Source organism: Sitophilus oryzae, unplaced genomic scaffold, assembly GCF_002938485.1.
Source record: "Sitophilus oryzae breed Bouriz unplaced genomic scaffold, Soryzae_2.0 scaffold_1536_pilon_pilon, whole genome shotgun sequence".
NCBI lineage: Eukaryota > Metazoa > Arthropoda > Insecta > Coleoptera > Curculionidae > Sitophilus > Sitophilus oryzae.
Window position 1 is genome coordinate 368,060 of NW_022146210.1, and position 70,099 is coordinate 438,158.

The following is a 70,099-nucleotide window of genomic DNA, read 5'->3' on the forward strand; positions in this document are numbered from 1 at the left end:
GATAACTTGGTTGAAGTTGAAAAATTGTCACGATATATATCAAAAACATATTATGCACGAGAACCCATTTCAACTGGAGAAATGCTTTCAGTTACTTTGCGGCAGCGTCGTCAAAATAATCGATAACTGGATCACAACACCATTCTGCGCAAACGCGAACCTTAAAATCGCGCGAATATTCGCAAAAAGTTGAAAACACTTTAACTTTCCCGCCCCCCAAATTTTAAATCTTGCGAATCGCCAAAATCTTAAAATTTCTGACAGCGCCGCCATGATCAGTAAAATTGGACTAATGAGAGCAGTTTCGCAAAATCGCAATTCGCGATTCGCGTCTATATGAAACAAGCTTAACACATTAGTTCTTATTACGTAATTATAAAAATTATTTGTTTCCTACATATTTAAATGAACACTTGATAATATGTATTGTTAAACCACAGTAAATAATTTTGCAGCCCAATAAATTATTTATTACGTTGCATTGAGAAAATGCTTCATGACAATAACTATTTTAAAGTACTAAACAACAAGTGATTAAAAATGTTTATTAAAAAAACTTACAATACAAATATTTATGCTATAGCTAAAGCATCGTTTTGCAATTCGTGACTTAACTGTGTCTGAAGATTAGATAATTTTTCTTTTAACATAGCTACTCCCATAATAACTATATTTTCTGGGCGAAGTTGACCAGCAGCTTCAACATTATAAAAAAATTTGTTAGGCTTTAATTCCCAGTTAAAAGGTGCTTCATCTAAAATATGAAATTACATCAGTATTACATTAGAGACACACACTGATTAAAAGAGTTCTTCTGTAGGATTCACAGGTAGAACATCCTGATCAATTACTATACCGCATGCCAAGTCGAGAAAAAAATGGCGTCCAGTTAGTTTGGAAATGACGATCGATGACATTCCCGATTAGTGATGTGTCGGTATTTGAGTAACGCGATTTTGGAGCGGTATTTTTTTGTAAGGTCGTGTCGCGCTCCACAACGAATCAGGAACCTGTTACTGAATAACGACGATCATAATAAGGACAAAACTATAAATTATTTATAATCGCTCTAGGATTTAGCTCGAACCGCAGTAACCGCATAGCGGTTACAGGGCTACTGGTGCCTTTGCATCTTCTCTCAAGAGAAAGAGAACGACTCTTTCTCAAGGGTGAAGTACAAACCAGGGCAAGCAGAGAGATGGAGAGAAACCGCACAGTGCAGCAGTGGCAGGCAGAATGGGAAGTATCACAAAAAGGAAGATGGACATATAAGCTCATCCCAAATATAAATATGTGGATTAAAAGAAAGCATGGAGAGGTAAACTTCTATCTTACTCAAATATTGAGTGGCCACGGAAATTTTGGGAGTTACCTGTGTAAAATTGGAAAGGGGGAAGTCGCGGAATGCCGATACTGTGCTGAACCCAATGATACTCCAGAACACACAATGTTTGCTTGTCCAAGATGGGAACAGGAAAGATGTGAGGCATGCATGACGATTGGTGGCAACATCTCCGCAGATACCTTCTTAAAATCGGTAACAGAAAGAAGAGAAAACTTTGAAGCCATCTCAAAACTGGCCCAAAATATACTAGAGGCAAAATACAGCGAAGAACAGGGGTAATGACAAAAAAGGACAGTCCGGCGCTACTTGAGGAGATGCGTCCAGCGGGTCCAGGTAGACGTGGCAGGAGCAAGGGGTGACGTTTAGTGGGTAGTGTCCTCCAGACAGCTTAAGGAGAGATTGAGTCCCACACTCCGTACGTAAAGGTATTTTACACCTCCAAAAAAAAAAAAAAAAAATTAACCGCATAGCGCCGTGTTTCGCTTCAGCTGTCGCCTTCCTTGGGTCGCGATTTCATCGGTCGCGAACAGTAAGTAATTGGAACTGGTACGTAGCGTCGAGCAATCCCGACAGCTTCGTCTGTCGCGAAGATGTAACTGGTAACGGCCTATACCGCGACGTAGTTCGCTCCAGTGTCAGCGGTCGCGCGACTGCTGGAGCGTAGGGTCGAGTTTTCGTTGGTTGCGAACAATAGTAACTGGGACTGAAACTGGTAAGTACGTAGCGGTCGTGCTTTGATCGGTCGCTTTTGGCGTTGATGCTCCGGTTACAGTCGTGACGATACTTACGAGATCGCAATTTTTTTTGATTGATAATAAATACATGTTAGGTACATTAGATAGTTACAAATAAACACTTGTACAAAAATAAGAAAAACCAAAGAAGAAATATAACCGAAAAAAAAAGGAAATTTGTAAACCTACTTTCAGTTGATTAAGAATATAATCCCTATTAGAGTTATAAAGTCTGCAGAAAAAGAGAACATATGGCGTAGGTATTTCGAATAATGATTCAAAGTAATGTTACTTTTTATTGTTTAAGCTAAACTATTTCTAAAGTAAACAGATTTTAAGAAAAAATATAGAAGAATATCTTACGAATGTATGTATTTTAATTTAAATTCTAACGGTTATAACGTGTATCAGAAGAATATTAATCTAAGAAAAGATGGCGAATAAAAAGTATTGAATACCAATAAATTATATTATTTTATATTTTTAATTTAATAGTGGTATTTTGAAAATTAAAAGCTATAACTAAATTCTTCTAGCCATCTGCATGTTGTTTATTATTTGCGAATTGGGGGGGGGTTTATGAATTGTTATTGTTTATGAATTTGCACGGATATAAAGATAATGGCAGGGAGAGGAGTAGGTAAGTATAGTATTTCCGAAGTCAATTGGAAGTACTGAGACTCTTAATTCCCTTGTCCCCACGATGCCGACAAAGACATTACCAAAATTAAGAGTCCCAATCTATTCCAACTCAGTTCAGATAAACTATACAGTGACCAGAAATATCGCATAGGCAGGAACAGCGATACTTTGGTTACAGAATCGCGGTATTTCTCTGGAACGGTCGCTATGGTAACGCGACTAATGTGGAACTGGTATTCCCATCACTATTCCCGATACAATTTTAGATATAAAATGACAGCGACCTTCATTTCCAAGCCAGCTCTAACGCCGTTTGTTCAATCATATTGTATTTTAATCGTTCCTCATCGTCATTATCTATCACCTCCAAACAAACTTACATTGATCATCATCAAGTTCACTATATTCACTTTTGGGCCATTCGTCTGGTTTTGGATATAGTGTATGCCTCATAGCATTATCGGGATCATATTCAAACGCCACTCCGCATGTTGGATTCCATTTCGCATGTTCCTTGCCAAAACCCTTCTTTGCATAAGCTTTCACTTTCAATTCCTGTCCCTTACGCAATTTTATAATTAATATTTCGTCAGTCTCTCCGTATTCTGAAGATTCATCATCTCGATGTTTAGATGTTGCAGGAATAACTCTTGGATCACTAGACTTCAGATCTGCCGTTGTAACGTGTCTAGTTTGATCATCAGTACATTTTACATCTAAGGTAAATTCGACACTGCACTCTTGACAAAAATCTGTACAAATGCAGTCCTGGAATATAAAATCTTAATTTACGTAAAAGCTACAGATTAGATTTAATCACTAGCAAATCCATTTAGGTAGTATCGAATATCAGAGAGAGAGAGAGAGAGAGAGAGAGAGAGAGAGAGAGGTGTGCATTGTGTTGTTGTTTTCTTTCTTGTTTTTTTTTAATAATTATAGTTTTTGTGTTATAGATTTATAGCGTACGTTTTTTTCAGTAAATTTTTATTCAGGACAAATGTTATATATATTACTATTATTATATGTTATATATGTATATTTTTTTTATTATTAAGCGTTTTATATTATGTAAGTACTATTGTTCTTTAGGCTCAAGCTAACTTCAACTTTAACAATGTTCCATGCCTATTAGCACAGAATATCTAGCTACGCAACAGAAAAATACTCGAAATGAAAGAGCTAAAATTGCACAAATAGAATACTAGATAGCGCGACAATGTCATAATCAGAATATAATTAGAAATTTTGAACTTTCGGTTTTGGATCGACGGCTCGTCGACGGCCTTATAGCTCGGCTAAATATGCACAGTTGCCAGATTCAAAAAGACTTGAATTGGCATCCCATTCTTTTTATTATGTATAATGCAGTATGTGTGTCTTTCTATTCATCTTTTCTTGTCAGATACACTTATATTAATTATTCCTTTGGCTATTAAAATAGTTTTAAGTATATTATTACAAAACATATACATTTTTTATATACACTACCTTATAATGTTAACTAAGAAAATACCTTTAATTACCTTTAAAATTAATAATAGACAGGGCGATTGATAGTGATATTTATTAATGCTGGAACGTTAGTAATGAAACATAAGTTTAATAATAATGGAAATAATTTATTAAAATGCAGTACAAAAAATGTTAACTGACTAAAAAATACTATAATAACAAATTTCTTCCGTTTGCCACGTTATTTATATAGACCTAGGTAGATTTTAAAAAGTGACACAGGTACAATTAATAATATATTAGTTCGGCATAAAAGTTGCTGTCACGACATCGAACAATAAAATAAAATAAATTAAAATTCGTAAAATAAATTAAAATTATTAATTAAACAAATCTTTATAAAGAAACGCAAGTATACCAAATTTGGGACCAATCGAACTCCAGGAAATAATATCATAATAGTGTACTATATTATGGTACCACTCGATATGCTTTAAGGTACCATAATATTGCAATGTCACCGAAGATCCGTAGTATACCAAATTTAAGAACAATCGAACGCCATGACATGGTATCGTAATATGGTACTATATTAAGGTACCACTTTATATATATCATAGTTCAATCATATTACAATGTAACCGAAGATACGTAGTATACCAAGTTTGAGCCCAATCGAACGCCAGGAAATGGTATCGTAATATGGTACTATATTAAGGTACCACTTTATATGCATCATAGTACCATCATATTACAATGTCACCGAAAATACGTAGTATCCCAAGTTTAAGCCCAATCGAACGCCATGTACCTAATATAGTACTATATTATGGTACCAGTTGATATGCTTCATGGTACCATAATAATGCAATGTCATCAAAAATACGCAAGTATATATCAAATATGAGCTCAATCGAACGCCAGGAAATGGTATTGAAATATGGTACTATATTAAGGTACCACTTTATATGCATCATAGTACCATCATATTACAATGTAACCGAAGATACGTAGTATAACAAGTTTAAGCCCAATCGAACGCCAGGAAATGGCATCGTAATATGGTACTATATTATGGTACCTCGTATTATGCTCCATGGTACCATAATATTACAATATCACCGAAAATACGTAGTATACCAAGTTTAAGCCCTATTGCCGCCATGTACCTAATATTGCTATGTCATCAAATATGGTACTATAGAAGGTACCACTTTATATGCTCCATGGTACCATGATATTACAATGTCACTGAAGATATAGTATACCAAGTTTAAGCCCAATCGAACGCCATGTATCGTAATATAGTACTATATTATGGTATCACTTGATATGCTTCTGAAAAAAACGGCGTCCAGTTGGCTGAAAAAGGACGATCGATGACATTTCCCATATAAATTTACATATAAAATGACAGCGATATTCATTTCATAGCTATCGCTAAAGCCGTTTTTTTCCCGATTATACGATATGAACTTGGTATGAACGCAATTGAACGTCAGGAAGTGGTATCATAATAGTAGAACAATACTTATTATATTATCGCCGAATTACAATGAAAATTCAGGATTCAATTATACAATCAAACGTCAGGAAGTGATTGTAATTTAGCTCATAAGATTTAATTCCAACTAACATGGCAAACTGAAAAAAACAGCTCTGATCTACTTTAATATGTTTAAATGATGTAGCAAATTTGAAGGTAGGCTTTATCAGGAAGTATTACGATATGAATTACACAATGGCAACACTGCACAAAATTCTTTTAAATTTTGTTTGTAGAAAACTGTTTTCTTTTAAATTTATTGCCCTCTATTATGTAGTAGCGAAACTACCACATCAAAATATCTGATGTGGAGACAGGCTTTTAAAGCCTGTCTCCTTTTGCTACCTACAATTTTATACATGTAACGAGGCTTCTGTTGCGTAGCTAGATATTCTGTGCTATTAGGCTTTGTAACAATTAATATGTTATGGTTTGGATCAAATAAATATATATATATATATATCTATCTATCTATCTAATTATCTGACTCTTATGAATAGCTTTGGTTTTGCTAGTTTATTTAATGGTGTGACAAGAAAAATTGAAAAAACAGCAACCTGTAGGGGAAAGTGGGGGAATGCCGCGCAGGGGGTAATATCGCGCAGTGGCTTTCTGACAACAAAACAAATAAATTATGAAAGCTAATGGTCCTGACATCTAGTGGCCGAATGGTTAACTACAGTAACGGACGAAATAATTCACTGAATGCATACATGTGGCGTCAGTTGAGTTTTGTTTACAAAGAGTGTGGAGGTTATAATATTGTGCTCTCTTTTGTGAAGCAAGGTATGTCGTATTTTATTAGTTGAATGTTCTATATTTGCTTTTTGAAAGTTCTATGATGTTTATAGATAATTTAAACCCTTACATTGATCAAATTAGCCGTTTTTTTTTTTTTCAGTTGACAAATCTCTTATGCAAAACACCTCGGGGTAAAATCGCGCAAGTGCGCGGTATTGCCCCACTTTGTGCGCAGTTTTACCCCACATTGATTTGAACAGTAATATATCTAATCCAGTACTTCTTTCTTTTATAGATGCCACGGACCTATAAAAGATTAACAAGCAGAAAATCTTGGAGCTCAGATGCATTAAAAGAGCATTGCAGGCGATTAAAGAAGGTTCTTCTATCCGAAAGGCGGGACGAGACTTTGGTATTCCCGAGTCTACACTACGAGATAAATTGAAAATGTGGAGCCATCAACCAGCGATGTACCTTTAGGTAGAAAAGCAACATTCACCCCTCAACAAGAACAGGAACTTGTAAAACATGTAATAAAGTTGGCTAAACTGTTCTATGGAGTTACTCCAATGGGTCTTAGAAAAATAGCCTATGATTATGCAACAAAGAATGGCATAAAACACTTTTTTAACATTGATAAGCAGCTTGCTGGTAAAGATTGGCTATATCTTTTTTTGAAAAGAAACCCTCAAGTAAGTCTCCGACAGCCCGAAGGCACAAGCCTCAACCGGATAAGTTCATTTAATGCCAATGAAGTAGAACTTTTTTTTTCTAATTTAGAGGCACTCTACTCTAAATTCCATTTTGCTCCATCTAGAATTTACAATTGTGACGAAACGGGAATTAGTAATGTACCCAACAAGTGTGGAAAAATATATGCAGCTCGAGGTACAAAACAAGTCGGAATTGCAACGTCTGCTGAAAGGGGAAAAAATGTTACGGTTATGTGTAGCATGAATGCTGCAGGTGGCTACATACCTCCATTCTTCATTTTCCCACGCAAGCGAATGAGTGCTACTCTCGAAACTGGAGGCCCCTTAGGCGCTGTATACCAGTGTTCCGACAACGGATGGATGAACAAGGATTTGTTTACAGACTGGCTGAAACATTTCAATAAACATGCAAAACCTTCAATAGATGACCCTGTTTTACTTGTTTGTGACAATCATGGGAGTCACATTTCCTTAGAAATGTATAAATTTTGCAAAATCCACCACATTCACGTTGTTTCGCTTCCACCTCACACATCCCACAAGATGCAACCCTTGGATGTGACATTTTACGGTCCTTTGAAAAATGCATATTATCGTGAATGTGAACTCCATTTGAAAATAACAGCCCATGAAAAGATAAACATGCATGACCTAGCCGGTTTATTTAACAAAGCTTATGTCAAGGTCGCAACAATGGAGAAAGCCGTAACTGGATTTCAATCTGCCGGAATATTTCCTCTCAATAGAGACAAATGTACAGCTGATGATTTTGCTCCTGCTGAAGAGTTTAAAACTGCAAATGTCGATTACGGATTGGAGATTAATAACCAAGGGGAACCAGTAGCAAGCACATCAACATCAGCAGTACCGACAATATCAGCAAGAGCAGATCCAGTAGCCCCAAGTACATCAACACATAACAGCTTCGAAACACCGAACCCGTTAGATATAAATTCCTCACTTGTGAGCGTAGAAGATGTAGCCCCAATTCCAAAAAAAGGCATTCGAAAAATTATTAATAGAGGAACCAAGAAACAGCACTCACAAATTTTAACCAGCACCCCTTTGAAGAATCAACTGCTCGAAGAAAAAGGAAAAAAAGAGAGTAAGGCCCTAAAGGCAGCTGCAGCAAAATCTGAGGTCAAGACAAAGAAAATTGCGAAAAAAGTTAAACGTAGGAAGGTTGAAAGTGAAACAGACACCGACGAATCAGATATCGATATGACAGAAATCGTTGATAATGATGTGCATCTTGAAGACATTATCAATGCTGAAAATGAATGTTTCTATTGTGGAGAATTCGGTCGTGACGAGGAAATGTGGTATCGATGTGTAATGTGTGGAAGATGGGCACACGAAGAGTGCAGCGGCTGGGATTCGCCGGAAAATTATACCTGTGACTTGTGCAGGGGACGTAACACGAGAGAAAAAGGAAAACGAATTCTACAGTTTTAATTTGTATAATTTTGGATTAATTCAAAAAGAAAAGGATTTTTTTAATTATAGAGAAAATAAAAATTAGTTTTTGACCATTGGGTTTTATTCAATTACTTTTCTACTATTTTTGGAATGGTTTCCCAGCTTTGAACTACACTAATTAATAGGCGCGATATTACCCCAGAATTTGCGCATTATTACCCCACGGGATGGGTAATATCGCGCGTTTGCATTATTTTTAAAATAACAAAAATTCTTAACAAACTTTAAAATAAAAATAAAATAGAATATTGCTAAGTATTCCGTAATAACTGCATAACTTAGTATATCAGTTTCAGTTTTTTTAAATTAGTTTTAACTACGATTAATAAATTATATGCCTTAGGTGCGCAGTATTCCCCCACTTTCCCCTATCTACCGTTTCTTTATAAAGTGGAATGAAAACTATAATAAATTAACTTGTGTTATTCTAAAGCGAGACCTCACCGATCATTGTCTCGTCTTACTTAATTTAAAACTCAAAATCAAGTCTAGTGTACCACAAACAAACAAATTTCAAAATAAAATTTATTATACTGCCCCATCTAAGCTCATACCTAGATCGGGATGGGATAACGTTCTTGGTCAGAACAATGCCGAAACCTACACTTCCCAATTTGTGGCCTGCTCAAGTTGCACTACAGAAAATAAAATTTGTAATAAGAAAATAGGGCTGAAACCATGGATCACTGATAGTCTTGTAAAAGCCATTCCACTCAAAAGAGATCAGCTGAAAAAACAATGTGCCCAATATCCTGGTAAGTAATATGAAAATTTAAACAATTATAAACGCTACCGCAGTATATTATCAAACATAATTAAGAAAACAAGATGTCAATTTTGTTTTCCAACAAGACCAAATTAAACAATAGAAATAAAGAGACTACCAGAGATCCTGGCTTAATAGCAGCTGAGTTTAGTACATATTTTAGTAATATATGTCCAGAACTAGCTAAAAAATAAAGCATCCACTCAAAAACTTTCAAGGACAATGTAGCACCAACTTAGAGTCACATCATCTTACCCCAATCACAGCTGATTAGCTGACTGAAAAATGTCAAGAGTGGTGAGTAAGTTGTATAAGCAGTATAAGCTTGGCTTTAGCGGTCCAGGCATATTGGAAACTTATTCAAGAAATGGAAAGCACTGTACTAAAGTGAACAGCAGAACAAATCATGAACACATATTAAAAGTTGGAGTTGCACAGGGCTCAGTACTTGACCCTCTACAGTACCTATATATGTGCATAGTTTAGGATCTGCAAATCTCAGTGTGAGTTACTTTGTTTGCTGATGAGACATTTCACTCATGTGAAAATGAAGAAACAAAAACAAAGGAACATTAACAGGGACCTGGACGTGTATTTTTTATAGCTATGCAGTAATAAACTTACCACAAATAGAAAAACAATATACATGATATTAAAAATATAACATGATTATATAGATGTTTAAAAAACCAAAGGATCAGCTTAAACCAACAATTATGCTCAACAATGGAATACTGAAAGAAATAGCAGAATACACGGTTTGACATGGAACTTACACATAGACAGAATCATTAAAAAATGTCCGCAATTATCGGAAATCGTCAGTAAGAGCGATTTATCAAGCACTAACAAAAGTACTAAATTCATTGAATGAAACAAAGCTAACTGTAGCAATGTGTATTGATCTATCAAAGGTATTCGATTGTGTAAACCATAAAATACTATGCCGGGTTCTGGATAGGTATGGCATCCGGGGTATACCGTTGGAGCTAATAAAATCTTATTTAGTTAATAGAACCCAGCAGGTTTTTGAATATGACAGTCAGGGTAGTTATAGTGTTGAATAAAACCAAAGTAATAAAAGGCATCCCTCAGGGTTCAATCTTGGGGCCATTATTGTATACAATTGATACAAACGCGAGCTACTTAATATAACGAGAGAACATACAACTCTCTATGCCGATAACACTACGCTGATCTTTGATGCAGAGAATGCAGAATTAATGAGAGTTAAAATTAAAAGAACTTGTGATATAGGTGGAATATTTTTCGTCAATTGGTTTAACGATGAATACATCTAAAACGCAGTGTGTAGCTTTTGGTAACAGAGCAGAGAATGCGTTTACACTTCAATATAAAAATAATGAAATTAATACAACTAAGAACGTTTCTCTGCTTGGTGTTGTCATTGACAGCAAATTGGATTGGAAAGCGCATATGTTGATGGTGTTGCAAAGGGGGTATCAAGACACGGCTTTGCTTTGAGGATTGTCTCGGAGAATGTAGGCGAAGAAGCTGCATTGACAGCTTATTATGCTTTTGTGCAATCTAAAATGAGATATGGCTTGGTAATTTGGGGAAATTGTACTGATACAGGTAGAATCTTTCTGCTACAAAAAAGATGCATTCGAAATATATTTAGGATGAGCCGTTTAGAAAGCTGCAGGAGTGTTTTTGTAGAGAAGGGTATATTGACGCTGACAGGCATGTATGTTTACGATGCCTATATGTTTGTGATCGGTAATAGAGATCTCTTTGCAGGCTTTGTTAGTGATCACAAGTATGATACCAGAAATAGATATAATCTTATACCTGGAAAATGCAATTTTACTTATATATGTTACGGTTAAGGTCCGATGTCCGGTTAATGTCGACATTACATCTCGAGAATAACACACAACAAAACAACCAAAAATATAACCTAACCCAAACATTAACACGTTAATGTCGACATTAACCGGACATCGGACTTTAACCGTAACATATACAAAAGAATGCTGAGTATTCAATTATAAAAATATTTAATAGTTTCCCCGAAGAGTTGCAGGCCATGTCTCGTGGAAAGATAAGAACTATACTAAAAGATTATTTAACGAAAAAGGCATGCTATAGTTTGGCCGATTTTTTTTCCGATTTGCATATCTCACTTTTTAGTGAGCATGTTTATTGTTTGTTATAATTGTAATGTAGTGTGGACTTTTGAGTTAGTTGCTACTACTGTAGTATAATATAAACTATAAACAGGGGGGTTGTTCACCACATACGACACGGAGTATTGTAGCTAAACGATGAGATTTTTACAAATTGTAAGTTTGGGGTTCGTTGAAGGACTATTAGAGCTACAATTTAAAAATATTTTTACAAGATACAGAGTGTCCCAAATAAATAAAAAATATCAAAGTTGTATTTTTTAAATGGAACACTGTATATTATTACATTTTTAGTTTCTACGATTAAAATAAAGGTAAATTTGATTATGGTTTATTATACTTAAACCTTACCGTTTTTGAAATATTTTCAATTTTATGAAATTCCAGTAAAAATTTTAAAACTTCATTTCTCCAAGGGTATCAATGTTTTTAATACTAAATATGTAATGAATTTATTTTAAATAATTATTAGCTTCAAACGGCAATAACTTCTTTAACTTAAATGGAATGCCCTGTATATTTTAGGAGAATCAGATGCACAATTAAATTGTCTATCAAATTGTATTATACCATTTTTTACCTATCCCTTCAAGATTTCGTAGAAAATGCATTTTCTTATAATTTAGACCTCATTTATCAATATATCCATGGAATACTGACATTTTAGATTGTTTTTAAAGCAACAAATGTACAAAATGTACAGACTAGTAATATTATCGTTTTTAGCAAAACGATAATATTACTAGCCCATTTGTATGCAAAAAGAAAACTATTTAAATCTTTATAAAAGAGTATACCATTAATTAAATATAACACCATTATTTCCGCCCATATACTAATTAATTACATACTTAATTGTGTTCGTTATTAAATTATTATAAATAAATGTGGATTTGAGTCAGAAATCAATATAATAATAAGTTATCAAATTAAAGTCTCTGTAGTTATAAATAAGCATTTATTAAAAAATGAAATATCATTTTTAAGGTGTTACTTTTTATCACACTGTCTAATGCCCATACAAAATTCAGTTTTTTAGTATTTGGAGCAATTATTATTAATCAAAGCAAACAGTCAGTTAATGTTGTTTGAATACTGGAATCATATTAATTGGTCCTCTTTAACAAATATTTAAACAGTTTTTTTATTTTTTAAAGAAATAAACGAATTATATCGACAATATTAGTATCTGTACTCTTTAAAAATTTGGTACATCTTTAAAAATAATCTAAAATGTCAATAGTCCATGGGTATATTGATAAATAAGTTCTAAATTACAAGAAAATGCATTTTCTACGGAAACTTAAAGAGATAGGTAAAAAATGGTATAATATTATTTGATAGACAATTAAATTGTGCATCTGATTCTCGTAAAATATACAGGGCGTTCCATTTAAATTAAACAAGTTATTGCCATTTGAAGCTAATAATTATTTAAAATAAATTTTTAGACACTCTGTATAAGGTAGTATTATTTTTATTATTGCAACACAATAACTGATCAATAAATAAACTTCAGTAATTATTTAGCATTAAAAACTTTGATACCTTTGAAGAAATGAAGCCTTAAAATTTTTACTGCAATTTCACAAAATTGAAAATATTTCAAAAACGGTAAGGTTTAAGTATCATAAACCTTAATCAAATTTACCTTTATTTTAATCGTGGAAACTAAAAATGTAATAATATACAGGGTGTTCCATTTAAAAAAATACAACTTTGATATTTTTTATTTATTTGGGACACTCTGTATCTTGTAAAAATATTTTTAAATTGTAGCTCTAATAGTCCTTCAACGAACCCCAAACTTACAATTTGTAAAAATCTCATCGTTTAGCTACAATACTCCGTGTCGTATGTGGTGAACAACCCTGTATATATAGTACGGTTTGAAAGACTATTTATTTAAACTGAACAATAATTTTCGAAACATACATTTTATACTTTTTTGTTGTTGAGTGTTATTCTAGTGTTTTCCTTATTTAAGTATATTTATGTGTGTTTTATATGAAGTCTCAAGTTTTTTTGCTATTTTCACAATGTTTCATGCCTGCGAGCTCTTGTAACTTTTGTAAATCGGAACAAATAAATCAATATCTATCTATCTATCTATTGGGGTGATTAAAAGATTAATTAAATAAAAGACACACAATATTTGCTTTATAACGTTGTTTTGTATGGAGAAATGCGAGTGAATAACTTTTGAAAGAAATGCAGGGGCTACAAAACAAAGCAATAAAAGTCATAGATACAGACTGAGTGAAAAAATATATACAGGGTGCTACAAATTCGAGGTACGAGCATTGAAATTCCTGTAACTGTAATAGATACGAACATGGTTAAATTGGAGCAAAGTTGCGCTTTTGCGGGATGTTCACCAAGATGTCATTAAAAAAGTGTCACTTAAAAATTTCAAGGATTTTGTTGACAAGTTGCAAGTGACGACGAGCCGACTGAAAATCAAGAAATGAAATTTAAAGTTAATTGTTTTTTTGGAATGCTAGACATTACTCATTCAACAAGAAGATACGCGCGCCATACTTAAATCAGTCCTTTATGATTATCGCATGTGCGCATGCCGAGACATCCTAACCTATAACAAGTAATCAACATTTAGGTTTGTTTGTTTCGATTTTTGCCGGTTTTCTTAAAAAAAAACAACGCTATATTGTACAAAAAGCCAAAACAGCTTCATCGACAAAGCAAAACAAAAAAAGCACAAAAACAAATATACAAATAATACAAAAAATGTCATACAATACAAATCAATTCAAAAAAAAAATTACGTCATAAAATTACAAATAAAACATATATGGACATTGCAGAACACAGGCGTATCTAGAAAATTTTACAAAAGGAAAACTGTAAATGGATAAAATCCTGTTATAATAACATAAAATCAAGAGTTATAAAATATTAAATACCCTTTAACCAGTGTGTGAGATGATCAAAATATTAAAATTAAAATTCTAAATTGTTCATGATTAAACATCAACAAAAAAGTCGTTTACCGCATATAGGGCTCTCTCCAGTAAGTATGATTTCAGAGCTTTGCGAAATGCGGGAAAGAATGAAAGTGACTTGATATTCGAAGGCAAATGATTGTACATTTTCTTGGCATTGTACAGTATTGAGCCCTTAACTAGTTCTGAGCTCGGGGTTGGCAGATAAATATCGTGCTCCGCATTCCTAAGTGGATAGTTGTGAGGAGGCCTTTCCGGAATAGAGAATATGTGCTTGCGGATTAAGCAAACGGATTCAAAAATGAATAAGGAAGAGTCAGTATTTTGAAATTTTTAAAGAAATTCTGGCAGTGAGTTCTACTGTTTAGTCCCAATAAGTATCGAACTGCTCTCTTTTGAAGTTTGAAAATACGATCAAATTTTGTCGCGCAGCAAGTACCCCATAATGGAAGGGCATAACGAAGATGCGACTCAAAAAGGGCATAATAGACCATTCTAGAGGTTGATGAGTTAAGTTCCTTAGACACTGATCTTAGCGCAAAACAGGCAGAGCTTAGTTTCTTTGATAAGGCTTCGATGTGCAAGTCCCATTTTAAAGAGTTGTCCACAACAAGTCCTAAGAATCTCACAGAGTCCACGACGTCAATAGTGGTGTTATTAAGTACAAAAGGTTGTATAGTACTTTTATATGACAAAACTTTAGTTTTTGAAAGGTTGAGGCATAGGAGATTAGAATCGCACCAATATTTAATGGTGCGTAAGTCACTGGATATAGTATCATATAGTGCCGTAACATCTGGGCCGCTCCAAGTGAAACTAGTATCGTCCGCAAAGAGGCAGATTTTACCGCTAATGTCTAGATTTGCAATGTCGTTGATAAACACCAGAAATAAAATAGGGCCAAGTACTGAACCCTGAGGGACACCACATTCTATAGGCTTACAAGAAGACATAGACGTATCAATCCTCATAAGCTGCCTTCTGTTGCCAAGATACGACTTAAGCCATTCGAGCGGCACTCCCCTGAATCCATAGTTTTGCAATTTGTTAATTAAGATATTATGATTTACACAGTCGAAAGCATTAGAGTAATCACAGAAAATTGTATCTGTAGAGTGATGGTTATTCAGGCTAGAGTACACATTATTAAAAAGGTCGAACATAGCATCATTTGTGCAACTGTTACTTAGAAATCCAAATTGATGGGTAGAAAGTACTTTATATTTAAGGAGAAAAGATAGAAGCCTTTTTTTAACCAATCTTTCAATGATCTTAGATAATGTGGGCAGGAGATCAATTGGGGTTTTGTTGAAGTTGAAGTGATAATTTGTGTGTTTTCTGAGCTTGATTATTTATTTGGGTTCCCTTTCATTAGATATTGTTCCACAAATGACTCAGTGCAATGAGTGTAAACTGAACTTTTCCAACGAATCTAACTTGAAAGTTCATGTGAAAAGAATACATCCAGGTAAATGATTTATTCAAAATTGACTGTTTTTTTTATTTAAGATATCTACCTACCCACAATACCTAACTCTCCTATCTAACCAATTAATTGATAGCTGTAGAACACGTTAAAAAATACAAAAAACTGGTAAAGTGGCAAAATGTAAAATACTACAAACAAGTTTACAATACATTGGATAAATAGGTAGAATAGGTAGGCTTGAATGTTGAAGATTTCGATGCATATTGCATTGGCAAATTTATTATACCTATCGTTTATAGATAAATTAGACCAACTTTGCCCGAGAAAAAGGAAGCCTTTTGGGTCAGGAGCTGTTGAATGCTAAGAGAGAGAGTGTGGTAATAAATTTACCAGGCATGCTAATTTGAGGTCCCATATTAAACAGAAACATTCAGGTGAGTTTGTTTGTGATTTGTTACATACCTTTTTTTGTCTTTTAAATACCTAAGTACTTTACTTGAAACTTGAAAGATTCACAAAGATTTTTGTTAAGTAAATTTTTTCGTGATAATGTTCTCATCGAGGTTTTCACAAAATAATGCTATGATGATAAGATTTAAAAATTTCAGAGAAATGTGAAGAATTACTGGCCCTTAAATACTAAAGAGTTTATATTATGTTATATCAGTTCCATTCGTTAAGACATTAAAAAAACCCTAAAGAATCTCATAAAATTAAGACAATAATACAAATCAAATGTCTTCTTTGCAATTATGTGGGAGGATCTAGAGATATCTTAGAATCTTAGCTGCACACTACAACAATGTAATAATCTCAAAATTGAAAATGGGACCCACGAATTTGATTCATTTGAAGCATTCCAGGTAAGCATCATAGTAAATGTTTATAAAAGAATAAACTAGTCAATATGATTGACGGATAGATTCCATAAAATACATTTACACTGACTAATACTTAACATAATATAATTAAACCATTTTTTCATTGAAAAATGATTTTAATTGCAGTAGGGTGATGCCTAGGTGATGCTTATTTCTCATGTTAGCTAGTTTATTATTATAAATTAATAATTGGCAATCAAAAATAGAAAGCGAAACTTTCTCAAGTTTTATACATAAAAGAACCAACAGATAAAGAACCAACAGATGAAGAAGCTGCTGTAAAGATAGAATATTATTGTCACCGATCAGGATATTTTACAGCCAATCTAAAGACGCAGGGATCAAATAAGATTAATGGATATTGTCCGGCTAACCTTAAAGTGGTACTAAAAAACAAAAGATATTTTGCTAATTACTTCAAAACACATGTGGGTCACAAGCTGGAAGAAGATTTAGGCCATATCTTTTTAACAAAAACAGAGCGTGACCAGAATGCTACAAACATTGCTTCAAAAGTACCCTTCCAAATAATTTTGAATGAAATTAGAGATTCAATCTCCACATGCCAACTTCAAAGAATTGACCTTTGAACTAAAAAAGACCTCTACAACATAGAAAAATCTTATAACCTTAATGCACCTTCGGTAAAACATGAAAATGATATGCCATTAGCATTGAAGCCTGGATGAATGAAATGCAATTAAATAACTGTGTTCTATTTTATAAATCCCAAGATAGTGTTATAGAGAACTATCTGAACTTAAAAAGGAAGACTTTTTGTTAATGATAATGACTGATGGTCAGAAAGAACTGCTTGAAAATTTTGGAAATGATTGATGGGACACACGGATTAAATGAATATGGATTTGAGTTACATACTCTTCTTATATTAGACGATATACGTGAGGGACACCCATGTGCATTTTTTATATCCAATCGCTCAGATGCTGCCGTAATAAAAATTTTCATAAAAAATTTATTGAAGAAAAGATAGGATACAAAATAAAACCAAATGTATTCATGTCGGACATGGCTGAGGCTTATTACAATGCTTGGTTGGATGTGATGTATCCACCTAAGTTTAGGTAGGTATATTTAGCGATGGGAACTATCGAATGAATTAGACTATCGAATGGTTAATGAATGAATGATTTCAACTATCGAATGGTTTTATTCGAATAAAATCATTCATTCATTTGTATACTAAAGCATATGTGACAACCTCGCCGTGCGACTAAATGGTTATCGTTGAGCCACGACTATGGAATGCTTTTGATAAATGAAATTTAGTATTCGTTTGATTTTTGTATGCGTCGGTGCATTATTAGTTCTTCCAAATTTTTATAACTTCGCCGTATAAATACTGTGCTATTTTTGCGTTTATTAAAATAGTTAAAATACTAAAATAGTAGTTATTTTTTAATTTTATTTATTGACGATTATATGCATGTGCAGGTGGTCAAAATTTTTCCGAAAATTTGTGTGGTTTTCCGTAGTCCGATCTTTCAATTATTTAATTTTATATGGTATATGGTCTATTTTTTAATGGGAAATTTTAAGAAGTAGCAATTTTTAAGAGAGATGAGATGAACAATTAATTTAAAAAATACATATTTGTATTTTAGATGTTTTAATAATATGAATTAGTTGAACTTAATAATCATATTTAAGTAATGTGGTTGTATAATCATATTTAAGTAAATGGTTATCGAACTCAAACTATGGGGTGAGAAAATTAAATTGAAAGTTTTACACGTGCCAATTTAAAAAAAAAGTTAACGATGTTTATATTTTGTTTATGCTAATTCTCTTAAGGTGCGTATTCATTATCCGCACGAACGAACGAACGAACGAACGAACGAATGAAAGTGCGGTATATTTAGACGGGGACCGAACGCATGCGGCCGTTCGTTCGGTCGTGCGCTCGACCATCCGCTTCGAGTCCGTACATCAAAGGCGTTCGCCTGCGTGCGCTTTCAGATTTAAGGTGCGTATTCATTATCCGAACGAACGAACGAACGAACGAACGAATGAAAGTGCGGTATATTTAGACGGGGACCGAACGCATGCGGCCGTTCGTTCGTTCGTGCGCTCGACCATCCGCTTCGAGTCGGTACATCAAAGGCGTTTAGACGTCATGGGACAAAGAATACAAGGTATGATCGATAGCGGCTCCAATTTCGTTCAGTTCGCGCATACCACCTGTGACGTCACAGGCAGTTCCAAAAATATATTTAAAAATAATATTTATCTATTAACATGGATTTGGACGATAATAGGTAAAAATACTAAATTTATTTCTATATTCGGTATAAAATTGTTTATTAGGTTTTTAGTTTGCGATGTTTATGGTAAATAATTTTCATTTTTATTGCCTCTGAATTCACATGAGGACAGAGATGAGGATATCTATGGAAAAGTAACCACAAGAGGAATTGTTACATCATTATAAAATGTTGGGAAGTTTATTGTTTCCCATCGAAAAGTAGAAAATGCCAATGCAGATGAACGTATTGTAATTGTGATAGAAGTAATTCCAAGGGTGAAGTTTATTATAATTAGTGGAAGTAATACCAAGGGTGAAGTTTATTATAATTAGTGACCTGTGCTTCTTTTTATATGTAGATGTTTCTGGTTTTGAGAATAAAACGGTTGAACCACACCCAAAATTTAAAGGAAGTATTTGCATACCCAGAATATGCCCATCAAGGGTTATATAGCTCAAATTTCCTTTAATGGTAGGCAATTATTCAATGCAAATTAACTTTTTAAGCGACTGAAATATTAAATAGTTTACAATATGGTATATCACTAAAAATATATTACTTTTTAGGTACAATTAGGGCCTGATACATTTCAAAAAGTAGAATATTATTTTATATTAAATGAGGTATTGTACTAACAATCAATTTATATTAATAACGGAGATTAAAAAATAACAGAATAAACAGTTCTTTTTCTTATACTACAAAAATAAACTATAGAATACAACAGTATTTAAAAAAAAAATAAAAAGTGATGTTCCGGCCGAGATTCGAACTCCGGTCTGTCGCTTCCTAGCCCGACTCCTTATGCACTGCTCCATAGTAACTTGCTTAGATATAATTCAATGACGGTATATAAACAAAAAAAAACAGGTTTATAACAATATCTTGACGATTTGAACTGGCGCGCGAATGAAGAAATGCGTGCGGTCTTCTCGTGCGGTTCTATCGTGCGGTCCCCGTCCATACCACTAGCGAACATTCGTTCGTTCGTGCGGATAATGAATACGCACCTTTACATGTAGTTTTTTGCGAAGAAAAAATATTTCATTTATTTTTTAAAGTAAATGCCAGTAAAAGTAAATATAATTTTTAAATAGTAATATAAAGCACCTAATATAAATAATTTTGATTTCTAATTTTTTATTTATATTTTCCTTCCATTACACTGCATGCTTAGAAAATTAATAAATGTTTATATTTCATGATTTTAAAATTTGTTGTTAATATAACAAATTAGTTCTGTAACTATTATTATTTAATAAACCAACGTTGCCAAAAAATTTAGAGACTATATTATTTTTAAATAGGATCTAATATAAATAATTTTGACATCTAATTTGTTGTTTATATTTTGCTACTACTTAAAAGAAAATATTTATATTAAATGATTTTAAATTTTGTTGTTAATAGGTATAACAAATTATTACTGTTATTATTATTTATTAAACCAGTCTTTGCTAAAAAACATTAAAAATAATTTTCCTACATCCAAAATAACAAGTATTATTGCAGTGTAACAACAGAATATTAATAAAAATGCAGAATATATAGTATGTCTATATATTCCCTAATTAACTAAAGCCAAACAATAATATTCTTTGCTAATATCAACTAATAACAAAATATGGCAACAGCGCCTTTCATAATGTATTTTCTGTGTAAATACTAGCACCTCAATAAAAAAAATAATGTGTCCTTATCTATATCTGACTCCGCAAAAAATCAAAGATGCCGGCTTCTTTCATAGCATTGCCACCGACCGCTATCGGGTTTCTCGGAAAGAAACCTACGTCGCCGGGCGACAACTAAAATTCATTTAATATTTTATTATAATCGATCCTGACGAATGAATGAATTTCATAAATGAATGAATTTTATAAATGAATGGTTTTTACTGCCGAATTACTAGAATACAATATTTCAAGGCAGATGACGGATCTATTCGATAATTTTTATTCGAATAGTTTTCAACGAATGTTTTCTTACTAACTATCGAATTATTCGAATGAATTGCAACTATCGAATGTTTCGATAGTATTCATTCGATAGTTCCCACTACTAGGTATATTTTAACAATTATTATGACAATATTACCATGCATGCCGTAAAATGTATTGGCTCTCAGGAAAACATCCTTATACTTTTTTTATTTGCAGATTGTTTTGCTCTTGGCATGTCGATCGGGCATGGAGAAAAAACCTAGATAAAATTGGCTAAACAGAAAAGAAGGTAGGTTAATCAATCAATATTTCTGTTATATTTTGTATTAATACTGAATTATTCTTTGTAGGCTCAGGTTTATAAAATTTTAAAATTACTTATGCAAGAAAGAGACATCAATGCATTTTTCAAGCTACATGAGCGATTTTTATTATTTTTGAAACAAAATGTGGAGACAAGGGAGTTTGCTCATTATTTTGAAGAACATTATTCTTCACAACCGAGTTTTGGGCATATTGTTTTAGACTAAATAGTGGTCTAAATACTAATATGCATATCGAGCGTATGCATCGGACTATTAAACATATTTACCTATATGGTAGATTTGTGAAGGGTTGTTATTTAACTATCTGTTATTTTATAACAATTATTTATAAATAACATAACGCAACCGTTACTACTTCTAAAAAATAACAGATATAAAATAACGACACGTAGAGATCGGCCGCTCGTGAAACGAAAAATGAAGTCGGCGCTCTGCATCACCACGAAATTCTATGCTGTTCGAAGCAATTCCAAAAAACAACTAGTATGAATGGAAAACATGTTATTTCGTCAACCATCGATACAGGCGGCGAGACAACGGACAACGGAGTGGGGAAAGCGCTACGACGAACGTAGCTGCTTCGGTCGATACCGTCGATGGTCGTATTTACAACAGCTTAAAAATAATAGGATATAAAAGAAGCAGGTTTTTTGAAACAGTTGAGGGCATAACGCCTGGCGGTGGAGATAACAGGAGTGGGAAAGGAACGCTGCTGCATCGGTCGATTGTCGATGGAGGCTCGCAACGGGTTGGAGAAGCAGTCATTTTAGATATGTTGTTTTTCAACCTGTTACAAGTATAACAGGGCGGCGGACGAGATAATAGGTGTGGGAAAGGAACGCTGCTGCATCGGTCGATTGTCGATGGAGGTTCGAAACAGGTTGGGGAATAACGCATCAGTTGTTTTAGATACATTCTGTTTCAACCTGTTACGAGCATAACGGACGGAGGTCGAGATATTATGGCGCTGTATGTTCAGTACTTACTTATTACGTTTCAATATTTAGGTATTTATTTATTCTGAAAAATTTTCAAAATAATACTACTTTAAGATTTTTTTAAAAATGTATACAGGGTGTTTTGAAAAAATCTGGTCATTGATTAATCACGATCCTGCTTAAAGCCCTTGACGTAAAAAGCTGATTTTTGGAAAACGGATTGACTTTAGTGTGTAGAGGTTCAATAAGAAGGGATTTTTTCGAAACTCGAATTCTAAGGGGGTGAAACTACTCTGAAATATTAGAATATTTTTTATTTAAAAACCGGTGAGTTTTTCGGAAAACTCTTAAAACACGTATATTTTATTATGTTGTTTTACATATTTTAAGATTTTTTAAAAATATATACAGAGTGTTTCATAAAATATGACCATTGAGTAATCACTATTCTGCTTAAACTGCTGGACGTTTAAAGCTGATTTTTTGCAAACGGATTGACTGTGGGGTTGAGGTTCGATAAGGAGGGGTTTCTCGAATCTCAAATTCCAACAGAGTGAAAACGCCCCTCAAATATTACAATATTTGTTATTTAAAAAACGGTTAGTCTTTTGGGAAAACGCCTGGACACGCATAATTTATTTTGTTTTTTTTTACATATTTTGAAATTTTTTAAAAAATCATACAGGGTGTTCCAAAAAGTTGAGTAATTGATTAACCACGATTCTGCTTAAACTGCTCGACGTTAGAAAGCTTATTTTTGGCAAATGTGAGAAAATTTTATCCAGTTTGTATGTTAATGGAAATTCTTGTTTTGCTTTATCATCACCATTAGAAATTATTAATTCGACGCGAATGAAGTCGCGGGTACACGCTAGTTTAAGTGTAAAATTAATTCGAACTCTAGTGTGTAGTTGGTTTACTTATGAAGAATGTACTACACATTTTCTTATATTGCTAGTTTTTGACCGCAAATGGTAAAATCATAACTAAGAGCTTCTCGCCCGTCTAGTGAGATGCACCCTGTACACTGCTACGCAATTCAGGATCTACGCGGATCGAGGAGCAGGGCGTAGGTAGATCGCAATGTGTAGGTATAGACGAGTGGCGGAATTTTGGCTTTTTTATATCGCAATTTGTAAACAGCGCTTATTTGTAAACAACCACCGTTTTTAGAGAGGTATTTTAGATAACAATCGATATTTAGAAATGTTTTGACACCCTGGAAATACTACCACCGAGCACGTCATTGTTGCAACTTGCAATTGCGTTAATACGCCTGGCGGTGACCGTCTCATACTCTTTCAGATATTTAGCAGTAAAATAAAGAAACCTGTTATTTTTAAGCTGTTTTTTATAAATAACTATAACAGTTTCAACTGTTATCTAAAAATAACATTTTTGCCCATCACTAGTGAAGAGACTAGACAAGGCTATTGACGGAATCATGAAGTTCGTTAGAGACAAGATTTTTGAAAGAGTAATTATACTGCACAAAGGCAAAGTCTCTACTAAGTTGAGTGACTTGAGACAAAGACACAAGGTTAGCCAAACTATCAGTATGGATAAGGTTATCTATGAAAATTTAACCTGGACTGTGGCATCATCGTCAACCAATGAGCTATATGCAGTTGAAGAAGTGAAGCTGGATTGCACATGTAAATTGATTTGTGACGAGTGCAATGCTTGTATACGTCGGTTCAGCTGCACTTGTCTTGATAACTCTATAAAATGGAACATGTGCAAACACATTCATTTGGTTTGTACTTATATGAAACAAGTTCTACCCAAAGCTGTTGACGATACTGATGAAATATCATTTATAGGTAAGTTCTTATAATTATCATGTTCTTAAACTATAAAAATTCATTTCGGTGATGTTTGTCGTGAAATACCCATTCAGTTTATTATTTATATGTGTATAAAATTGTCTTATTCATTAAAAAAGTATATATCGATTCAAAAACAAAACCTTTACAAAACAAAATCCCACTATAAAACGTCAAACTATCATTGCTGCATGTGCGCACAAGGTAATAATTATAAAGGACAGAAATTAGTACGGCGCGCGTATCTTCTTGTCTCTTTCATCCGTACGTGAAAGATTTGAACAGTGTCATTCTGACGTTTTTAAGTTTTTGTGGAATGTTGAGGATTTCGGAAAATATTCTGACCAAGATCAGTTTAATTTTTGTAAAAAGCTGGAAGAAACTTTAAGTGACAAAGATCGAAATGAGAAAGATATAGATGGAACAGAACTTTTACACGAACTACAATTTCTTAAAAATAGCAACAAAGACGCGATGTCTGTCGTAGAGATACTTAATTACATCACAATAAATAACCTAAGGGCACACACATAGTGAGGCATCTCGATGCGATCAGAAATTTTATTTCACGTCGCTGTCATGTTGATCGCATAGAATAATATTGAAATCGTGGTTTTGTTATAATATATAAGTATTTTAGTTTTTTGCTAGTGCAGTTATTGAGACAAAAAGAGATAAAACACTCAGGTACCAGGTTTGTGTGATGTAACGCTGTTTCGGGTAGTAAAAAATAAATGAAACAGAATTCGAACTAGGCGTCAGCGTCGTGCTGTGTTGTGACAATGTCAAATGTTAATAAAATTGCCGAAAAAATGTTAACGCATAAAGGAGAGCCCAATTAGGGCGTTGTTGGGTGCAATTACATTCAATAACACAACTTTCCCGGATATTCAACTCTCCTGAAACAAATTTTTTTAGCTTCATAGTTTCTCACACCGATTTGATCGAAAGCAAAAATGGTTTCAAGCAGTTCGACGAAACAAGTGAGTAAACAAAGTGCTCGTTACATAATCAAAAAATTAAAAAGACATATACTATGAGAGGATAAAATATAATTTGCAATATTAATGGTATACTTCTTTTTAATCAAATAGTGATTAAAGTACTTGCTATAAATAAATAAAGTCCATAAACTAATTTCGATTTTGAAAATAGCTACTGTCGCTAGAAACTTGCCATGACGACATCAGCCCTCTTTGTTGCCATTTTATTGAAAAATTGCTCTTTATTCAAAATCTGAGCTAGATAGGTATAGGACACCCTAATATATGTAGTTTGAAAGAGCATTTAAATCTGTTTCGATCTATTTTAAAAAATAGGTTGTCGTATTTGAAATAACAAAGTTTTTATGTAAAATAAATATTTAAAATAAATCATCAATTTTTGGTACCCCTGTATAAATTTAAGGCAGCAATACAATTTTTCAGTAAAGTTTATTTCTCTATCTTTAAACTCAGCACAAGAATTAATTCTAAAAAGTAATGTACAGGGTGTTGATAATCTATTCCATTGTAGCATGCATATTTAAATATCTTTAAATATCTCAAAAACCAAAGCTTGTAAACATATTCATATATAATAACCCTTATAATACATGCCTTATTTTGTGTCCAAGGATCCAAATAAAAAATAAAATATCGGGTGTTCCATAAGAAAAAATATAATTTTGCTGTAAATCTTAGTTCTGACATACCCTGTACATTTAAAAATAATTTTAAATTATGCACATGGTCTTCCCACATACGCCCATAAAATATTTTGTTTCTACATATTTCCGTTTTCGTATAATCAACCGACGCGAATGAGTTGCGCCACCCCGTATATAGGTGTTCCATTTAAAAAAATATTCGCGATCCACTCACACTTTTTTGAGCCACCCTTTAGAAGTTCAAATATTTTCCTCAAATACATCCTAATACATACTTTATGTCTGGACTACAAAATTCATAAGTTTTTTATTATTAGAACTACAGATGCCCGACGTACTATTGCCGGACCCTGTAGAATCAAGGTTATTACATTCTTGGTGATAAATTAAATATTAGTATTGTGAACATTTTATTCCGCCCGACTCTAGTTCGACATATGCTCAACGAATTGTGATCCTAAACCGACTAATCAAATGTAAAGTTTCAGGCATCCGCGTCCGCTTCTCGCAAAAAACAAAAATTTTGTTTTTTAGGAAGCATCGCGCTGAACATCTAGGTGCGAGGCGAGGTGCGAGGCTCTAGTATGTTTTGACGCATAAATTTGAACATGTTTGATTCAGCATCGCCGCATGGCGAGGTGAATGGCGCGCATCGCATCGAGATGAAATGCCCCGCACTATGTTTGTACGATAGTCGCGATGCATCCTATTCGCCGTTTTAAAACAGTGCGCGTAGGATGCATCGCGGCTAGCATCCTGGCGAGCAGCGCGGCTAGCATCCTGGCGAGCAGCGCGGCTAGCATCCTGGCGAGCAGCGCGGCCACCATCTTGGCGAGCATCGCATCGAGATGCCTCACTATGTTTGTGCCCTAACTCACTCATTTCCAAACATTATGATTGCATTGTGCATATTATTATCAATCCCAGTTTCTGTAGCTATACAGGGTTGTTCACCACATACGACACGGAGTATTGTAGCTAAACGATTAGATTTTTACAAATTGTAAGTTTTGTGTTCGTTGAAGGACTATTAGAGCTACAATTTAAAAATAATTTTACAAGATACAGAGTGTCCCAAATAAATAAAAAATATCAAAGTTGTATTTTTTTAAATGGAACACCGTATATTATTACATTTTAGTTTCTACGATTAAAATAAAGGTAAATTTGATTAAGATTTATTATACTTAAACCTTACCGTTTTTGAAATATTTTCAATTTTGTGAAATTGCAGTAAAAACTTTAAGGCTTCATTTCTCCAAGGGTATCAAAGTTTTTAATACTAAATATTTACTGAAGTTTATTTATTGATCAGTTATTGTGTTGCAATAATAAAAATTATACTACCTTATACAGAGTGTCTAAAATTACATTTTAAATAATTACTAGATTTAAACGGCAATAACTTGTTTAATTTAAATGGAACACCCTGTATATTTTATGACAATCAGATGCACAATTTAATTGTCTATCAAACTGTATTATACCATTTTTTACCTATCTCTTCAAGTTTCCGTAGAAAATGCATTTTCTTGTAATTAAAAACTCATTTATCAATATACACATGGAATACTGACATTTTAGATTATTTTTAAAAATGTGGCAACTTTTTAAAGAGAACAGATACCAATATTGTCGATCTACTTTGTTTATTTCATTAAAAAAATATAAAAAGCTGTTTAAATATTTGTTAAAGAATGATTAATATGATTCTAGTATTCGAACTACATTAATTGACTGTTGCGTTGATTTGTAATAATTGCTGAAATAGTAAAAAAACTAAATTTTGTATGTGTATTAGGCAATGTGGTAAAAAGTAACACCTTAAAAATGATATTTCATTTTTTGACAAAAGCTTATATTTATAACAACAGAGACATTCATTTTCATAACTTATTATTATATTGATTTCTGATTCAAATCCACATCTATTGAGAATAATTTATTAACGAACAATTAAGTATGTAATTAATTAGTATTTGTGCGGAAATAATGGTGGTATATTTAATTATAGTGGTATACTCTTTTATAAAGATTTAAATAGTTCTCTTCTTGCATACAAATGGCCTAGTAATATTATCATTTTGCTAAAAACGATAATATTACTAGCCTGTACATTTTGTACATTTGTCGCTTTAAAAACAATCTAAAAGGTCAATATTCCATGGGTATATTGATAAATGAGGTCTAAATTATAAGAAAATGCATTTTCTACGAAAACTTGAAGGGATAGGTAAAAAATTGTATAATACAATTTGATAGACAATTTAATTGTGCATCTGATTCTCCTAAAATATACAGGGTGTTCCATTTAAATTAAACAAGATATAGCCGTTTAATGCTAGAAATTATTTAAAATAAATTTTTAGACACTCTGTATGAGGTAGTATTATTTTTATTATTGCAACACAATAACTGATCAATAAATAGACTTCAGTAAATATTTAGTATTAAAAACTTTGACACCCTTGGAGAAATGAAGCCTTAATTTTTTTACTGCAATTTCACAAAATTGAAAATATTTCAAAAACGGTAAGGTTTAAGTGTAATAAACCTTAATCAAATTTACCTTTATTTTAATCGTAGAAACTAAAAATGTAATAATATACAGGGTGTTCCATTTAAAAAAATGCAACTTTGATATTTTTTATTTATTTGGGACACTCTGTATCTTGTAAAAATATTTTTAAATTGTAGCTCTAATAGTCCTTCAACGAACCCCAAACTTACAATTTGTAAAAATCTAATCATTTAGCTGCCATACTCCGTGTCGTATGTGGTGAACAACCCTGTATACAGCCGAGAGGTCATTCTCTAAATTAAAATTGATAAAAAATTATTTGCGATCTAGAATGGGCCACGAACGGTTAAAAAATCTTGCAATCATTTCTATAGAGTCTGACTTTTTAAACCAACTTGATATGGAAGATCTTCTATATCACCTCTTATTCGTAAACTCAGTTTTTTAATAAACTTTGGTATTTGGCATATTATACAGGGTTAAACATAACGCAATATGATATACGCTGTGTCAATGACAGTATGAATGGACGTATACAGACAGTTATAACAGCCAAGGGCCGCAATAAAAGTATTAGGGTATTTTTTACAATGTTTTCTTCCTGATTGTATACTTGAGTATTACAGATGTTTTCTTTAATATCGTTAGTTCTGTTATCGTTATTAATGTTTATTAAAACACGCACTATATCGTTAGTCTTTAACGATTTTTTTTCAAATTCAGTATAGAGTATCCAATGCAGTGTAATATGACGTTAAGACAATAGTCATCAAAACCATCTCATTATATTAAAAAATTACATCAAAAAGTAATGATAATTAAAAAAATTACAATGATATATACAAATTGATTGTTATCAGTTCATTTCGCTCTTAAAAATTAACCAAAGCATATATTGCCATGAATCAAATAACAAAGTGCTCAGGAGTCATGGTTCTAACAGTAAAATTATATTTTAGGAAAATTTACAAACGAAATTATTTCACAGGGTGTTTTAAAGTTAAGGTAAATAAAACAACCTCTCGATTATAATATGTGAAATACCCCCTGTATAAGGTGTCAAATACTAGACTATACTACTAATACTAGCTGAGTTTGGTTTGGTTTGGGTTGATTATATCAACTTTATTTCGTAAAGTTGATATAATTATATACAGCTTGCTAAAAAAATCATGAATATAGGGCTAAAAATAACAAACATAACACTTTAAATTTGACCAAAATTTTCTCCGTTGCGTTTTTTTTGCATCTGAGTGTATAAAGATAGATAAAAAGAGTGCCAACACACATTTAAAAATAAATTGTAAATAATTATTTAATAGCTATAGAGAAATATGGATATAGGATCTAAGATGTAAAATGTAGAGAATTGTATTTATACTAATTAAAACTTATTATTATTATCAAAATAATAACAACACCAATTTGCCTGCCTTCCCAGTCCAAGACAATTTTTTAACTTAGAATGGACTAATCTAACAGTTCTATTGTTTCCAAATAGATCATTTGTAAGATATTGATTGACCGATATTTAAAGTAATTTCTTGTGAATACATTAGACTTCTAAATGATAGGGATAGATTAGCACTAGCTAGTGTATGCTGACATTCTAACTTCTGCAATCCCTTTTCCAATTTATTTTCTAGTACTTTCCATACTTTTACTGCATACTGGGACAAAAAGGTGTTTTGTCACTTATTCGCCCTGACACTTCAATCTGCAGTATTTTGTACTTTGAACATCAGATTGTAATTAACTTGATTGTTAACTCAACACCATTTCCAAAAAACTTTCATTTATTTTTTTGACACTCTTTCATCTGGTGGGTGATTTTTTTGGATAAAATTGCAGCATCGACAAAGTTTACAGAATAAAATATATCAATCAAAGGCCAAACCCTGGTATAAAGTGTACGCAACAAAGCCCCACTTGAAATAAAAGTTACAGCTTACTTACTCGAGGATACTGTAATCGCTGGACCACTTCGTCAGATATAAGCGGAATAAGTCCTATTCTATGAGCTAAAAATTCATCACTGAGTACTGTTGAATTTGCTTCTAATTTTACCCAGTCAATAGCCAATGTTGGTGTTTCCGCAATAAGAACACGGCGAATACTATTGGCAACGCTAATAATAAAATATAATATAAAACAACAGAACTATATCAATAAAGTATATGTACCTCAAGTCGGTGTCTTCAATATAAAACTTAACGTTCTCATCAGTTAAATCAGTAATATGAACAGATGGTTGATTAGCGTAGGGCATTATGAAAGTTTCACTTTTTAGAAATATATAATAAAATCACCGTGGAAATATATGGTAGGAAAGACTTTCAAATATTATGAAAAAAATGAATTATTTCACCTATAACAGCAAACAACCATCAAACACCAACAGCAACCACAAAACTAAGAAACCATAAAAAAATAAATTTTAAATAACCTCAAACCTCTGTTGGGTATTTTGGTTATAGATTAAAAGTGTTTGCCTTGTACCATGGATTAAAAGTTCTAGCTAGGGATGTGTCAAGGATGTGTCGGACATAGTGGCTGTTGTGAGGTAAAGGATGTGTACGTCAAATAAGTATGAATAAACTGTTAAGAAAAGGCATTAACGGGTAAAGTTTGATATCTACTCAGGAAGAGACTCAGGTCTAGGTGCTCGGACGAAAACAGGTTGTTTCGGTGGAGTATTGATGCTTTGGTTTCAACAATTTTTTTCCACGAGTTTCGTTTTTTTAGTTTAATGAATGACATCCCTTTTTCATTCGAAACACTTCGCTGACCGACCGCTGAGAATTTTGCTCAGCCGCTGACCGTTGTTTTTAAAAATAGACCGTTCAGGGAAGTCGCTTACTCAGCCACTCAACCGCTGACCATCCCTGAACGAGTGTCTGGCCTTGAGCTTCACCTTGGCGTCGTCGCTCGGTTATCTTCGTTATCCCGCCATTTACAAATTTTTCTACAATGTTGCCAACGTTCATATTATGTCGTATTTTTAATTTTTAATAAAATTTTAGTTAATTTTAAGTGGTTAATAAAAATAAGGTAATTTTTATTTTTTTTATTTTTTTTTAATATAAGTCTAAAATATTTTTTCCTCTATTAAAATGGAATTTAGTTTATTATAATACCGTATGATCGAAAAAAAACGGAGTCCAGTTGGCTGGGAAATGAACATCAATGACATTTCCCATATAAATTTACATATAAAATGACAGCGATCTTCATTCCATAGCCATCGCTGACGCCGTTTTTTCTCGATCATACGGTATATTATTTCAGTATAATAAATATTGAAAATTTTCTTTTTTTCTGCAACCTTTCCGGAACCGTGCGACGTATTTTAGGTACCTCAGATCCGTTTTTTCCTTATTAACTTTTACAATTTTTATTTCTAACTTTTTTCCTTTCACGCAATCCTAGAAAATACAGAGTTGTTCAGCACATACGACACGGAGTATTGTAGCTAAACGATTAGATTTTTGCAAATTGTAAGTCTTGGGTTCGTTGAAGGACTGTTAGAGCTACAATTTAAAAATATTTTTACAAGATACAGAGTGTCCCAAATAAATAAAAAATGTCAAAGTTGCATTTTTAGTTTCTACCGTTTCTATTATTAAAATAAAGGTAAATTTGATTAAGGTTTACCCACAGGGTTTACCGCATTTTAATCTTACCGTTTTCGAAATATTTAGGTTTTTGTCAAAATACAGTAATAATTTTAATGCTTCATTTCTGTAGGCATATTTAAGTTTTTATAACCAAATATTGTACTGAAGTTTTTCTATTTACTGAATTTCGTGTCGTTGCAATGATAATTATACTACACCTTATACAGAGTGTCTAAAAAAATATTTTAAATAATTACTAGCTTTAAACGGCAATAACTTGTTTAATTTAAATGGAAGACTCTGTATATTTTATGAGATAGATGCACAATTTAATTGTCTATGAAATTGTATTATACCATTTTTTACCTATCTCTCCAAGTTTTCGTAGAAAATGCATTTTCTTATAATTCAGACTTCATTTATCAATATACCTATTGAATATTGATATTTTAGATTATTTTTAAAGATGTATCAAATTTTTAAAGAGTACACATACTAATATTGCCTTTATAGTTCGTTTATTTCATTAAAAAAATAAAAAAAACTGTTTAAATATTTGTTAAAAAGGACCAGTTAATATGATTCCAGTATTCAAACCACATTAATTGACTGTTTGCGTTGATTAATAATAATCGCTGCAAATACTAAAAAACTGAATTTTGTATGTGTATTAAACAGTGTGGTAAAAAGTAATACATTAAAAAATTTATTTCATTTTTTGACGAATTAACTCCTTCTTAGTGAGCATCTATATAATATGTTGAATAATGGGCAAACTTAGGCCGCAGTAAGAGAGGATAAAAATATGGTATCACCTCCGAATTCTTGACAATCACAATTTTAACAGTGACTATAGAGATATATGTAAAAAACAAACAATTCTTTTTTTGTTGATTACCGCAGGTGTAGTTATCACTCTGTAAAGGTGATTTTTTATTTTTCGAAAACTAAATTGCCACCTCTAACCGTAAAATCATGGCGAAAGAACATATATTTTTCGAAGAAAATGAATATGACCGTTTTTAAACTGCTTGAAAAGCCCTTTTAAATGCTTTTCTAAAGGTCTTTTCAAGTTCGTAACTCAAAAACTCGAGGAGGTGTGATAAAAATAAAACGGTCACCTCATGCATGCAACAAAACTGTTTTTTAAAAATAATTTTAAAAAACACATTTTTTGAATAAAACGTTTTCATGAATTTCTCTATCAATAAATTTCATAGACTTGGTTATCAAACCGTGTTCTCGTAGATTACTTAAATACCTACAAATTTTCTAAAAAAATAAAAATTAACACATTTTTTGGACACAACAAAATAATATTAACTAGACAAAACTAGAAAACGTCATTTTTACTGCATCACAAGCTTTCATCACAAGCAAATAAAAATTAATACGTAGCCGAGAGTCATAATTCAGGATTTCTCGGGGAGCGCTCAGCAGTATGGGGGGGGGGGCGGCACCCCTGTAATTACGCCATGGTTGCATGGACGAATAATATATGTTTTGTTGTGTATTTTACATGTATTGTGAATACCAAAATTTACTAATTACAGTAATAATTAAAAAAGAAGTTGGTATTTATTATTGAAAAACTTGAAATATAATTGTCAGTGAAATGTGTTAAACTGCTAAACTCCATTATTACTAACTTTACAGGAGAGTAAAGAAACGGTACAAAAAATATGTACACATGTAGCAAGTATATTCATGCATAAATATGATAAAGGGATAACAATATTTGTTTTGGAACTTGGAACAATAAAACTCATATTTTGTTACAAATTTAACTTAAAATTATATATTAAACGTATTATTTAATTAAAGTCAAAAATGGAGTTAGCAAGTTAACATGTCTCACTGACGATAAGTAATAGGTTGCAAAATAGACAAGACAATAAGACAAAGAGGTATGAGAATGAAGAATGGCCAAAATTTAACTTGTGTTTAGCCTATGTTGATAGTATTCAACAATGTAACAGATTAGTAGTACTTATTATTAATGTAATAGATAAGTAGTGCTTAAAATAATCAATAAACTTTAATGTTAATTTACTTTTAATATATATTTACGCTAATTATAATTCTTATCTACATATTCAGTAACAATTTGTTAATGATGATCTTCTTTATAAAATCGTAATCCACAATATCCACAAGAATGGTTTCCTGGTTTGTCCTAAAAATAAATATTGATCATTTAACTATTAAGAAATATAGAACAGGGTGTCCCATTACCGCATGTTTTATGGGGTTTCTCGTTTACGAGTATGGTTTTCACATCACTGTGTTACTTTTTTATAAAACTAAAGGTGCTAGCCTTCTAGTTCCTGAAATAGAGGGCGAATTTTAAAGTGCTGCATTTTTTATCCTCTTCGTATCTTGGTTAACTTATCAAAAAGATGAAAAGTGAGTTCTGTAGAGTTTATCACATAGAATCCAGTGACATAAACAGTTTTTCAATGTGAGCTGTTATTTTCGAAATAAAACAGAAACAAATCTGTGTACAGCATCTTTAGTTTCATAAAAAGTAGCATAGTAATGCGAAAATCGCATCTTTGTTCCTCTGCTTATAAAAGAGAAATCCTGTAAAGTAAAGTATACGAAAATGGAACACCCTATACACTACATTAGCTGAAAATAACCTCCTTATAGAATTACTAAAATTGGTATTTAAGAACCATATGACTGATATTGATATTCTGAAAGAATTACTTACCAAATTTATATAGACTTTTGGATGACCCTCTGGACCACTGCCACCATCACACCACACTACTCGTTCTTTACATGCCTTTGGAGGAACTTCTGCTATAAGATTAATTGCAAAATTTGGATTTACATGCTTCGGCCTATCCACGAATCGTGCTAATCTATAATCATTTGCTTCCCATTTCTAGAAATTTTCAAGTTGGAAATTGATTTTGTTTTTCATAAAATAAATATAATACCTGCCCCGTATGAGTAACTTTTTCTTGTGGGACCCAATCAGACATACATCTAGCTACCACACCAGTGGTACTTCTATTTTTGGACAAAAGGCTCTTCCACATATTTACTGATTTCGACATCACCAAAAAATTTATTATTTTTCAAAAATTTCTGATTATGTCATTATGTCATTCTAAATTCCAACATTCCACAGACTTGCTTTGTAAAATAAAATTTAAACCACAGATTCTCGATTCATTCATAATAGAGATGGCTTATGGCTGATAGTTCATAGGAACTACCGGGAATCGGGAACTACCTTCAAAAATCTAAAATTGTCTTATGTAAAAAAGTACATTTTTAGGTGAATAGTTTTAATTAAACATCGAAAAAGCTTAAATTAAACCTTACCATAGATAAAGATGTAGTAGGGCTGAGTAAATTTCTGTCAGTGTGATTCTTCCAAATTCTTCACTTAATCCTTTTTTTGTTTTTACGCATTTTCGTTCTATGGGTTCTTATAATTAGTTCTGTTATCTGTGGCATAAAGTAACACCAAAGGTATACTTTATGATCTGTGGTTCTTATAGTACTGTTTTTGTTTTTTAACCTGTGTTTAGTGTTTTAAAATGGTTTTAAACAAAAGTCGTTGAGTATAACTCCTATTATTATACAAACTTGCATTTTTAAATATATAATAGCTTTAGGTTCTATTACCTTCTTTAGCTTATTAGTCTTTATTAATAGGACATAGGACAAAAGGTGGGATTCTGTAATAATGATTTTTAACGTAATATTGTTAACATTACTTTTATTAAATGGAATTATTTGTATTGATATGGATCCATTAGGGTATATTTTGTATTGTCCATGTATGGGTAAGTTATTGTCCTAACTGTTATAATAATAATACTTTTATTATTGCCATCAAAAGTACAAAACAATGGAACATAAGCAACGCTGCGAAAGAAAAAGTAATGCTCTTGAATATACCACTTCGGCAAGAAAAGTCTTGGGTCGGTACTTACAAGTCTAGGAGCGCATCGTTATGGCGATCTTGTAAGTGGGAAGAGAAGAAATTTCATGTGCTTGAGAAAAAACTTGCTTTTGTTTATTCACTACATCTTATTGTACTGAGCTTATAATACTTTTTACATTATATTTACATATACATTTACAAACATTTACATAATACATAATAAAATAAACATTTTTAGTTTTTCATTTTGAAATATCTATTAAACATTACACATTTAGAAGATTATTTCACATATTCATTAAAGTTAAAATTTTCCAAAATCAATTAGTTTAATATTTTTTTGTTTTACATACATATATTACTGCGTTTCTTAATTGTTTTGTACTTTTATTTTTTTACATGGCCTGGTAGTGAGCGGTATGAGGATATTACCATATAATAAAAGGTTTTAATATGACTACAGTCTACCCAATAAGCCAGAGAAGCTTTTGGCAGACAACCAAAGCAGGCAACATTCAAAAAATGATAGAAAATGACAGACACAACTGTCACTGTCACGGATAATTTTGTTACACAGACTTATTATCTTATGGATCTTATGTTTGTTTCATTTATCTTTGGATTTTAGGTAGATTTGGTAATCAAGCAGATCACTTTTTGGGTGCTTTATCATTTGCAAAGAAGTTAAATCGAACACTGGTTTTACCAGCTTGGATTGAATATAGGTACGGTGAACGAAAGTCCATCCAGGTGCCTTTTGATAAATATTTTAAAGTTGAGCCATTAAGTAAATACCATAAAGTTGCCACCATGGAATTATTTATGAAGGAAATTGCACCATATGAGTGGTTACCAGAACAACGAGTAGCGTTTTGCTATATGGCTAGAGGTAAGACCAGTTAGCTATAGAGCTTTTAGATTGTACACTAGGGTGGCACCAAAAAAAAAATATATATATTTTTTAATTTTTTTACTGTGAAAATGTTATTCATGATGATTGAAAAAAAATTCTGGTGAAGTTTGAGCTCTTAATATTAATATTAAGATGTGTCTTATCCTGATTTTCTATTGTATAAATATTAATATTAAGATCTCAAACTTGAGTAATTAAAAGAAAAAAAAATGGTAATTATTAGGGAAAAATCGTCATATTTTCACCAAAATTGGTATACACCCTATTTTGAGGTCGTAGATTACGAATCTGAACTTTTTTCTTGGCGGGCTCTTGCCGTTTTTCAGAAAAAAACGGAAAATTATTTCAACATCGAATTTTTCTTAATTTCTCAAGGTTTTTTGGCACATATTTTGTTAGGTATTCAATAAACAATGATGTTATTGCTATTTTCTGTTACTTTTTTAACCGATTCTATGCATAATAGAGGAAAATTTGCTAAAATAAATTTGTAAACAATCTCAAAATGTTGGGTTATGTGTTTCTGGCATTTAAAGCAACGTTGCCAATGCTAAACCTAAATTTAGGGTGTTTTTTTCGCTCATTCTGGGATTACGAAAGGCGGTCGCCAGAAGAACGGCTCCTTCCCATAACTGCTTTTACCAACGAGATCTGACTATTTATAACCACGAAGTTGCACGAAAGAGTTTTGATTGCATTGGTTACAACTTCCATGCGGAGGGTGTTAATCTTTTGTTGTTATATTATATCAAAAAAGATTAACCCCCTCCGCAAAGAAGTTGAAACCAATGCAATCAAAACTCTTTCATGCAACTTCGTGGTTATAAATAGTCTTTATATAACTTCTTTGCGGTGGAGGTTAATCTTTTTTTGATATAATATAACAACAAAAGATTAACACCCTCCGTATGGAAGTTGTAACCAATGCAATCGAAATTCTTTCGTGCAACTTCGTGGTTATAAATATAACAAAAAAAAAAGATTAACCCCGTCCGCATAGAAGTTGAAACCAATGCAATCAAAACTCTTCCGCGTAACTTTGTGGATATGAGTATATATGTATATATACAAAAAAACAAAAAACAGTTATATACAGGGTTGTTCACCACATACGACACGGAGTATTGTAGCTAAACGATTATATTTTTACAAATTTCAAGTTTTGGGTTCGATGAAGGACTATTAGAGGTACAATTTAAAAATAATTTGACAAGATACAGAGTGTCCCAAATAAGTAAAAAATATCAAAGTTGTATTTTTTTAAATGGAACACCCTGTATATTATTACATTTTAGTTTCTACGATTAAAATAAAGGTAAAATTTGATTAGGGTTTATTATACTTAAACCTTACCGTTTTGAAATATTTTCAACTTTGGGAAATTGCAGTAAAAATTTTAAGGCTTCATTTCTCCAAGGGTATCAAAGTTTTTAATACTAAATATTTACTGAAGTTTATTTATTGATCAGTTATTGTGTTGCAATAATAAAAATAATACTACCTTATACAGAGTGTCTAAAAATTTATTTTAAATAATTTCTAGCTTTAAACGCCAATAACTTCTTTAATTTAAATGGAACGCCCTGTATATTTTAGAAGAATCAGATGCAGAATTTAATTGTCTATCAAATTGTATTATACCATTTTTACCTATTTCTTCAAGTTTTCGTAGAAAATGCATTTTCTTATAATTTAGACCCTATTTATCAATATACCCATGGAATATTGACATTTTAGATTGTTTTAAAGCAACAAATGTACAAAATGTACAGGCTAGTAATATTATCGTTTTTAGCAAAACGATAATATTACTAGCCCATTAATGTATACAAAAAGAAAACTATTTAAATCTTTATAAAAGAGTATACCATTAATTAAATATAACACCATTATTTCCACCCATATACTAATTAATTACATACTTAATTGTGTTCGTTAATAAATTATTCTAAATAAATGTGGATTTGAGTCAGAAATCAATATAATAATAAGTTATCAAAATTAAAGTCTCTGTTATAAATAAGTATTTATTAAAAAATGAAATATCATTTTTAAGGTATTTCTTTCTATCACACTGTCTAATACCCATACAAAATTCAGTTTTTTAGTATTTGGAGCAATTATTATTAATCAACGCAAACAGTCAGTTAATGTAGTTTGAATACTGGAATCATATTAATTGGTCCCCTTTAACAAATATTTAAACAGTTTTTTTTATTTTTTAATAAAATAAACAAATTGTATCGACAATATTAGTATCTGTACTCTTTAAAAATTTGGTACATCTTTAAAAATAATCTAAAATGTCAATATTCCATGGGTATATTGATAAATAAGTTCTAAATTACAAGAAAATGCATTTTCTATGGAAACTTAAAAAGATAGGTAAAAAATGGTATAATATAATTTGATAGACAATTAAATTGTGCATCTGATTCTCGTAAAATATACAAGGTGTTCCGTTTAAATGAAACAAGTTATTGCCATTTGAAGCTAATAATTATTTAAAATAAATTTTTAGGCACTCTGTATAAGGTAGTATAATTTTTATTATTGCAACAAAATAACTGATCAATAAATAAACTTCAGTAAATATTTAGTATTAAAAACTTTGATACCCTTGGAGAAATGAAGCCTTAAAATTTTTACTGTAATTTCACAAAATTGAAAATATTTCAAAAACGGTAAGGTTTAAGTATAATAAACCTTAATCAAATTTACCTTTATTTTAATCGTAGAAACTAAAAATAAAATAATATACAGGGTGTTCCATTTAAAAAAATACAACTTTGATATTTTTTACTTATTTGGGACACTCTGTATCTTGTAAAATTATATTTAAATTGTACCTCTAATAGTCCTTCATCGAACCCAAAACTTACAATTTGTAAAAATCTCATCGTTTAGCTACAATACTCCGTGTCGTATGTGGTGAACAACCTTGTATATATATATATAACTTTGTAAGATATGGCAACATTGTAAATTTTCAAATTTCTAGATTAAGTCTAGAATATATTTGTCTCTCTCATTACATAGGAGAGAGAAAGAAGGATATATGAAATGTCAAACTTCCATCCGGTCTCAATTTTCTTTGTTATTTTGTTAAGAAAAGTGTTTTTCAGTAAAATTTTGGACATTTTTCTCCAATCAAGTGTGGCTTTTAGATAAACTATAATATAATGAAAATATAGTGAAATTATTACTTTATAGGGCCGAAATAAGGAAAAATTCAATGTTGAAATAATTTTCCGTTTTTCTGAAAAACGGTAAGAGACCGCCAAGAAAAGAGTTCAGATTCGTAATCTACGACCTCAAAATAGCGTATATACCAATTTTGGTGAAAATCGGACGATTTCCAGTTTTCCCAATAATTACCAAAAATGTTTTTTTGGTGCACCCTATTATACAGGATGTCCCACTAAGAATAGCTCTCGGCTGTATCTCGGAAAGTATTAGTCGTAGAGCTTGCGGAAAAAATATTTATAACTAAAGAGGACATGAGAAATTGCTGGAAATTATTTTCGAGTTTGTAGAACTGCCACTAGAGGGCGCAACTGCTATAAAAAATAAGAAAATGGATTACAGTTGAGGGTTGGAAGCTTTGGTGTTACACAGCAAAATAAAATTACACTAAATCACCACAATACACCAAAACACTTTTACTTTTAAGAAAATGGAGTTTTTACACCATTTTGCCTAGATAACTAGTAATATAAATAATAGCCTCGATAATAGCTTAATAATCTTCAGAAAATTTTGAATATTTTTTGTTAGAACCATTTTCTCCTATCTGCCAAAATAAAGTGGTGGGGGAAGGTTTGATCTGTTTTTATTTAAATATTAATAACTTCGGACTGGATCATAGATTTAGTAAGAACAGAGACATTTAGACATTTTAACCCGATCAAACAATCGGAGGTTGACTACGTACTGTAAAAACCAACTGAGATAGAGAAGGCGACATTGCCGCATCTCAAATTTGCGTCTCTCCTCAGTTGCCGACATTGCCGCATCTCCTCAGTTTGATTTGCAGAAAAGGTGACTTTAAAACCTTTACCGGATATCAATAAATCTCAATTTCTTAATTAAATTAATAGTTTATTTTTAAAGAAGCATGCGTAATAATATGTTATTAACCAGAGGATATATGCGTTACTATTAAAGGACATGTTTACTGTTTAATGTGCTGAAACGTCTAGAACTATTGGCAACGTCGCTGCTAGTCTTCCAGAATGAAATAAGCCGTCCGTCTCACCACCCCTCGCGACGGCCCTTGGTCCGTTATCCGTTATAGCGTACTACGTTTAGCTTGCGGTGTGTTTGAAGTCGGAATCAAGACGAAAGTGAACTTTTCAGTGTTTTTCGGTGGTTTTTGTTTTTGTTTAACGCACTTTTGAATCTGCGAATTCAGTATGGTACGACAGTGTGAAGTGTGTGGAAAAATAAGCTCAAATTACCCGAATTTGTCTTTTCACAGGTGAATGTATTGTTTTCGTCATTGTACATAGGCGTCCCACAAAGGAGCCTCTCCCAATCAAAATAATTTTTAATTATATTTGTAATTAATCTATTAAAACAAGAACGTAGTAGCCAGTAATTGAATTATAATTCGTCTCAATGACTACCTAACTGTTGTAGATCATAACAAATTTGAATATAAACGTTGCATTTGAAATTTTATTATCAGCCAGAAAGTGACATTTTTTTCTTAAAATTGCGTCATTTCTTGTCATTATATATGATATTCTAAAGGAATTTTGCTCAACAAATAAACAAAGGTGTTACCCGACCTTTTTTACATTTTATTGCTTTATTATATCTGCCACTTCGGCCTTATTTAGACAATTTTTTACCACTGTACAAATACCTCTTCCTAGAGTTATTTGTACGGTGTGTTTACCTTTTTTTTAGAATGGGACGAACTGTAAATAATTCTTAGGCTACTAGTTTTATACATACCTATATATAGAGTGACCCAGGCCTCCAAAAAAGCTTTTTACCTATTACTACTAGCTGCTCTCGCCATAGTAGTACGTTTTGTACTCAAATGCTATTTTCTGCTTTTATGCTTTTCGTTTGTCGGATTGAGGGTTACAGCAAAGTCGGCCTGACGATGGAGATAAATCTCCGAAACCGGTCGTCGAATGGCTGTTCCCTTCAGTCTGATGAACTTAATGCAGAGAATAAGCATATATGTAGGGGTTAGGCCTTAATAATTTTTTGCTTCTTGTATTTTGTTTATTTATACGTACCCTACCAAGCCTTGAGCTCCATCTACGGTAACGTAGATGAAGCAAACGTAATTCATTATTATGCGACAGAAATCCCATACTGTAGCACACAGGTTTGATACTTTTAATGAATCAATTTTCAATTTTCTCATTAAATATTTATTTTAGGTATAGGAAGTTATTAATAATACAAGATTAAACAACTATTACACAGCACTTCACAGGAAGCTATCGATTGCGAACTAACTAAATCGTTACTAACTACTAATTTTGAAGTTCTTTTTAAGATCAAAAATGGTAAAACTAAAACCTAAACTATCATTTCAGATTAAACGGGAAGTTCTAAATAATGTTGCCTATTCTAAACAAGAAAAATTTATTTATAAGTTTTATAACATCTCTAATTAAATTTGGACGAAAAGAATATTTCTGTTTGCTGTAGGTAATTTTCTCAGGGAAAATACGAAAATAAAAATGACTTTTTAAGTCAAAAAAAGTCAAATCAAAGGACAAGTTATTCCAAAAAAGGACAGGTAGCAACCCTAGGTATTTCTGGAATGGAAATTTAATGGCAAATCTACAACTTTAGTTTGAAAATATGTTCCGGTCACCTATGTTTACAAAAATGTCTAAAATGTGCTTTACCATTGCCTCCATATTCTGAAAAAAAAAATTAAAGAAATGTCACCAACCACAAACCTAATATAGAACTGTTTCGGAAGCCTGAGTCACCCTGTGTATATTCAAAAGTAACTGAAAGTTTATATAGAAGTAACTGAAAGTTTAAATTGAAAATCGACGTTGGAGCGATTTTCGAAAACCACCTACTAACGTTTCAACATAGGTATATGTGGGATATTAATCATATTATTATATTAGACCTTATAACAAAACTCATCTGACAAAAAAGTGTTAATGTAGTATATTAATATGGAGTATAAATTTTACTAATTAATTTATTTTACTTTACTAATTAAATGCTTTCCAAAAACGATACGCCACTGGCCATTAGAACAATCGAAATGCTCCTAGTTGCCGGGGTCGGAAATTTTAGACTTCTCTGTCTCTTCTGTCCTTGTTTGACACATTGGAATGTTTGATACACTACCAACGAGTATTTATGAATGAGATGTTCGGTCTATCTTTATAATGTCTTTGGACTGGATAAACGGAATTCAACAAGCAAGGGCTCGTATAAAAGAGCGTTTCTTACTCTATATTATACCATACCTCATAAAGGGGGGGGGGGGCGCGGACTTACTATTTAACAAACATTGCGTGTTTTTTCAAAAAAATTAAATCCGATAGTCTATGTAATTTTAGCTGATGGTAAAGAGTAATAAAAGCTTAAAAAGTCAGCGAAAACCGCATCTTGATATCCTCTTTCAAACCAAAGATATTATCAAAATTAGCGATGGGAACTATCGAATGAATTAGACTATCGAATGATTACTGAATGAATGATTTCAACTATCGAATGGTTTTATTCGAATAAAATCATTCATTCATTTGTATACTAAAGCATATGTGACAACCTCGCCGTGCGACTAAATTAATGGTTATCGTTGACTATCGAATTCTTTTGATAAATGAAATTTAGTATTCGTTTGATTTTTGTGTGCGTCAGTGCATTATTAGTTCTTCCAAGTTTTTATAACTTCGCCTTGTAAATACTATGCAATTTTTGCGTTTATTAAAATATTTAAAATACTAAAATAGTAGTTTTTTTTAATTGACGATTGTGTGCGAAGTGGTCATCACACAAATTTTTCCGAAAATTTGTGTGATTTTCCGTAGCCCGATCTTTCAATTATTTCATTTTATATGGTATATTATGGTTAGGTTAGATTGCATTTTTTTAAAGGGAAATTTTTAGGCGAAGTAGCAATTTTTAACAGAGATGAGATGAACTTACAATTAATTTTAAAAATACATATTTGTATTTTAGATGTTTTAATAATATGAATTAGTTGGAACTTAATAATCATATTTAAGTAATGTTGTTAAGTAAATGGGGTTATCGAACTCAAACTATGGGGTGAGAAAAATAAAATGAAAGTTTTACACGTGCCAATTTAAAAAAAAGGTTAGCAATGTTTGTATTTTGTTTATGTTAATTCTCTTACATGTAGTTTTTTGCGAAGAAATATTTAATTTATTTTTTAAAGTAAATGCCAGTAAAAGTAAATATAATTTTTAAATAGTAATTATAAAGCACCTAATATAAATAATTTTGATTTCTAATTTTTTATTTATATTTCCCTTCCATTACATTGCATGCTTAGAAAATTAATAAATGTTTATATTTCATGATTTTAAAATTTGTTGTTAATATAACAAAATTATTATTATTTAATAAACCAACGTTGCCATTTAGAAACTATATTATTTTTAAATTGGATCTAATATAAATACTTTTGACTTCTATTTGTTGTTTATATTTTGCTACTACTTAAAAAAAAAATTTATATTATTAAATGATTTTAAATTTTGTTGTTAATAGGTATAACAAATTATTACTGATATTATTATTTATTAAACCAGTCTTTGCTTAAAAATATTAAAAGTCATTTTCCTACATCCAAAATAAAAAGTATTGCAGTGTAATAACAGAATATTAATAAAAATTGCAAAACATATAGACATACTATCCCTAACTAACTAATGCTAAAGAATAATATTCTTTGCTAATACCAACTAATACGAATATATGGCAACAGCGCTCTTCATAATGTATTTTCTGTGTAAATACTAGCACCTCAATAAAAAAATATAATGTGTCCTTATCTTTATTTGACTCCGCAAAAAATCAAAGATGCCGGCTTCTTTCATAGCATTGCCACCGACCGCCGTCAGTTTTCTAGGAAAGAAACCTACGTCGCCGGACGACAACTAAAATCCAGTTTATATTTTATTAAAATCGATCCTGACGAATAAATGAATTTGATAAATGAATGAATTGTATAAATGAATGGTTTTTGCTGCCGAATTACTAGAATACAATATTTCAAGGCAGATGACGCATCTATTCGATAATTTTTATTCGAGTAGTTTTCGACGAATGTTTTCTTACTAGCTATCGAATTATTCGAATGAATTGCAACTATCGAATGTTTCGATAGTATTCATTCGATAGTTCCCACTACTAATCAAAATTATAATAAATTCGAAAAAATAAGCCCTTAATTACATTGTTTTTAGAACACGATTACAGTAGCCCTCTTGATTCTCAATTCTAATAAAAAATAAGACAAAAAAGATTATTTTATTCAAAAAATCGACAATGTACCAGAATACTATAATACTAGGTGTATTAATATCTAATAATGAAGATATCAATGACAGCGAACAAGAAACGACGACTCAGTGAATTCATGGTAGGCTTTGGAAATAGTTTCTTGCTTTTAAAGGGATAGTTTAAACATCAAAATATTATTATACGGGTATCAACATTTTGATAGTCTCAGCAGCTTATCTTTTGATTGTTTTTCTGAAAATAACTTTCTTTAAAAGAGAAAACAACGCTGCCAAGACTATCAAAATGTTGATCTAATAACACTTCGACGTTTAAACTATTACGTCAAAAGCAACTTTTTTCCAAAGCCTACCATGACTTCACTGAGGCGTCGTTTCTTATTCATTATCATTGATATCTTATTTATTAGATATTAATACACCTAGTATTATTATGGTATTCTGGTATATTGTCGATTTTAGAATAAACCAATCGTTTCTATGTTATTTTTTATTAGATTGGTCATAATCAAGAGGGCTACTGTAACCGTGTTATAAAAATAAGGTAATTAAAGGCATATTTTTTCATATTTATTATGTAAACGCCACGAATGTTTGGGAGTGATTCATCGCTTGATGAAGTTAGAATCGACACGCGCGCTATCATTTTTACTTTAAAAACGTAAATTTTTACCGCAGACGTAGGTTTTTAAACGCCCAGTCTAATCATCTACCTGCGCTCCTCCTACTTATTCTAAAATGTTAGCGTGATTGACAAAGACGATACTATATCGCGTTTCTTTGATTGATTCGTTTTTGTGCGTCAGTCCATTGGTGTGCTTGCAGTTTGACCAATGGGACATTCCATTTTATATTTATAACCAAATATATGTTTTGATACTTTGAATAAGAAGACTAAGGAAGGAGCATATCAAAAATCTTAGGTACACCGCGATGGGCCTCAAATATGGCCGACTTAAATTCCGGTTTATCAGTGTCGTTCTAATTTTATTTAAAAAATGTAAAACTATGATGTAGGGTAGACGTGGGGTAGACTCAATAATTTGTTGTTTTATTTTACGTTGTGAATAAATGTTGGTAGTTATTAAAATTGTTATAAAAATATATAATTCTAATAAAAATAGATAAGTTATAATAAGTATTTATTAGCACAAACATCCGATACGCTACTGAAGCAGGTAAGTCAAATTAACGTATCTAAATTCTTTGACATCTAATCTTTGACAAGTAATAAATAAAAGCTAAAATGCAAGAAAAATATATAATTTAGTTAATTTAAGTGAATTTCATAAATGATCGGTTTTACTACACGTATGTATATTATATAGTCACTTACTAGCGAAAAGTTGTTCCATTATTTCACTCGATTTTTGCCGAGATCTACCGCACGCTACACAACCAACTATTTTTAGAATCTTTTTCGATAAATCGATATATAGTGTCACTGTTAATTTAAGTTCTGCCACAATTTCCATCTAAATTTACTACCTTTATACAACTATCAGTAGTAGAATAAATAATAAATAACATAAAATAAGCTCCGTAAAGACTGACAAATCCACAAAATTTCAAATCAAATTGAAATGTGTCAAATGAATCGTCAAACAGAACTGTCACGGATCCCCACCCTAGAGTGCTTTTATGGCGCTTTTTCCGCCCACCATGCATGAATACATGGATAGCATTATGCTCCTTCCTTAGTCTTCTTATTCAAAGTTTTGATAAGACTTTGACAGTTAAAACAACAAATTACAACAGATTATATATTGATTATTAGATGACTTGAAACACAACGGCACTGGAATTAAGTTTTATGTGACCTTGAACAGATTAGTTCACATGGTAGCGACCCATGGTACAAAGAAAACAAGGTATGATCGATAGCGGCTCCAATTTCGTTAAGTTTGCGCATACCACCTGTGTCGTCATACACCATACAAAAAAATATCCATATTGTTCAATTGCCACTAATAAAAAAAGACCTAAAATAGGGAAGAATTAGGACATAACCCCAAAAGTTATGTCAATCATCGAGCTTGACATTTGAAAAATTATTTTCACATTTATTGTGTCATCTGTTTGACAATTTTTTGACAATTTGAAATTGGCGCGCGGAACTTGCTGACATATTGCTGACCAATGGTGCCGTTTATCACCTGTGACGTAGTGACCAACCTGCGCAATATCATACCTTGTATTCTTTGTATCATGGTAGCGACCGATAAATCACTCCCAAACATTCGTGGCGTTTACTATTTTGTACCGTTTTTTTGCTCTCCTGTAAAATTAGGAATAATGGAGTTAGCAGTTTATCACATTTCACCGACGACATATCACTTTCATAGACATTAAATTCCGGACAACGCTTTTACGATGACCAGAATGATATATGAAACAGAATAAACGGAATATTTTTAGTAACCTTATAATGCGGACCGGTTTTGAAGTTATTTTAGGCGGATAAGTTTTGAAGTTATTTGAAATGTGGTCTTAAAATAACCCTAAAAAAACTCCCCCTTTAGTTTGTACATGACATTTAAAAATAATCTGTATATTACTTGTAGGTAATGGTAATAGTTGTAACGCTAAAGAAGGAAATCCATTCGGACCATTTTGGGATACCTATGGAGTTGATTTTGTGGGGTCAGAGTTTTATGGACCTCTGCATTATGACATAAGTAATGAAGTAGATTTAAGAAATTGGAAAGAAAGATATCCCCCCAGTGAATGGCCCGTGTTGGCATTTAGTGGTTAGTTTATTTTTGTAATAAAATTACTGTTATTTTTACAGGGTTGTTCACCACATACTGTCACACCCCATTTTGTGGGTTATGACTAGGGGCAGAGCAAATAATAAATACTTCAATTTAACTTAATAATCAATTTAATTAATCTACGAATAATAAAATAATTATAAAACTAAATGTGTACTTACATATTATATTTATGGACGAACATCATCACTGGCTCGGGGGTAGTGTCAGGGTAGTGTAACGTCAATGCCGGAATCTCGACCGCGACCTTATCGAACATCAATTCTCGACTATCGACTGTTCCCCCAACAGGTGACATTTTTGTATTTATTGGTTCGTTACGTCGAATCATCGAATCAGCATTATTGGTCTATCGGTGCGATGACCGGTGCGATGACCGCGTTAGTGCTGATTTGATGATTTTATAAATTTGTAATATTGAAAGGAAATATTTTCGCAATTGCCAATTATGCTTATAACTTTGATTTTTAAAACTTTACTTTTGTTGCGTAAATGCCAATGAACTTTAATTATTTTATACTTCCTTTCAATCGAATTATTAATTTACGAAATATATTAATATTAAATATGTTATTTTATATATCGAATAATTCCATCCTTGACAATACGACACGGAGTATTGTAGCTAAACGATTAGATTTTTACAAATTGTAAGTTTTGGGTTCGTTGAAGGGCTATTAGAGCTACGATTTAAAAATATTTTTACAAGATACAGAGTGTCCCAAATAAGTAAAAAATATTATAGTTGTATTTTTTAAATGAAACACCCTGTATATTATTCTATTTTTATATTCTACGATTGAAATAAAGGTAAATTTGATTAATCATATTTAAACCTTACCGTTTTTGAAATATTTTCAATTTTATGAAATTACAGTATAAAACACCCGCAAATAGTTTTTTAAACAATTTTTTCCCAATTTTTAAACAGTTACAGATAATATAAAAAGATTTAAAAATAAGACCTTGTATGTAATTATATATAAAAAAAGTAAAAGTGCTTTTTTACGCCTAGGCTTTTTAATGACTTTTTTATATTGTCAATCCCGTCGTGAAAATTAATCATTTTATGACGTTTTAAAAAAAAATAATATTTTTGCCCTCCCTATGTCATATCCAATCGGTTTATCGAATCTATCGACTTATAACCTAAATTTCAACTTTAAAAATGTTTAATTTATTATTTTAACAATGCCTGTTCATGATCATAATATCTTTGTCAATTTTAAACGTTTTATTTTTTATCTAAAAACTATTAAAGACAGGTATAGGTTAGTATAGAAAAATTATGCGATATGAAAGTCGTTTCCAAAGATGTAATAATATATTGGGTGTTCCAATAAGTGTTAAAATAAGATGCTTCCACTTTTCAAATGATGTGGTAATACTGTAATGTGTTGAAAATATTTTAGAAAGATGGAGCAGGTGCCTTTATGTAAAAAAACAAAATTTCAAAAAAAAATCACCATAAACGTCTAACATGCCATCGCCGTGAATCACCCTATATACAGGGTTGTTCACCACATACGACACGGTGTATTCTAGCTAAACGATTAGATTTTTACAAATTTTAAGTTTTGGGTTCGTTGAAGGACTATTAGAGGTACAATTTAAAATTATTTTTACAAGATACAAAGTGTCCCAAATAAGTAAAAAATATTATAGTTGTATTTTTAAAACGGAACACCCTGTATATTATTCTATTTTTGATACTTACGATTGAAATAAAAGGTAAAATTTGATTTAGGTTTATCACACTTAAACCTACTGTTTCTGAAATATTTTCAATTTTGAAATTGAAGTAAAAATTTTAAGGCTTACCTCTCAAAGGGTATCAAAAGCTTTTAATACTAAATATTTACTGAATTATTTATTGATCCAGATATTGTGTTGCACAATAAAATTTTACATCTTATACAGAGTGTCTAAAAAATTTATATTAAATAATTACTAGCTTTAAACGGCTATAACGTTTTAATTTTAATCGGAACAAACACCCCTATATTATACGTGAATCAGATGCACAATGTAATTGCTCATCACCTGTCTTATACCATTTTTACCCATCACTTCAAGTTTTCGTAGAAATGTGCTCTTGAGTATATTTAGACCTCATTTATCCAATATACCCATGGAATATTGACATTTCAGATTTTTTTTTATAGCACCATATTCGTACAAAATATACAGGTGGTAAATATTTCAACCCATTGGCATATAAAAAACCTATTTAAATCTTTTGTAAAAGAGTATACCAATTAAATATCCCACCATTATTTTCGACCAAAACACACCAAAAATTTTAGTTAATTACATTACTTTTAAATTGTTTTTAATTAATAAGCTGTTCTAAATAAATATGCATTTGGCTCAGAAATCAATATAATAATAAGTTATGAAAATGAACGTCTCTGTTTTTAAAAATAAGCATTCGTCAAAAATGAAATACAATATATAAAGTGTTACTTTTTTACCACACTGTATCCTAATACACACACAAAATTCATATTTTTTTGTATTTGGAGCAAAATTATTATTAATCAACGTAAACAGTCAATTAATGTAGTTTGAATACTGGGATCATATTAATTGGTCCGCTTTAACAAAAAAAATATTTAAACAGTTTTTTATTTTAATTAAATAAGCGAACTATAGCAACAATATATTAGTATCTGTATCCTTTGAAAATTTGTTACATCTTTAAAAATAAGCTAAAATGTCAATTCCATGGGTATAGTGATAAATGAAGTCTAAATTATAAGAAAATGCATTTTATACGAAAACTTGAAGAGATGGGCAGGTAAAAAAATGGTATATTACAATTTCATAGACAATTACATTGTGCATCTGATTTACGTAAATATATAAAAGTTCCATTTAAATTAGACAAGTTATTGCCGTTTAAAGCTAGTAATTATTTAATATAAATTTTTAGACACTCTGTATAAGGTAGTATTATTTTTATTATTGCAACACAATAACTGATCAGTAAATAAACTTCAGTAAATATTTAGTATTAAAAACTTTGATACCCTTGGAGAAATGAAGCCTTAAAATTTTTACTGCAATTTCACAAAATTGAAAATATTTTAAAAACGGTAAGGTTTAAGTATAATAAACCTTAATCAAATTTACCTTTATTTTAATCGTAGAAACTAAAAATGTAATAATATACAGGGTGTTCCATTTAAAAAATACAACTTTGATATTTTTTACTTATTTGGGACACTCTCTATCTTGTAAAATTATTTTTAAATGGTACCTCTAATAGTCCTTCATCGAACCCAAAACTTACAATTTGTAAAAATCTCATCGTTTAGCTACAATACTCCGTGTGTGGTGAACAACCCTGTATATGGATTTTCTATAAAAGAGCCAATTACGGTAAATTAATTTTCTTCGCTTCCAACGACAGGTTTCTGCCTAATAGGTTTTTTATAAACCACACTACCAGCTTTGCGAAATAGAACAATTAGTTTTTCAAAGGAACGCTTATCAGGAAGATTCCTATTTGGATATTTTTTTTGAACATAAGCCCTTGACGCCAAGAATCAATTTTCCTCACAAAATAAAATCACTAGTTCTAAATAATTCGTTCCGCCAGCAGATACTCCTTTATTTTTCTTGAGAAATAATAAATACTTACTTATTAAACTATTGTAGGTACATTTAAGTAAACTGTTATAAATTATGAATAATAATGTTCATAAACTAATGTCGACTTTGATAGTTACTGTCACTAGAAAATTGCTATGGCGACACCAGCCATCTTGATTGCAATTTTATTTAAAAATCGCTTTTTATTCAAAATCTGAGCTAGATAGGTATAGGAAACCCTAATATAATTTGAAAGAGCATTTGAATTTGTTTTGATATATTGTAAAAAATACAGGGTGTTGCGTTTGAAATAATGAAGTTTTTATATAAAATAATTTCTTAAAATAGATCAGCAATTTTTCATACCCCTGTATAAATTTAAGGAAGCAATACCATTTTTCAGTAAAGTTTATTTCTCTACCTTTAAACTCAGCGTAAGAATTAATTATGAAAAGTAATGTACAGGGTGTAAATAATCCATTATATTGTAGCATGCAAATTTAAATATATTAAAATATCTTAAAAACTAAAGATTTTAAACATATTTAACTCTTATAATAAATGCCTTTTTTTGTAAAAAATATCATAAATATTTAAAAATATCATGCAAATTTAAATATATTGAAATATCTTAAAAACTAAAGATTTTAAATATATTTAACTCTTATAATAAATGCCTTTTTTTGTAAAAAATATCATAAATTTTTAAAAATATCATGCAAATTTAAATATATTGAAATATCTTAAAAACTAAAGATTTTAAATATATTTAACTCTTATAATAAATGCCTTTTTTTGTAAAAAATATCATAAATTTTTAAAAATATCATGCAAATTTAAATATATTGAAATATCTTAAAAACTAAAGATTTTAAATATATTTAACTCTTATAATAAATGCCTTTTTTTGTAAAAAATATCATAAATTTTTAAATATATCATGCAAATTTAAATATATTGAAATATCTTAAAAAACAAAGATTTTAAACATATTTAGCTCTTATAATAAATGCCTTTTTTTGTAAAAAATATCATAAATTTTATAAAATATCATGCAAATTTAAATATATTGAAATATCTTAAAAACTAAAGATTTTAAATATATTTAACTCTTATAATAAATGCCTTTTTTTGTAAAAAATATCATAAATTTTTAAATATATCATGCAAATTTAAATATATTGAAATATCTTAAAAACTGAAGATTTTAAACATATTTAACTCTTATAATAAATGCCTTTTTTTGTAAAAAATATCATAAATTTTTAAAAATATCATGCAAATTTAAATATATTGAAATATCTTAAAAACTAAAGTTTTTAAATATATTTAACTCTTATAATAAATGCCTTTTTTTGTAAAAAATATCATAAATTTTTAAAAATATGCAAATTTAAATATATTGAAATATCTTAAAAACTAAAGATTTTAAATATATTTAACTCTTATAATAAATGCCTTTTTTTGTAAAAAATATCATAAATTTTTAAAAATATCATGCAAATTTAAATATATTGAAATATCTTAAAAACTAAAGATTTTAAATATATTTAACTCTTATAATAAATGCCTTTTTTTGTAAAAAATATCATAAACTTTTATACATATATGCTATAATTTTTAAACCAAAAAAGATATCAAAAAAATAAAAAATACCGTTTCTATAATATCGAGAGGGAATAAATATGAAATTGAAAAACTACCCCTTACACGAAAAATTAGGTGGATATTAATGAAAAAAGTGATTTTTTCAGCATAAGTTACAAATTGGGACTCAGCTAAATGAGGCAAATGATGTATTTTTCAAACCACCCCGACCCACCTCTAGGTGCCACCCCTTCACTTCTAATCTCATCAATGCCATTTTGAAACCATTGTCATTTTGAAGCTAAAAATAAAAAATGTAGATTATAAAAAAGGCAACATAAAGATGTTTTACTAATCGTTCAGCCTAATTTTGCGATAACGCAAATTCTTCCTTATCATCTATTACTTTTAACAAACAGGAATCTTAAAACGGCATATCTTTGCGTTTTTGCACTGTCTTCTATCGATTTTTAATCGTTTGCAAATTTGGTGGTATTTTAGACCTTTATTTGATTCGCTTATTTGAAAGAAAAATGGTTTATAATGTGGAAGAAAGAAATCAAATAGTTTTTCTTTATGGTGCTGAAGGTATGTGCTATTTGAGAACGGCCCGTGCTTTCAATTAGAGACATCAGGACAAAAACGAAAGTCACGTTTATGTTAGAAATTTGCTTCTAAAGTTTCAAGAAACTGGATCGGTCAAAAATAAAAAAAAGGACAGGGCCCAGAGTACTAAATGAAGAAATGCAGATGGAAATTATTCAGGTATCGGTCAATCCAGAAGCATCAACACGCCAGTTGGCATCAATCACAGGTATACCTCGAATATGTGTCAGAAGAGTATTGAAAATGCACAAATTCCATCCCTACAAAATGAAGATTCTGCAGGAACTTAGCGACGACGATCCAGATAGAAGGATTCAGTTCTGTGTACTAATGACGGAGGAAATTCGAAGGGAACCTTCACTCACTAAAAATATTTGTTTTAGTGATGAGTGCTCTTTTTTTTAAACGGAAACGTGAATAAGCAGAACTAAAGATGGTGGAGCGATGAGAATCCGCATATTGTTGTTGAAGGACACACCCAACATCCCCAAAAGCTCAATGTTTGGTGCGGAATACTAGGCGATAAAATTATAGGTCCATTTTTCATCGACGGAAATTTGACTGGTGGTGCTTATGTGGAAATGCTGAACAATTTGATAGAGCCAGCCATTGTAAATGAGGTTGAAAATCAAAGAGATTTGGAAGGAAATTTAACTCTTAATGAAGACCTCATACACTTTCAGCAAGATGAAGCCCCTCTATGACATTATTCTATTGTCACAAGGCGGTGGTTAGGTTAGGTTAGGATAGATATTATCCAAGGCAGACGGGGTCCAATCGCGTGGCCGCCAAGGTCACCTGATCTCACTCTTTTAGACTTTTTCTTTTGGGGACTAAATTCATAGTCTACAAGACAAAACCAGGTTCGTTACAAGAATTGCGGCAGAGGATAACTGAACCATGTCGAAATATTCCGAGAGAGACTTTCCAAAAAGTGAGAGAAGAATTTGAAATCGTTTGTATTTTTGTATGGATCAAAACGGCTGTCATTTTGAGCAATTGTTAAATTATCATTTTAAATTTCTTTCAAATAATTGTCACACCTACATTTCTTATCACTACTTACCAGTAATTAAGTTGAAGTCTGTATGGGTTATACATCTGATGTGGGATATCGCTATCTTGAGATTAGAAGTGAGGGGGTGGTACGTAGGGGTGGGTCGGGGTGGTTTGAAAAATAACTCATTTGCCTCATTTAGCTGGGTCCTAATTTGTAACCTATGCTGAAAAAAATCACTATTTTCATTCATGTCGACCTAATTTTTCGTGTAAGGGGTAGTTTTTCAATTTCACCCTAAAAACTTTATGATCATCGTTTAGTATTTTCCGTGGGCTTTCCAAAAAGGCGCCCCAAGTGGGGTGTTGCCATTTAAGATTTTCAAGTGAGTAGGAATGCCTCCTAAGGGGTAGGTCGGGGTGGTTCAAAAAATACGTCATATGTATTCCCCCTCGATATTATAGAAACGGTATTTTTTATTTTTTTGATATCTTTTTTTTTGTTTAAAAATTTTAGGCATTGTAAGTTTTCAGTGGCCCACCCTGTATATTATTTATTTAGATGTTTAATAATGGTTTTATCTATTTTCTGTTTTTGTTTTCTTTGTCAGCTTGTTTTAACTAAATTACTTTCTAAAGGTGGTTTAACGGGGTTTATTTTTAGGAAGCCCGGCCAGTTTTCCTGTGTCTTTGGAGAACAGAGACTTGCAGAAGTATCTAGAATGGTCAGATGAGATAGATCAACAAGCGGACGAATTCATCAAAACGAATATGTCGAAAGGTGCTTTTATTGGAATCCATCTAAGAAACGGTATTGATTGGGTACGCGCTTGTAAGCATATTCCCGAAAGTCCAAATCTTTTCTCCGCTCCACAGTGCCTTGGTTATAGAAACGAGAAAGGAAAAGCTACTCCAGAAATGTGTCTCCCGTCAAAGGAAATTATATTAAGACAGCTAAAAAGAACAATTAAAATGATCAATAACAGTCCTACTAATGAATATAATCATAAAACTATTAAAAGCGTATTTGTTGCGTCTGATAATAACCATATGATTGAAGATTTACAATCCGCCTTAAAAAGAATGAAAATAATTGTAACAAAGCTTCCTTATTCGAATCCGCATGTAGATTTGGCGATTTTAGGGAAGGCCAATCATTTTATAGGTAATTGTATTTCTTCCTTTACTGCGTTTTGCAAAAGAGAACGAGATGCTAAAGGATTTATTTCGTCATTTTGGGCATTTCCCGTAGAAAAATCATTGAAAAATAGGCCAGCTCATGAGGAGTTATAAAATCACATTTAACACATTACAAAATGGCAATTTACTAGTCTTTACACTTTAAAGCGCAGCATCGCGTTTATTAAAGAAACAAACTGGCTAAATTACCGCCGGCGATATAGACAATGGATGAAAGGAAGAACGCCGTTAGACGGTTTTACATATTTATTAACATGAATACCACCGAACAACGAGGTAAATAAAGTACGGGGGATTTTGCTAAATATATAACGAATACCGCTATTCAGCGGTACTCTTTTTTAAAAAAACAGAAATACCGCCCTTATTTTACCAAATTTTATCTGATTGTAGGTACTGTTGTAAAAATAAAACTACATTTTATTGCATACAAAAATGAACATTTTTGACATTTGAAATGCAATATAAACAAGCAAGGAATACTAAACTTTTTGTCGCCTAATCAAAATTCAAAAATAAAGGAAATTTTTGTTATCATTTCGGATTGAGTTCGTCAGAATGGAGGGACTCAAAATAGTAAAGATTTGGCTGTTGGTGGACCTTAAAGTTAGGTCGAACCCACGGCCACACAGAAAGCGTTTTTTGCGTTTTTAGCGTGAAGCGTCTTTAGCGACTAAAACAAAATAACAGGATTATATAGGAGTGGCCACACCAAAAGCGTGTAGCGTTCAGCGTATCTAGCAAAAAACGCAAATTAAAACAAATCAGTTTTGTTTTCTGTAGCGTCTTTAGCGCTTTCTAAGATGAGACCCCGTCATAGCGTTATATTTAATAATACAATAAAAATAAATTAAATAGTATGCATTTTTTTTTTCATTTTAGGGTATTATCTAAAAATATTTTTTATAAAGAACATCTACTGTTTAGGAAGATTCTATTAAATTCAAAAATTTGAAGGAAATGTTTGAAAAAGTGCAGTTTGAAATGTTGATAAAGTAATAAATTAAAGGAATATTTTCTTACGCGTAAAAAATTGTTTTCTAATGCGTAAAAAGTTTTTTTTTTCTACGTAAATGGTTTTTTTAACAGAATCAAATAGTTTTTGACGCGTAAAAAATCGTTTTTTACGTGTAACAAGTAGTTTTTTACACGTAAAAAATATTTTTTTTGCGCAACAAAAGGTTTTTTACCAGAAACAATAAGTTTTTTTTGCACGTAACTACCAGTAACAAATAGTTTTATACGCGTAAAAAATAGTTTTCTACAAGTAACAAATAGTTTTATACGCGTAAAAAAATATTTTTTTACGTGTGACAGTTTTATTCGCGTAAAATAATAAAAATAGTTTTTTACGTGCAACAAATGTTTTTTTACACGTAATAATTTAATTCACTTTAACAAAATTTGTATTAAAATATCAATATTTTTGATAAACATATGGACTGCTCACAAATACACGTCGCGTCACTACGTATTTCTAAGCCGTTAACACGCTTCGTTACAACGAGCTCGTGTGTCAGGGCCGTCTCGCTAGCTCGTATGTCACGGCCTTGAATTTTTACTCCCAGCGCGCGTAAAGAAGTTTCACTCCAAAATGTTTCATAAATCATGTTCTAAAAATTGCATTAGCAACTAGAAATATTTACTATTCTATTATATAATTATAATTATTTATTATATTATATTATAATTATAACAAGTACTAACCACAACACTACAACATAAAAAAAACTATACACATATAAACGAAAATTCGTAAAATAAATCGCCAAATAATAATTATTATTTTTACACACACCACTGGCACTAGCAGTAGATTGTGTTTGTCTCCGAATATATGCCCCGGCCCGTCCACAATTCAATCCCAGCATCTTTTATCCACGTCTCTTCAACGCTAATGGCGCCGATCTCGACTATCTCTCTCTCATAGGATTGATTGTTGGACGGGCCGGGAATCCACGAGCTTGCGACGTTACTAATTGACATCTTGATAGAAACTGCAGACCTGTTGCATCTTTTGCGTGTTTTTAATGGACACAAATCGAAAAAAGCGCGTAAACGGTAAAATCGCAAAAAGCGCTCGAGACGCAAAAAACGCAAAACGCTAAAAAAACTTTCTGTGTGGCCGTGGGCTTATCAAAATCTAGCTGTAAGCGTGTTGCGTGTTTTGATTTCTTTGGTTTAATTCTTTTGTTTGCTTTTTTTTGTTTTTCTCTCTTTGATTAATGCGTATCTGATTGCTTTGAATATTTCGATTTTAAAATCGAATGTTTTACAATAATTATCAAATACCAACGACTGCTCAATTCGTCCAAAAATGAAAATGCCAATTTATTAGGTTGTTATCATGTTATCATTTCGGCGCTTTGAATAAAAAAATTAAGGAAGGAGCATATAAAAAATCTTAGATCGACCGCGATGGGACTCTAAAATGACCGACTTCAATTCCGGTTTATCAGTGCCTTTCTAATTTTATTCAAAACGTATAAAAATATGATGTAGGGTAGACCTGGGGTATACTCAATAATTTGTTGTCTTATTTTACGTTGTCAATAAATGTTGGTAGTTATTAAAATTGTTATAAAAATATATAATTCTAACAAAAATAGATAAGTATAATCCTACTACTTATATCCTAACACAAACATCCAATACGCTACTGAAGCAGGTAGACGTATCTAAATTCTTTGACATCTAATCTGTGACAAGTAGTAAATAAAAGCAAAAATGCAAGAAAAAATATAAAATTAGTTAATTTTAAGTGAATTTCATAAATGATCGGTTTACTACACGTATGTATATTATATACCGATTTGGTAATTTTAGAAGTGTGGTCTGGATTTTAACGTGCAAGACAGAGAATAATATAAATGACCGGTTGACAGACAGAGAGACAAAATCAAAAGCGGCATACAGTGTTGCCGGTTTTTACGCTTAAACTATTTTAAAAACTTTCATGTATACTATTGAAATGAAGATAATATATCTAAGCTAAATATAATCTATTACATCTGTTGTAAAATGAGTAACTAATTGTGAAAAATAAGGTTCCAACCCTAGATGCAACGTTTTCCATAAACGCCTACTTGTGCGTTTTTTTATGCAAAATCCAGCAATACCGCATAGAAGAACTATGTCAACCCAATTTTTATCTCTTTTTAATACATTTGATTTTCCATTAAGCTGTCTACATTAGTGATGGGAATACCGGTTCCACATGAGTCGCGTTACAGTAACGACCGTTCCAGAAAAATATCGCGACAAAATACCGCTAATTTGTAATCGAGGTTCCGATTTCCACAGTGTCGCGGTCCTCGCTTATGCAGTATTTCTGACATTAGTTATCTACTCCCAACCAGTGTTCCTACCAGGTTCTCACAATTGTACCAGCTGTTACAACCATTCGTGTCATGAACTTAGATAATGAACTTAATAGAACGCCTATGGAGAGCGGTGTTTACTGTATAGAAAATGGACCTATATTTTTTAAAATTTTCGATGCTGAGAAATACAAAAATAAAATAAGTTAGTTAAACTATTATAGTTAGTTGCTTGCGAAATTGATTACCTGTCGCTATAATGCTTTTGTTCATTATATTGCGGGAAGTAGCATTATATTTTAATTTTTAAAGAAATATCAAGGAATGACGTATTGTCTTTAACGGCTCATATTTATGTGTATTGCAACATAATATATTTAATCAAGAACAAAGTCCAAACCACTGTCAAAAAATGCTTTATTGGTGACCGGTTTTGGCAATTCCAGCCATCATTAGACCTTAAAAATAGATATAAACAATAAAACTTATATAAATGTATAAAAGCAAATAACATTTTTATTTTATTTGCTTTTACGTTTCATCTTTTTAACAACGCTATTTTATACCATGCCTAGTACATACCAAAAATCGCTATTTCGAAAGTAACGTAGCGATGGGAGCACCAACGCCAGTAGTAACCGACCAAATCGCGACAGGCGAATACGAAACCCTAGAAGCGCTCGAGCGACTGCTGGAACGAAGTACGTCGCCGCCGAGGTCGAGCGTCGATAATCAGTTACAGCAGTTACTTCTGTTCGCGACAGGGAACTAAGACTTTAGGAGCGCGACGGCTGAAGCGAAGTATGTGGCCGCCGAGGTCGAGCGTCGATGCCCAGTTACAGCAGTTACTTCTGTTCGCGACAGGGAACTACAACTCTAGGAGCGCGACGGCTGGAGCGAACACGTCCCGATCGAGATCGCGCGGCGCTACGGATATACCAGTTCCAGACACTACTGTTGGCGACCGACGAAATCGCGACGGCTGGAGCTAAACACGTCGCTCTGCGGTTACTACGGTTCGAGCTAACTTCAAGAGCGATTATAAATAATTTATTTGCAAATTATAAATAATTTATAATTTTGTCGTCATTATGATCGTCGTTCTTCAATAACAGGTTCCTGATTCGTTGTGGAGCGCGACACGACGTTACAAAAAAATACCGCTCCAAAATCGCGTTACTCAAATACCAACACATCACTAGTCTACATCACTGTCTTACACGTTAAAATCCAGACCACACTTCTAAAACAACGAAATAGGTATAGTCACTTACTAGCGAAAAGTTACTCCATTATTTCTCTCGATTTTTGATCGAGATCTACCACACGCTACACAACAGTATTTTAACAGTATTTTTCAAAAAATCGCAATAGTGTCACTGTTAATTTAATTTCTGCCACAATTTTCTTGTATATTTACTACCTTTATACAACTATCACTAGTAGAATAAATAATAAATTACACTCAGTATAAGGTAGTAAAGACTGACAAATCCACAAAATTTCAAATCAAATTCAAATGTGTCAAATGAATCGTCAAACAGAACTGTCAGATTCCCACCCTAGAGTCCTCTTTCCGTCGATCATGCATGAATACATGGATAGCATTAAAGTCATTCCTTAATCTCTTTATTCAAATTGTCAGCGCAATGACTAAAGAATACAAGAACATGTAAAGCCCATATACGGGCTGTAGCAGAATTTGTGATGTTTGACATTATCAGCGACAATTTTTACGATTTTTAATAGTTTGTGTGTAGTGAACTTTGTATAAACTTTATTACAATAGTGATTAGTTGTTCAGCTTTCAAGTGTAAAAGCCGCAGCGATAAAAAAGAGCCAGGAGTTTCGTTTCATAGGTAAATAAACAGCCTTTTTATTTAATTCGATAATTATTTTTCTGTTATTATATGTACTTGATTGTAGTTTTGTACCTTTTAACATTTTAATACGTTCTTTTCCGTAATTAATTAGTATGATACCACCGCATACACCATAGGCGCAGTCAAAATATTTACCAAAAATATAAATATTTCTTCACGGCACTGTTTGGAAGTATGGTAACAATTTGTACTTGGGTGTTCCCAAGTAGCATATATCTGACTTCGAACTAAATCTGACCTGAAGCGACGTCAGACTTTGTGCAAATTTAGGTCGGGTGCTGGTGATACGACTGGTGACGTCGCTTTCCTATTAAAAGTGACGTCGTTGGATCCGAGTCGGTAAATCCAACGATCTGTCGACGTACAAAATAACAACGTACCATTTTTATTAATTTCCCAACGTCGTTCCAACGTTGGCTTGCACGACGTACCTATACGTGAACTAGCCCGACGTCTACCCGTTGTCCGAATAGGGGTCTCACTGATAACCCCTAAAGTAACGTCCAATTATATTTTGTTGTCTTTTATGTTCATATTTTTAACCTAATTTACGTATCTCTCTTTACGTCCGTAAATACAACCCATTAAGTAGCATTTGCGGCCTAATAAACATCATGAACATAACCTAACAAAAAGTTTTTGTAAACAAACTTAATTTTTTTTATTATGCCTAAAAAAACACTAAAAAGGCATTTAGACATTCATCTACATTTTACAGAAAGAGGTCGAGGCTTTTGCAAAATAATAATAGTAGTAGTGATGTCTTCCCTCCGCCCACGAATGCTTTTTATCCGGAAGAGATGCTGCATTACACTGGTGCATCTTAATTTCATTTTTTAGCTTAGGAAATCAGCAGACCCCATCCTCCTCCCACATGTGAGGTACTGGTTCTAATTCTTTTAAATTTTGCTGCCCATTGTTTTAAAGAGAAAACAAAAAGTAAAACATAGTTGCACAAATCCACAAATCACTGATACGCAAAGTGAGGTTATGTGGCGTACGTTGGAATTATATACATCATAATACGATTGCCGGTCGTCCGGTTTGATGACTTCGGTCGTGTGAGACGACTAATGTTGGAGACCCGGTCGGAATTGGTATATTGGTAGTTCATATTAAGTCGGACACAGAAATCCGCCATTCTTAACAGGTATCCGATTGTCAGCCATTTTAAAATCGTTTTTTGTTTTTAAATTTATATTCACATTCCGATTTCTAGTAGAATAATATTGATAAGGTTGAGTTTGGGGGGAACCACAGTACAGTTTTATGATTAAACCAGCTAGAAAGTAAAAAAAATATTTTGCGAGTTACTTTTTTATAGATATTTTTATTTCATAAATCTACCTACTTTTGAAGGCGCTCGTTGTTTTCCGGAGTATTTTAATCAGATATATCAAAAAAGTGACTTCCGTTGACAAAACTGATGTCTGGATTAATGATTCAGAATTATTATAATATGAAATTAGATAGGCACTTATAGTTCTATTCGAGGAGTGATTATGAATCCATTTGTAATTAGGTAGTTTGGTTAGGTTTTTATGTATTCTTGGTAGCGAATATGAAACCAAACGTAACGTAAGTGCTTAGCGACGAATTTTAAGTAACTAAAATCCAACGTAATATGACGTTGGTAATTGGTAGAATTACATTCCCTATTAGGTCAGATACCGACGTCTAGGCGACCCGAATCTGTATTCCCCATTTAGGTGCAAATAAGGGTCGTCAGGCGGTCGAACCGACGTTGGTACCCGACGTCGGGTTTATTGAACGCGACGTATACCCGACGTTAGATAACGTCCAAATGCTACTTGGGTTATCAGTCCTTGTGTTCTTTAGTTATTGTTTCGGCGGTAACTGAAGTTTGAAATATAGGATGTCTCTAGTAACGACAAATTAATTCAATTTTGCACTGACGCGACATTTACAGATATAGAAATATTATGCCGCCGGATGACGGTATTTTTTGTATATACTAACAATTAACAATATCGCTGGCGGTTGTTTAGTCAGTGCGGTAATGAAAAGGAAGAATTTATCTTAATAATTTGGTAGTGGCATAATTACGAATACCAAAACTGCATTTTTTAGAAGGTTTTAAGCACAGAAGTGTAATAAGAGTTGTAACGTAAAATTTTTCAATTTTAATAACATTTCCAATATTTTTAGCTGGCTATTGATTTCTTTTTGTGAATTGAACTATATAATGAATGTTGAAGATATAAGATAGTTTCACTTAATACATTGCTACAATGGATATAAGTTTCAATTATTGAAATGGGATTTACTTCCTTCAAAACTACGTATTTTTTAAATTCCTTATTTTTATTTCTTTTTTTTTATTTCAAGAATCTCCATCTACCTGTGCTTATTCAGTCAGCTAATAACCAAAGCTAAACATTTACCTCTAGTCTATACATTAATTCTATTTATCATCAAGTCTTTTTCAATATTGTTTTGAATTTTCCTTGTGACATATGCATAGATAAAGGAAACAAGTTTAGATTGGAATGCTCGGCTTGCTGCATACATTGTAAGGCGCTACCATAGCGGTTGCTAAGAACAACCGCCAAACAAGAACAGAAATAATTTTCTCTTGTCAGAATATTCAAAAATTATAAAATCTTTCAAAATTTAATCCGCCCTCATCGAAAAAATACCGAAAAGTGTTTAAAGCGCCCATTTTCAAAGTAATTATTGCTATCTTGTGAGTTTAATTTAAATTTTATTTACTCAAACCCGTGATAATTGTGAAAAAGTGGCATTAAAAACTTAAAAAGCTGTGTGCACTGTGAACTGGAAAAACCATCGTGGATCGTGGCATAACGTCGGTTTCCAATGTTTCATATTTATTTCATACATGTCCTTATAGAAAATAAAGTTTCTTAAATGCAACACACTGTATTTTATTGGAAAAGTTAAAAGAAAATAATAATAAATTTAAATAAAGAATATTTGGCGACATAATTCCGGAAAAAGCCGAACCGCTACGAAATTATCAAAAGCTTTGGAGAGCGACCGTTGTAAGAATAGCGCCAAATAGTATTTACATTTCCTTATGGACACTTTTCAATCTAAACTTTGTTTCTTTTATCTATGATATCGTGATGGCATCTGTACAGGGAGAGTCAACGATAGAGTAAAAGATTTAAGTCATGTACTACAGAGTGGTTCAAAATGTATTTTTAAAAGTATGCTTTGTAAGTGTTTTCATAGAAACACAAAATTTTCCATAGCTAAAAACAAAACTCTGAAACGATAACATATTTTGATGTGTAATTTTTACCGTTATAGTTTTGATAATAAGCTCCAGACCTCAAGTGGTTTTGACACCCACGTGCAAATATAGTTTGCTATATTTGTACACACACGTCAGAGGCACGAGGGTAGTCTAAAGATTGTTTTAAAAATTCCCAGTTTACCACATGTAATATTTACCGAAGTTGAAGTTAAGATAATATAAGGGATCCAAGGGATCTGATATAAATTTGTGATTTATTAGAATAGGTATATACTTAAAATTTATAATTAATAACACGATTGTGCCCTAATAATAAGTTTTTTACAATTAGTGATTTGTAATATTTATTGAAATAAAGACAAAAATAAATATAGGTAAGAGGAGTATCGGTTCTGAAAGAAATTTGTGATTTATTAGAATAAGGTTTATAATTTATGTAACTTTATGTTTGTGTTAGTAAATATAATATTTTTTCTATATTATTATATTCATAACTACTTTTTTCATTGTATAATAGCAAAATTAAGAGAATACCTAAATTTCAATTCAATCGAGGTCAAATTGTTAGTAAAACAAGATAAGAATTGGCAGCTCCAGACTCATCACTTGGTAATTTTTGGAAAAAAATATAGCTTATATCGCTGGAAAGCTTAAAAACTGGCGCTGTTTATGAAGTCATAGCCAACTATGATTTCTATATAAAAAAACATATTCTTGTCATTCTTGTGTCATACGTTAAATCGTTGACACTTGCTGACAGACATGGCATCGCCGTAACCGAGATAAGTGAAGCCCAAATAAGAATCGACCTTGGTAATTATAAATTGATTTTATTGAAAAAAAGTATTCTGGTGTTTTTTGGGATCTACTTCGATTGACAAAGTAAACACTATATTTTGGTTATAACATTAAGCTAGTTACGCCCACGGATTATAAATTAAAATTTATTTTTTAAAAAGACTCCTGTTTTCTTGAAACGTAATTAGCTTCATTCGGAACTCGAAATGAGTGGAATAAGTTAGTAGTTTCAGTTAGCGTAGAAGTGTTGAATTAGTAGAAAAAAATATTCAGAACCTCGATATTTGTGGAATAAATTAGTGGTTTCTATTAGCGTAGACGATTGTTCCTCTAATACCAATGTAAGCATTCAGATCATCAAAATTAATGGTAATAATTTTCAATTAGCAGAAAAAAGCTTTATTCAGAACCTCGAAATTTGCGGAATAAATTAGTGGCTTCCATTAGCGTAGAAGTTTGTTACCCTAATACCAATGTAAGCATTCAGAACATCAAAATTAGTGGTAATAATTTTCAATTGGTAGAAAAAAGCTTTATTCATAACCTCGAAATTTGTGGAATAAATTAGTGGTTTCCATTAGCGTAGAAGTTTGTTCCTATAATATTAATGTAAGCACTCGGAACATCAAAATTGGTGGTAATAATTTTCAATTAGTAGAAAAAAGCTTTATTCATAACCTCGAAATTTGTGGAATAAATTAGTGATTTCCATTAGCGTAGAAGTTTGTTCCTCTAATACCAATGTAAGCATTCGGAACATCAAAATTGGTGGTAATAATTTTCAATTAGTAGAAAAAAGCTTTATCATAACCTCGAAATTTGTGGAATAAATTAGTGGTTTTCATTAGCGTAGAAGTTTGTTCCTCTAATACCAATGTAAGCATTCGGAACATCAAAATTAGTGGTAATAATTTTCAATTAGTAGACAAAAGCTTTATTCGTAACCTCGTAATTTGTGGAATAAATTAGTGGTTTCTGTTAGCGTCGAAGTTTGTTCCTCTAATACCAATGTAAGCATTCGGAACATCAAAATTAGTGGTAATAATTTTCAATTAGTAGACAAAAGCTTTATTCGTAACCTCGTAATTTGTGGTTTCTATTAGCGTCGAAATTTGTTGCTCTAATACCAATGTAAGCATTCAGAATATCAAAATTAGCGGTAATAATTTCCAATTAGTAGAAAAAAGCTTTTTTGAGAACCTCGACATTCGTGGAATAAATCAGTGGTTTCCATTAGCGTAGACGATTGTTCCTCTAATACCAATGTAAGCATTCAGAGTATCAAAATTAATGGTAATAATTTTCTATTAGTAGAAAAAAGCTTTATTTAGAACTTCGAAATTTGTGGTATAAATTACTGGCTTCCATTAGCGTAGAAGTTTGTTCCTCTAATACCAATGTAAGCATTCGGAACATCAAAATTAGTGGTAATAATTTTCAATTAGTAGACAAAAGCTTTATTCGTAACCTCGTAATTTGTGGAATAAATTAGTGGTTTCTATTAGCGTCGAAATTTGTTCCTCTAATACCAATGTAAGCATTCAGAATATCAAAATTAGCGGTAATAATTTCCAATTAGTAGAAAAAAGCTTTTTTGAGAACCTCGACATTCGTGGAATAAATCAGTGGTTTCCATTAGCGTAGACGATTGTTCCTCTAATACCAATGTAAGCATTCAGAGTATCAAAATTAGTGGTAATAATTTTCAATTAGTAGACAAAAGCTTTATTCGTAACCTCGTAATTTTTGGAATAAATTAGTGGTTTCTATTAGCGTCGAAGTTTGTTCCTCTAATACCAATGTAAGCATTCAGAACATCAAAATTGGTGGTAATAATTTTCAATTAGTAGAAAAAAGCTTTTTTGAGAACCTCGACATTCGTGGAATAAATCAGTGGTTTCCATTAGCGTAGACGATTGTTCCTCTAATACCAATGTAAGCATTCAGAGTATCAAAATTAGTGGTAATAATTTTCTATTAGTAGAAAAAAGCTTTATTTAGAACTTCGAAATTTGTGGAATAAATTACTGGCTTCCATTAGCGTAGAAGTTTGTTCCTCTAATACCAATGTAAGCATTCGGAACATCAAAATTGGTGGTAATAATTTTCAATTAGTAGAAAAAAGCTTTATCATAACCTCGAAATTTGTGGAATAAATTAGTGGTTTTCATTAGCGTAGAAGTTTGTTCCTCTAATACCAATGTAAGCATTCGGAACATCAAAATTAGTGGTAATAATTTTCAATTAGTAGACAAAAGCTTTATTCGTAACCTCGTAATTTGTGGAATAAATTAGTGGTTTCTATTAGCGTCGAAGTTTGTTCCTCTAATACCAATGTAAGCATTCGGAACATCAAAATTAGTGGTAATAATTTTCAATTAGTAGACAAAAGCTTTATTCGTAACCTCGTAATTTGTGGAATAAATTAGTGGTTTCTATTAGCGTCGAAGTTTGTTCCTCTAATACCAATGTAAGCATTCGGAACATCAAAATTGGTGGTAATAATTTTCAATTAGTAGAAAAAAGCTTTATCATAACCTCGAAATTTGTGGAATAAATTAGTGGTTTCCATTAGCGTAGAAGTTTGTTCCTCTAATACCAATGTAAGCATTCGGAACATCAAAATTAGTGGTAATAATTTTCAATTAGTAGACAAAAGCTTTATTCGTAACCTCGTAATTTGTGGAATAAATTAGTGGTTTCTATTAGCGTCGAAGTTTGTTTCTCTAATACCAATGTAAGCATTCGGAACATCAAAATTGGTGGTAATAATTTTCAATTAGTAGAAAAAAGCTTTATCATAACCTCGAAATTTGTGGAATAAATTAGTGGTTTCCATTAGCGTAGACGTTTGTTCCTCTAATACCAATGTAAGCATTCGGAACATCAAAATTAGTGGTAATAATTTTCAATTAGTAGAAAAAGCTTTATTCCGAACTTCGAAATTTGTGGAATAAATTAGTGGCTTACATTAGCGCAGAAGTTTGTTTCTCTAATACCAAAATTAGTGGTAATAATTTCAGATTATTACTACTAATTATTATAATGGTAAAATTGGTGACTTTGGGCTTTGATTTCATCCGTCAAGGGAAATTCTGGTTAGAAATAAAAAGTTAGTGGTTTTATAAGCAAATTTATTAAGAATTTTTTATGAATAAAACTGACTACCGCAAACAGCACTGCTAGGATATTGTATTAATTTTAATTGTATCTTTATAGACATTGTGAATGATCGTAAACTCATAAGTGTAAAGTGTAATTGAAACCACTAATTTCGAGATTCTGAATGAAGCTAAAGTTAACAAACCAATTGATTAATTGATTTTGTCCACTAATTATACAGGGTGATTTTTAACCTATACGCATAAAGTTGGGAAATTATTGCTGATGACAAATAATGACTAATAATGAAAAGAAAAGTTTTTTTTTCATTATTAGTCATTATTTGTCATCAGCAATAAGTTCCCAAAATCACCCTGTACTTCTAAATTTGCGAATAATGTCATTTTTGCCTTTGATTATCATCATTCGATGAGAAATTATTGTGGTTAGAAATAAAAAGTAATTTGTTTTATAAGCTAATTATTAGGCTTTCTCCTCTTCGTATACAACTGACTACCGCAACCTGTTGCCAAAATATTCTATTAATTTTAATTGTATGTCACTCTTAAGTATAAAAAATAAAGCTTCATTCGGAACCTCGTAGTTACTAGAATAAATAAGTGGTTTCAGTTAAACTTTATACTTAAAGTTTACGATCATTCACATGTCTAAAAAATTACAATTAAAATTAATAGAATAGCCTAGCAACTTCAATAAGTTGTTTTTCAAACCAAAACAAAAACACACCACGACACAACTTGACGATAGAGAATAATTAAATTGAAACTCTAGTTGGATATCTAGACTACGTACCGCAATTTTAAAAGTATTTTAGCAGAATGGCTCCATATACATATATCATCGGCTTTATGACGAATAGGCGTATCTCGATTTTTGCTACTTTTCAGGAGAGCAATTTAAAGAAAATCACTTACTTTATTCGGCCAATAGTTTTTTTGTATTAACACTTAAAAGAGACATTGAGGTAACGTTGTGTAATGATAAATTGAGCTTTCTTGTAGTATGATAATTCGTATAACAACACTTCATATAACAAAGCGCCCTATCTCAACATACGTCTCTTCGTCATAACGAAGAATTCTAGTATTTGAGATGGGGCAAATTTTTAAACGGACATAAAAAGAAAAAGGTATAATATTGAAATGCGCAAATTCGCTATGTTAAAAAATGGCCCAATGGATATGTCATGACGTTGATTAAAGAGCTCAAAATCGCTAAAATCGAGATACGCCTTTTCGTCATAAAGCCGACGATATGTTTTCTGTTCAAATTTTTCAAGCTTATGCTTGCACTTTGCAATATCAATCGAAGTAGTTACCGGGGACACCACAGACTATTATATTTATACTAATTATACCTACTTAATCTGTTATTTTGTATAAAAATAAATATTAAAGTAATAAGAAGAAATTATTCCTAGTCCATAATTAGTCTTTTATCCCATAAGATTTTTCTTTATATATTTTTTACTTTATTTTGTATTATCTTTAAGCCCCATGCTCTAAGAGCCCCATCTTTTCATGATATTTTGACGACGTTTCGTGCACTACGAATCTCCATCATCAATGAAAATGAATCAAATTAAAAAATCGTCCGATTAAAATGAAATTTGGTATGTCGATAGATTGAACCAAGGCCAACTTGACCGTGTACGACACGTGTCACTGTGACAATAGTTTTGACGTAAGAAACGTCAAAAGCTGATGTCGTCCGATCGCGACCAAATTTGGTGGGTAGGCTA

At 31.7% G+C, this 70,099-nt stretch overlaps 3 protein-coding genes across 3 annotated transcripts; 1 reads left to right on the plus strand and 2 right to left on the minus strand.

Moving 5' to 3' along the window:
- Positions 1-529: 529 nt before the first annotated feature.
- LOC115878889 (DNA-directed RNA polymerase II subunit RPB3) lies at positions 530-30,786 on the minus strand. Its single transcript, XM_030895497.1, has 4 exons — positions 30,491-30,786; positions 30,264-30,435; positions 3,102-3,489; positions 530-754 (listed from the first exon to the last, which is right to left on the minus strand). The coding sequence occupies exons 1-4, from the start codon at positions 30,574-30,576 to the stop codon at positions 573-575; spliced, it is 828 nt and encodes a 275-aa protein (XP_030751357.1). The 5' UTR covers positions 30,577-30,786; the 3' UTR covers positions 530-572.
- A 3,157-nt stretch (positions 30,787-33,943) lies between these two features.
- Positions 33,944-35,065, minus strand: LOC115878930 (NADH dehydrogenase [ubiquinone] iron-sulfur protein 6, mitochondrial). Its single transcript, XM_030895543.1, has 3 exons — positions 34,873-35,065; positions 34,641-34,817; positions 33,944-34,100 (listed from the first exon to the last, which is right to left on the minus strand). The coding sequence occupies exons 1-3, from the start codon at positions 34,990-34,992 to the stop codon at positions 34,035-34,037; spliced, it is 363 nt and encodes a 120-aa protein (XP_030751403.1). The 5' UTR covers positions 34,993-35,065; the 3' UTR covers positions 33,944-34,034.
- A 214-nt stretch (positions 35,066-35,279) lies between these two features.
- LOC115878929 (GDP-fucose protein O-fucosyltransferase 1) lies at positions 35,280-56,671 on the plus strand. Its single transcript, XM_030895542.1, has 4 exons — positions 35,280-35,730; positions 36,460-36,720; positions 47,798-47,983; positions 55,458-56,671. The coding sequence occupies exons 1-4, from the start codon at positions 35,631-35,633 to the stop codon at positions 56,084-56,086; spliced, it is 1,176 nt and encodes a 391-aa protein (XP_030751402.1). The 5' UTR covers positions 35,280-35,630; the 3' UTR covers positions 56,087-56,671.
- The last annotated feature ends 13,428 nt before the right edge of the window (positions 56,672-70,099 follow it).

What these genes read in the sequence shown, in the direction of transcription:
- LOC115878889 (XM_030895497.1), bottom strand. Translation starts at nt 30,576, where the DNA reads ATGCCCTACGCTAATCAACCATCTGTTCATATTACTGATTTAACTGAT. An exon ending in AGCGATTACAGTATCCTCGA is followed by an intron (nt 3,490 to 30,263) that starts GTAAGTAAGCTG and finishes TTTATATTCCAG; the next exon opens with GACTGCATTTGTACAGATTT. An exon ending in TGAACTTGATGATGATCAAT is followed by an intron (nt 755 to 3,101) that starts GTAAGTTTGTTT and finishes TTCATATTTTAG; the next exon opens with ATGAAGCACCTTTTAACTGG.
- LOC115878930 (XM_030895543.1), bottom strand. Translation starts at nt 34,992, where the DNA reads ATGTCGAAATCAGTAAATATGTGGAAGAGCCTTTTGTCCAAAAATAGA. An exon ending in AAGTTACTCATACGGGGCAG is followed by an intron (nt 34,818 to 34,872) that starts GTATTATATTTA and finishes GAAAATTTCTAG; the next exon opens with AAATGGGAAGCAAATGATTA. An exon ending in CAAAAGTCTATATAAATTTG is followed by an intron (nt 34,101 to 34,640) that starts GTAAGTAATTCT and finishes ATTTATTTTTAG; the next exon opens with GACAAACCAGGAAACCATTC.
- LOC115878929 (XM_030895542.1), top strand. Translation starts at nt 35,631, where the DNA reads ATGATTTTTAACGTAATATTGTTAACATTACTTTTATTAAATGGAATT. An exon ending in GTTTTGCTATATGGCTAGAG is followed by an intron (nt 36,721 to 47,797) that starts GTAAGACCAGTT and finishes TATTACTTGTAG; the next exon opens with GTAATGGTAATAGTTGTAAC. An exon ending in GCCCGTGTTGGCATTTAGTG is followed by an intron (nt 47,984 to 55,457) that starts GTTAGTTTATTT and finishes GTTTATTTTTAG; the next exon opens with GAAGCCCGGCCAGTTTTCCT.